Source organism: Prionailurus bengalensis, chromosome C1 (genome assembly GCF_016509475.1).
Source record: "Prionailurus bengalensis isolate Pbe53 chromosome C1, Fcat_Pben_1.1_paternal_pri, whole genome shotgun sequence".
NCBI classification, from domain to species: Eukaryota; Metazoa; Chordata; class Mammalia; order Carnivora; family Felidae; genus Prionailurus; species Prionailurus bengalensis.
Window position 1 is genome coordinate 73,373,569 of NC_057345.1, and position 72,089 is coordinate 73,445,657.

General features: G+C 35.5%; 1 protein-coding gene and 1 pseudogene across 1 annotated transcript; both read left to right on the forward strand.

Moving 5' to 3' along the window:
- The first annotated feature begins 18,064 nt into the window (after positions 1-18,064).
- Positions 18,065-18,686, forward strand: LOC122480731 (annotated as a pseudogene).
- Positions 18,687-28,043: 9,357 nt separating this feature from the next.
- Positions 28,044-48,221, forward strand: LOC122480733 (calcium-activated chloride channel regulator 1-like). Its single transcript, XM_043575490.1, has 14 exons — positions 28,044-28,202; positions 29,220-29,360; positions 29,559-29,706; positions 30,064-30,172; positions 32,402-32,582; positions 36,356-36,583; positions 37,409-37,633; positions 40,048-40,225; positions 41,076-41,176; positions 41,533-41,757; positions 42,047-42,317; positions 43,080-43,250; positions 43,785-44,024; positions 47,639-48,221. The coding sequence occupies exons 1-14, from the start codon at positions 28,044-28,046 to the stop codon at positions 47,977-47,979; spliced, it is 2,718 nt and encodes a 905-aa protein (XP_043431425.1). The 3' UTR covers positions 47,980-48,221.
- The last annotated feature ends 23,868 nt before the right edge of the window (positions 48,222-72,089 follow it).

Below are 72,089 nucleotides of genomic sequence, written 5' to 3' on the forward strand. Positions count from 1 at the left end.
CTGCTTCCACCCTTGTCTGGCCAAGATCTAATTATCATGTTGTAGCCAGAATGATCTTTTAAAAAATGAACTCTATTGAATTTACATTTAAAAATATTCCATTTTAAGCATGCATTTCTATAAATCTTGAAACACATACCCATGTAACTATAACCATAGCCAAGATATAGACAAGATATAGAAAATTTTCATTATGCTATATTAAGTTGGCCCTTGAACAACACAGGTTTGATTTCTGTTGGTTCATTTTTTAATAAATAAATTGTAAAATTTATTGGAGATTTGTGGCAATTTTTTTGGAGATTTGTGACAATTTAAAAAAACAAATAAGCTGCATAACCTGAAAATAGTGAAAAAATTAATAAAAGTTATCCATGTAATGAATGCATAAAATATGCATGATATATGTACATAATAGTCCATTTTACCATTTACTACCATAAAATATAGCCAAGATATAGACAAGATATAGACAAGATATAGAAAATTTTCATTATGCTATATTAAGTTGGCCCTTGAACAACACAGGTTTGATTTCTGTTGGTTCATTTTTTAATAAATAAATTGTAAAATTTATTGGAGATTTGTGGCAATTTTTTTGGAGATTTGTGACAATTTAAAAAAACAAATAAGCTGCATAACCTGAAAATGGTGAAAAAATTAATAAAAGTTATCCATGTAATGAATGCATAAAATATGCATGATATATGTACATAATAGTCCATTTTACCATTTACTACCATAAAATATACACAAATCTATTATAAAAAGTTAAAATTTATCAACTCTTATGCACATAAACACCAGACCACATATGGTACCCCTCACAGTTGAGAGAAATCTAAACAGATACAAAGGTGCAATATGAAATAATAACTGCATAAAAGTAACTGTAGCACATCCCATACTGCTGTAATAAGTTTATATTCATTTGTGAGCTCCAGTGTTGTATCTATGTAAAATGTTGTGTGACGCTAATCATCTCTGCATGAGCCATTCATCTCTCCAGTAAATTGCACATCATAGTAAAAAGGGATCTCTCACAGTTCTCATGTATTTTTCATCATGTTTGGTGCAATGCCATAAACCTTGAATAACACATGGCACCCATATGATGTGCTATATAATGTTGCTGGAAGTGTTTCCAAGAAGCAGAGAAAAGTCATAACCTTACAAAAAAAAGTTGAATTGCTTAATATGTACCATAAATTGAGATATATCAGTTAATCCATAACAAATGAGGCAAGAATACAGAATGGAGAAAAGACAGTCTGTTCAATAAATGGCATTGGGAAAATTGGACAGTTACATGCAAAAGAACGAAACTGGACCACTTTTTTTTAATGTTAACTTATTTTTGAGAGGGCAGGGGAGGGTCAGAGAGAGATGGAGACACAGAATCCAAAGTAGGCTCCAGAAAAGACCAAATTGAGACCTGAAACCATAAAACTCCTAAAAGAAAACATAGGCAGTAATCTCTTGGACATCCCTTAGCAACATATTCATGGATACGTCTCCTCACCTAAGGAAAACAAAAGCAAAAATAAACTACTGGGGCTACACCAAAATAAAAAGGTTTTGCACAGCAAAGGAAACGATCAACAAAACAAAAGTCAACCTGGTGCATAGAAGATATTTGCAAATGATAGATATATCTGAAACAGGCTTAATATCCAAAATATATAAAGAACATAAGTTCAACCCCCAAAAACAAATAATCCAATAAAAAATGGGCAGAGGACCTGTTGTCCAAAAAGGACATATAGATGACCAACAGACTCATGAAAAGTTGCTCAGCATCACTAATCATCAGGGAAATGCAAATCAAAACCACAGTATCATTTCACACTGGTTGAATGACTAATATGAAAAAGAAAGAAAAAACAAGTGTTGGCGAGGATGTGGAGGAAGAAGAACTCTCACATACTGTTGGTGGGAATGTAAATTAGTGCAGCCACTCTGGAAAACAATATGGAGTTCCTCAAAAAATTAAAAATAGAAATACCATAGATCCAGTAATTCTACTACTAGGTTTTTACTTAAAGAAAATAAAAATACTAATTCAAAAAAGGTATATGCACCCCTATGTTTATTGCAGCATTATATACCAAAATATGGAAGCAACCCATTAATAGAAGAAGGGATAAAGAAGAAATGGTACTATGTATATACAATATATGTACATACACACATGCACGTATACATACAATGGAATATTACACAGCCATAAAAATAGAATGAGATATTGTCATTTGTGACAGCATGAATGGATCTAAAGGGTATTATGTTAAGTGAAATAAGTCAGATAGAGAAAGGCAAATACCATACAATTTCACTTATATGTAGAATCTAAAAAACAAAACAAATGAACAAACAAAAAGACTCTTAAATACAGAGAAAAAACTGTTAGTTGTTGGAAGGGAGATTGGTGGGGGGATAGGTGAAATAGATAAAGGGAATTAAGAGGTATAAACTTGCAGTTATAAAATACATAAGTCATGGAGATGAAAAGTACAGAATAGAGAAAATAATAATACAGCAATAATGTATGGTGACAAATGGTAACTGTCTTATTATGGTCAATACTGAATAATGTATAGAATTGTTGAATCAAATTAATACAACATTACATGTTAATTATACTTAAATAAAAAATGAAATGACCCAATGAGGAGAAAAAAGATATAACACTGTTTCTAATACTGTATTAGGAATATGACTGCAATAATACTGTGTGCCATAAACATTTTGTAACCATTCATTAGTGTATGGGCAAGGCTGCCATGACGCAATCAGATGACACTAGACTACCATAAAGCAATCATATAACTACTTTGTTATCAATGCATGGATCATTTTACCCATAAATAAATATGACTTTTTCACATTTTCATTTTTGATGTCTAGTGTTCGTAATATGTATAACATCTACACTGTTTTGTATAAGACAACACTGACATATGTACTGGCAGATAGATGATTAATCTTATAAACAGACAACGTAAACTTACACTATGGATAAATACAGTATAGTACTGTAAATGTGTTTTCTCTTACATATGATTTTCTTAATAACATTTTCTTTTTTCCAACTTACTTTATTGAAAGAATACAGTATATAATACCTATAACATACCAAGTATGTGTTAGTCAACCGTTTATGTTATTAGTAAAGCTTCCAGTAAACAGTAGGCTCTTAGTAGTTAAGTTTTAGGGGAGTCAAAGGTTATATGTGGATTTTTGATTGCCTAGGAGGTCAGTATCCTTAACCCCCACATTGTTCAAGGGTCAGCTGTAGTTTTATTATTTCTTTTTAATCAGTCCTCTTCTCCAATCTTCATCCCCAGGCCACCACTAATTTAATTTCTGTCACTATAAATTAATTTATACTTACTAGAATTTCACATAAATAGAATAGCACATTATGTGTTCTTCAGTGACTGGCTCCTTTTATTTGGCATAATGTTCTGAGATTCATCCATAATGTTGCATGTATCAGTTATTCATTACTCTTTATTGATGAATAATATTCTACTATATAAACACACTTCAATTTGCTTATACATTTACCAGTTGATGAACATTTTTTTCCCTTACTTTATTGGCTATTTTTGTTATTCCCTATTTATTTGGAGTTTGGGGTGGGAGGGGTTATTTATAAATAAATCTCTAATGGACATTTGTGTAGAACTCTTTGAGTGAACATATGTTTTCATTTTACTCAGGTCATTCCAGGAGTGGTATAATAGTAAGTGCATATATTACTTTATGAGAAACTACCAAACTGTTTTCCAACATAGTTTTACTATTTTATATTTCTACCAGGAATGTCTGAGAGTTCCAGTTGCTTCATATTCTTGTATACTTTTGTTATTGCTGGTTTTTAAAATTGTAGCCATTGTAATGGTTATATAGTAGTATCACCTTGTGGTTTTAATTTGCATCTCTCTGACGATAAATTATTTTGAGCATCTTTTCATTTTCTTATTAGCTATTTGTATATCTTCTTTTATGAAGTGTCTTTTCAAATATTTCCCCATTTAATTGCTTGCCATCTTATCATTGAATTGAGTTACATATTGAGTTACTTATATGTTCTAGGAATAAGTCTTTAGTCACATATGTGTAATAATATATGTATGTGTCTTTATATATAATTATTAACTATTATATACAGTATTAATATATAATATATAACACATATAAAGTATTTTATACATAATATGTATAATTTTAACTTTCTAAAAAATGTATTTTAAGTATATTTATTTATTTTGAGAAAGAGAGAAGGGGGTAGCAGGGGAGGAGGGACAGAGAGAGAGGGAGAGAAGACCAAGCAAGCTCTGCATTAATAGTGCAGAGCCTAATATGAGACTCTAACTCATGAACTGAGGGATCACGACCTGAGCCAAAATCAAGAGTTGGATGCTTAACAGAACAAGCCACCAGTGCCCCTATAATTTTCAATTTTTACTGATGAGCAGAAGGTTTTAATTTTGGTGAAGTCCAATCAATCTAATTTTTATGGTTTGTAATTTTTATGTCCATCTAAAACATTTATCTACCTGAAGGTCATGAACAATTTCTCCAGTTTTCTTCCAGAAGTTTCATAATTTCAGATTCTATATTTAGTTATGTGATCATTTGGAGATAATTTGTTTTTGTATGGCATGAGGTAAGGCACAAGGTTCACTGTGCTTCCATATGGATATTCAGTTATTCAGTATCATTTGTTGAAAAGATAATATTTTTTTCCTTCTATACATGTCTTTATTTTTTTAAGTTTAGTTTTAAATTTTTTACATTTCTTCTTTTTTTATTAAGCTTCTTTCTTTATTAAGCTTCTTTCTTTATTAAGCTTCTTTCTTTATTAAGCTTCTTTCTTTATTAAGCTTCTTCTTTTTTTTTGTTTAAATTCCAGTTAGTTAACATACAGTGTAATATTAGTTTCAGATATAGAAGAACACTATTTTCAATTGATTTATCTTGGCATTTTTGTCAAAAGTCAGTATATGTGTGGGTTTACATCTGAACTCTTAATTTGTTTCATCAATATATATATTTTTCCTTATACCATGTACCAAGTTATATGCATCCCTATATGGTTTTGATTACTTTGACTTTTTAATAAATCCTGAAATCTGGTAGTCTAAGTGTTCTAACTTTGATTTCCTTCAAAACTGTTTCAGCTATCATAGGTCATTTCTTTTCATGTAAATTTTAGAATCAACTTGTCATACCTACAAAAGACTGCTACAAATGTTAAAATTGCATTGAATCTATAGATCAGTTTGGGAGAATTGACTGAGTCTTCTAATCCACGAACATGGTATAATCCTTCACTTATTTTGTACTCTTATTTCTCTTAGCAATGTTTTATAATTTTTAGTGTACAGATCTGGAATATACTTAATTTATTCCTAAGTATTTCATGTTTTTTGAAGATATTATAAGTGATATAACTACGCCAGAATTTGTTTATCCATTCTACTGTGGATTATATTAAAATTGTTGAAAGCTTTTGGTTTTCATTAAGAACACAACCATGTACATTTTTGGCAAGTCTTTTAGTGCATATGTACACACATTTTTGGGGGTTATAAAATTAGGAATAAAATTTCTGATTTTATTCACTGATATGCACATGTTAAACTAGAATAGGTAATGCTCAGCATTTTTCCAAAGTTTGGTTCCCAAATTTGAGGAAAGACATGAATCTACATACTCTAGAAGCTCAATGAGCCTTGAATAGGATAAATTCAAAGACATCCACATTGAAACACATTACAATCAAACAGCTGAAATCCAGAGACAAAGAGAGAATCCTGAAAGCAGCAAGAGAAAAGCAACTCAACATATAAAAGGGATCGTCCTAACAAGGTCAACAGCTCATTTCTCATCAGAAACCATAGAAGCTAAGAAAGAAAGAAAGAAAGAAAGAAAGAAAGAAAGAAAGAAAGAAAGAAAGAAAGAAAGAAAGGAAACATAAAGGCTAAAAGAACGTGGATGACATATTTAAAGTGCTGAAAGAGGGGCACCTGGGTGGCTCGGTTGGCTAAGCATCCAACTCGACTAGGTCATGATCTTGTGGTTGATGGGTTCGAGCCCCATATTGAGCTCTGTGCTAGCAGCTCAGAGCCTGCAGCCTATTTTGGATTCTGTGTCTCCCTCTCTCTCTTTCCCTCCCCCACTCATGCTCTCTCTCTCTCTCTCTCTCTCAAAAGTGAATAAACAAAAAATTTATTAAAGTGCTGAAAGAAAAAACTGTCAATCAAGAATTCCATATAGAGCAAAACTATCCAGAAGAATTGGAAACAAACTAAATGTTCATTAATTGATGAATGGATAAACAAAATGTGGTATATCCATACAATGGAATATTATTTAGCCATAAAAAATTATAAAGTACTGGTACATGCTACAATATGGATGAACCTTGAAAACATTAGGCCAAGTGAAAGACGCTGGACATCAAAGGCTACATATTGAAAGATGCCATTTATACGAAATGTCCAGAATAGGCAAATCTGTACTGATAGAAAGCAGATTAGTCATTACCAGGGCGGGGGGAGGGGAGAAGAAATGGGAAGTTACTGCTTAATAAATATAGAGTTTCCTTCTGGGATGATGAAAATGTTCTAGAATTAAATAGTGATTATTGTTGCACAAGGTTGTGAATGTACCAAAAAGGCATGGACTCAATTATCTACATTCTAGATAATTATTTTAAAAAATGTAATAAAAATATTTTGTTTTAATGGTAGCTTTGAAGGACACTGTAGCACCTGCAATTAACTCTGGCTACAATGTTTACCTAAATTTTTTTTTAGTGTTTATTTATTTTTGACAGAGAGAGACAGAGCATGACCAGGAGGGGCAGAGAGAGAGGGCGACACAGAATCCGAAGCAGGCTCCAGGCTCTGAGCTGTCAGCACAGAGCCTGATGCGAGCCTCAAACTCACAGACTGCAAGATCATGACCTGAGCTGAAGTCAGACGCTCAATCGACTGAGCCACCCAGGCACCCCTACAATGTTTTTCTAATTGCAAGTCTTAGCTCATGGATGCCTATCTAATGTATAGTTAAGGCTTTACACTTTAAAATGGTTACAATGGTAAATTTTAAGCTACATGAATTTTACTTCATTAATAAATATGATAGTATTGTATTATAAATAAAAGAATAAAATAAATATTTCTGAGTTCATATGATATGGATAAAAATGAGGAGAAAGGACAAGTCTTACCTAAAGCATTGCTATTAAGAAATATAGAAGGAATGAGGAAATAAATCACCGTTAGAACATCATGGTAATATTATTAAAGGAAAAGCCCATATTTTCATATGCTTATTTGCCACCTGTATGGTTTTTTTTTAGTGAAGACATGTTCAGAATATGTTGCTCACTTTTTAAATAGTTATTTATATATTTACTGTTGAGTTATAAGTTATTTTTTGGATATATGATTTGAAAATATTGTTTTCTGGCACAAAAACAGACACATAGACCAATGGAATAGAATAGAAACCCCAGAACTAGACCCACAAATGTATGGCCAACTCATCTTTGACAAAGCAGGAAAGAACATCCAATGGAAAAAAGACAGTCTCTTTAACAAATGGTGCTGGGAGAACTGGACAGCAACATGCAGAAGGTTGAAACTAGACCACTTTCTCACACCATTCACAAAAATAAACTCAAAATGGATAAAGGACCTGAATGTGAGACAGGAAACCATTAAAACCTTAGAGGAGAAAGCAGGAAAAGACCTCTCTGACCTCAGCTGTAGCAATCTCTTACTCGACACATCCCCAAAGGCAAGGGAATTAAAAGCAAAAGTGAATTCCTGGGACCTTATGAAGATAAAAAGCTTCTGCACAGCAAAGGAAACAACCAACAAAACTAAAAGGCAACCAACGGAATGGGAAAAGATATTCGCAAATGACATATCGGACAAAGGGCTAGTATCCAAAATCTATAAAGAGCTCACCAAACTCCACACCCAAAAACAAATAACCCAGTGAAGAAATGGGCAGAAAACATGAATAGACACTTCTCTAAAGAAGACATCCGGATGGCCAACAGGCACATGAAAAGATGTTCAGCGTCGCTCCTTATCAGGGAAATACAAATCAAAACCACACTCAGGTATCACCTCACGCCAGTCAGAGTGGCCAAAATGAACAAATCAGGAGACTATAGATGCTGGAGAGGATGTGGAGAAACAGGAACCCTCTTGCACTGTTGGTGGGAATGCAAATTGGTGCAGCCACTGTGGAAAGCAGTGTGGAGGTTCCTCAGAAAATTAAAAACAGACCTACCCTATGACTGCTAGGAATTTATCCAAGGGATACAGGAGTGCTGATGCATAGGGGCACTTGTACCCCAATGTTCATAGCAGCACTCTCAACAATAGCCAAAATATGGAAAGAGCCTAAATGTCCATCAACTGATGAATGGATAAAGAAATTGTGGTTTATATACACAATGGAGTACTACGTGGCAATGAGAAAAAATGAAATATGGCCTTTTGTAGCAACGTGGATGGAACTGGAGAGTGTGATGCTAAGTGAAATAAGCCATACAGAGAAAGACAGATACCATATGGTTTCACTCTTATGTGGATCCTGAGAAACTGAACAGGAACCCATGGGGGAGGGGAAGGAAAAAAAAAAAGAGGTTAGAATGGGAGAGAGCCAAAGCATAAGAGACTGTTAAAAACTGAGAACAAACTGAGGGTTGATGGGGGGTGGGAGGGAGGAGAGGGTGGGTGATGGGTATTGAGGAGGGCACCTTTTGGGATGAGCACTGGGTGTTGTATGGAAACCAATTTGACAATAAATTTCATATATAAAAAAAAAGAAGAAAATATTGTTTTCATTTTTTCTTAATGTCTTTTGCAGAGAAAAAATCTTTAACTTTTATAAAGTCAGTTACAATTTTTTCCTTTATAGGATAAGCTTTGGTGTCATAGCTGAAAAATCGTCTCTAAACCCAGGGCATACAGATTTTATCATCTGTTTTCTTCTAGAAATTATATATTTAAATCTATGGTGGATTATTGAGTTAATTTTATATAAGGTTAACAACTTATCTAATGATATGCATCAAGAATAATATTACCTTTTTGCATATTGCTGTGCAATTTTCCCAATACTATTTGTACTTTCCCTTTCAAATTGTCCTTGCACATTTGTCAAAAATTAGTTGACTATATTTGGTGGGTCTATTTCTGGGCTCTCTGTTCTATTATTCTTTGTGTCTATTATTTTACTAACAATACATTCTCTTCATTATTGATGTTTTCTTCACTTAACTATTTTTAATTAATTAGGGATCAATTTATTTCCCCTCAACTTTGTTGAGATATAATTGACAAATAAAACTGAGGATATTTAAAGTAGGCTTCATGATGGTTTAATATACAGGTACATTGTGAAAGGATTTCCTCCATCTAGTTAATTAACACATTCATCTTATCACATGTTTATTGTTTTTGTTTGTGAGAGCATTTAAGTTCTATTTACTGACCAAACTTCAATTATACAATACAGAGTTACCAACTATCATTGCCAATGTATACATCAGATCCTCAGACCTTATGCATTTTAAAGCTGAAAGTTTGTAACCTTTTATCAATCTATCTATGTTTTCCCCATCCCTCAGGCCCTGGCAACAACTTTTCTGCCATCTCTTTATATGACTTTGACTTAAAAACAAATAAGATTCCACATTACAATTGATACCATGCAGTATTTGTCTGGCTTATTTCATTTAGTGTAATGTCTTCAAGGTCCATCTGTGTTGTTTCAAATAGCAGGATTTCCTTCTCTCTCATAGCTGAATATTTTATTGTATATTTATCAATGGATAAAGAAGATGTGGGATATATATATATATATATATATCCCACATCTTCTTTATCCATTGATCTTTGATGGACACATAGATTATTTCCATATCTTGGCTCTTGGGAATGCTGCAATGCTGCAGTGAACATGATGGTGCAGATATCTCTTCAAGATCCTGTTTTTTTGTTTGTTTGTTTCTTTCTTTCTTTCCTTTGGATATATATCTAGAATTAGATCATATAGTAGTTATATTATAAATTTTTCAGGGACCTCTATCATGCTTTCCATAGTTGCTGTACCAATTTATATTTCCACCAATAGTGCACAAGGGTTCCTTTTTCTTCACATCCTTGCCAACCTATGTTATCTTTTGACTTTTTAATGATAATCATTCTAAAAGGTTTGAGATGATATCTCATTGTGGTTTTTATTTGAATTCCCCTGATGATTAGCAGTGTTGAGCACCTTGCTATGTACCACTTGGCCATTTGTATATCTTCTTTGGAAAAATGTCTGTTCAGTTCCTCTCCCAATTTTTTTTTGAGTAGGCTTCATGCCAAGCATGGAGCACATTACAGGGCCAAACTCACAACCCTGTGATCAAGACCTAAGTTGAGACGAAGAGTCAGATGCTTAACTGCATAAGCCACCCTGGTGTGCCTCTGCCAATTTTTTAATTGGCAATTTTTGCTACTGAGCTGTGTAAGTTTATAAATTTTTTATTTTAACCCTTTATCAGATATATGAATTGAAAATATTTCCCATATTCTGTAGGTTTCCTTTTTATTTTGTTGACGGCTTCTTTTGTTGTGTAGAGGCTTTTTAGTTTGGTATAGTCCCACTTATTTATTTTTGCCTTTGTTGCCTTTGCTTTTATATCAAATCCAAAATCATTGTGAAACTGAATGTCATAGAGCTTACTATGTTTTCTTCTAGCTTTATGGTTTCATGTCTTTAATCCATTTTAGTTGATTTTTGTGTATGGTGTAAAACAGGGGTCCAGTTATATTCTTTTGCATGTGGGTGCCCAGTTTTCCCACCACTGTATATTTTGGTTTCTTTGTCATACACTAATTGAGCATGCATGCATGAGTTCATTTATGGGTTCCCTATTCTGTTTCTTTGATCTATGTGTCTGTTTTTGTCCAATATCATACCACTTTGATAATCATAACTCTATGCTATAGTTTTAAGTCAGGATGTGCACTATCTGCTGATTTGATCTTTTTCAAGATTGCTTTGGCTATTCAAGGTCTTTTGTGGTTCCACACAAATTTTAAGATTGTTTTTCTATTTCTTTGGAAAATGACATTAGAATTTTGATAGGGATTGCATTTAATTGCTTTGGGTAGTACAGATATTTTAACTTCCAATTCATGTACATGAAATATCTTTTATTTGTGTCTTCTTCAATGTCTTTTATCAATGTCATAGTTTGCAGTATACTGTGGTTTTATAATAAGTCTTGAAATCAGATGATGTAAGTCCTCTAAGTTTGTTCTTTTTCAGAAAAAAATTTCTTATTATTCTAGTACCTTGGAATTTCCATACAAGTACATATAAATTTTAGAACGGTCTTCTCACTTTCTACCAAAAAAATTGCTGGAGTTTTGATTGGGATTTTCTAAAATACTTAAAGATCAATTTGTGGGGAAATGGCCATCTTAACAATATCGTGTCTACTGGCTCATAAATGTGATATATCTCTTAATTTATTTAGATCTTAATTTCTCAAAGGAGAGGTTAAGATGGTGGAGGAATAGGGAGACACTAAGTTTGCCTCCTCCCCCAACACAGCTGGATAAATATCAAATTATTCTGAACACCCAAGAAATCAAACAGAAGTTTAGAGATCAAAGCTACAGGTCTACAAACAGAAAAAATGAAGGTAGGAAGTGTAGGGAGTTGATTTGTGAGAGAAAAGAGCTGTAGGTGCTTCAGGAGAGAGGGATCATGATTGTGGAGAGGTGAGCTAAGAGTGAAGAAAATAAAAGAATGAAAACACATGCAGGGGACTGCATAAGAAAGCTGCTACCCAAAAGCATTGATGGGAAAAAGGAGAGGGTTTCAATACTGCCAAGTTTTTTGTTTTTGTTTCTTTTTGTTTTTGTTTTTGCTTTTTTGAGAAAGAGAGAGATCAAGAGCATGCATCAGTTTATAAGAAGGGAAAGAGAATTTTTTTTTGAGAAAGGGAGAAAGAAAATCTTAAGCAGGGTCCATGCTCAGGGCAGATCCCAACATTGGGCTTGATCTCACAGCCATAAGATCATGATCTGAGCCAAAATCAAGAGTCAGACACTTAATTGACTGAGCCACCCAGGCACACCTACCACTTTTTTTTTTAATAAACAATGGAGTGCAGAGTCTGAAGTTGTGGAGTTAGCACCTACTGCAGCATGGTTGTGACTTCCTGGGATAAGCTGGCACCAGCAACAGTGCAGTGAGACCCCTCACCAGAGATTGGCATAATCTAAGCCATGGAGTTCTCTGAAGTGTGAGGTTTTGAAACACAGCTGCACCTGAGGTAAAACCCAGGAAGGAGGTGCCACAGCTCCCAGGCAGACAGCTCAGACACAGGGTGAAGGCAGGGATCTGATGAAGCTGAGGACACAGGTGGGTCACTACATGTCTGTGAAGGCATGAACTTCCTACTCCAGAGACAGAGAGCAAGGTGAAGCCATTTTCACCCCTAGCCTACTAGCACTGATGGATCTCAGTGAGCTAAACAATGCCACCAACTGGAGAATGGAGCCTTTACACCAAGCCCCGCCCCCCTGCACCCTCCAGGCACATCTCCATTGGGGCAAGTCTAAGAATCAGAGCAGCCAACTTCTCCCTCAGAAGACCAGCACAAGGCCCTTCCACACACTAAGTCTACTGATTATAGAGTGATGCAAAGCTTCATCTAGGGGAAACAGGATCCAGCTTCCTTTGGGTGTCATTGATTTGCTTGTTTCTGTTTTTTCTTGGATACAAAAAGAGTACTTTTATTTTATTTTATTTTTTTGATTTTTATTCTTTTTTTTTTGTCTATCACACTTTTCTTAACAAGCAGACCACAACTTACCTAAGATCCAACTTCCTTTATTATTTTTAAGTTACTATTTTTTAATCTTTTATATTATTTTTGAGAGAGAAAGAGACACAGATTGTGAGTTGCAGAGGGGCAGAGAGAGAGGGAGACACAGAATCCAAAGCAGGCTCCAGGCTCTGAGCTGTCAGCACAGAACCCGACTTGGAGATTGAACTCACAACCTGTGAGATCATGACCTGATCCAAAATCAGACACTTAACCTACTGAGTCATCCAGGTGCCACTTTTTAAATTATTAAATTTTTATTTTATTAATGTTATTTTTTCCCTGCAAAGTGACAAGATGGAGGAATTCACTCCAAAAGAAAGAACAGGAAGAAATGACAGACAGGGATTTAATCAATACAGATATAAGTAAGATGTCTGAACTAAATTTAAAACAACAATTATAAGGATTCTAGCTGGGCTTGAAAAAAGCATAGAAGACTCTAGAGAATTAGTTACTGCAGAGATAAGAGTTAAATCTACTCAGGTCAAAATTAATAATGCTATAGCCAAGATGCAAAATCAAATGAATGCCATAACAGTGAGGATGGATGAAGCAGAGAAAACAATTAGTGATATAGAAGAAAAATTTATGGAAAATAGTAAGCTGAAGAGGGAAACAATGGTAAGAGATCATGAAGGCAGACATAGATAACTCAATGACTTATTAAAATGGACTAACATTCATATCATAGGAGTTCCAGAAGATGAAGAGACAGAAAAATGGACAGAAGGTTTATTTGAGCAAACTATAGCTGAAAACTTCCATAATCTGGGGAAGGACACAGACATCAAAATCCAAGAAACACAGAGAACTCCCACTAAATTAAAAAAAAAAAAGCCTACCATTGCCAAGGCATATCATGGTCAAATTCACAAAATACACAGACGAGGAAAGAATTCTGAAGGCAAAAAGGGATTAAAAAGGTCCTTAAACTACAAGGGAAGACAGATCAGGTTTGCAACTGACCTGTCCACAGAATTGTGGCAGGCCAGAAGGGAATGGCAGGATACATTCAATGTGCTGAATAAGAATAATATGCAGCCAAGAATACTTCATCCAGCAAGGCTGGTATTCAGAATAGAAAGAGAAATAGTTTCCTGGAGAAACAAAAACTAAAGGAGTTTGTGACCACTAAACCAGCCCTGCAAGAAATATTAAGGAGGACTCTGAGAAGAGGGGGAACAAAAGGCCAAAAGCAACAAAGACTAGAAAGGACTAGAAAGTATCACCAGAAACACCAACTCCACAGTTTAGGTTATGAATACTAAATTCATATCTTTCAATAGTCACTCTGAATGTAAATGGACTAAATGTTCTAATCAAAAAAGAGAGGGTATCACAACGGATAAAAAAAAACAAAAACAAACCAATACATATACATACAATACAATACATACATACATACAATACAATAGGTACATACATACAATACATATACATACATACTGCCTACACAGACTCATTTTAGACCTAAAGATATTGGCAGATTGAAAGTGAAGAGAAGGAGAACCATCTATCATGCTAACGGACACAAAAAGAAAGCCAGAGTATCCATACTTATACCAGATAAACTAGATTTTAAACCGAAGACTGTAACAAAAGATAAAGAAGGGCATTTATCATAATTAAGGGATCAAGCCATCAAGAAGATCTAATCATTGTAAATATTTATGCCGTCAACTTGGAGACCCAAATAGAAGTCGATTAATCACAAACATAAAGAAACTCACTGCTAATAATACAATAATAGTAGGGGAATTTAATAACCCACTTAACAGCACCTACTTGACAGATAATCTAAGCAGAAAATCAACAAGGAAACAATGGCTTTGAATGACACACTAGACCAGATGGACTTAACATATATTTTCAACACATTCCACCCTAAAGTAACAGAATACACACTCTTTTCAAGTGCACATGAAACATTCTCCAGAATAGATCACATACTGGGTCACAAATCAGGCCACAACAAGTACAAAAAGACTGAGATCATACGATGCATATTTTGAGACCACAATGTTATGAAACTTGAAGTCAACCATAAGAAAATTTGGAAAGACCACAAATACATGGAGGGTAAAGAACTTCCTACTGAAGAATGAATGGGTTAACCAGGAAATTAAAGAAGAATTTCTTTTTACAAAAATACATGGAAGCCAATGAAAATGAAAACACAACAGTTCAAAACCTTTGGGATTCAGCAAAGGCAGTCCTAAGAGGGAAGTATATTGCAATACAGGCCTAACCTCAAGAAGCAAGAAAGGTCTTAAAAACACAACTTAACCTTACACCTAAAGGAGCTAGAAAAGGAACAGCAAACAAAGCCCAAAACCAGCAGAAGAAGGGAAAGCATAAAGGCAGAAGTGAAATAAATGATATGGAAAACAAAAACAAAAACAGAAGAGATCAATAAAACTAAGAGCTGGTTCCTTGAAAGAATTAATAGAATTGATAACCCACTAGCCAGACTTATCCAAAAGAAAAGAGAAAGGACCCAAATAAATAAAAGTCACAAATGAAAGGGGAGAGATCACAAACAACACCTCGGAAATACAAACAATTATAAAGAATAATATGAAAAATTATATGCCAACAAAGTAGGCAACCTAGAAGAAAAGGATAAATTCCTCGAAACATGAAAACTACCAAAACTGAAACAGGAAGAAATAGAAAATTTTAACATACCCATAATGAGCAAGAAAATTGAAACAGAATCAAAAATCTCTCTACAAACAAAAGTCCAGGGCCAGATGGAAATTACACCAGACATTTAAAGGACATTTATTTTTTTTTAATTTTTTTTTAGCGTTTATTTATTTTTGAGACAGAGAGAGACAGAGCATGAACGGGGGAGGGTCAGAGAGAGAGGGAGACACAGAATCTGAAATAGGCTCCAGGCTCCGAGCTGTCAGCACAGAGCCCACATGGGGCTCAAACTCACGGACCACGATATCATGACCCGAGCCGAAGTGGGAAGCTTAGCTGACTGAGCCACCCAGGCACCCCACTGAGCCACCCAAGTACCCCTTAAAGAAAATTTAATACCTATTCTTCTCAGACTGCTTCAAAAAAAATAGCAATGGAAGGAAAACTTCCAAATTCATTCTACAAGGCCAGCATCACCTTGATTCCAACACCAAAGACCCCACTAAAAAAGAGAATTACAGGCCAATATCCCCGATGAACATGGATGTGAAACTTCCCAACAAGATACTAGCAAATTGAATTAAAAGAGTACATTAAAGGAATTATTCACCAAGATCAAGTGGGATTTATTCCTAGGCTACAAGGCTAGTTCAATACTTGCAAAACAATCAACATGACACACCACATTAATAAAAGAAAGGATAGAGGAGGAGTCAACATGGCAGAGAAGTAGGGGGACCCTAAGTCCCTGCATCCTTCAAAGACAGCAGTACTGAGGCCAGAAGACTTGGAATTCCAGGAATCTGGGCTACAGAGTGACAGAAACATCTGTTGCCCATGGGGACAACTTGGCAGGCCATAGACATTTTTAATCTATTCTACACCTCTTCTGTATCTCTTTCTTTATTTTTTTTTCTCTCTCTCTCTGGATTAAGCCATGTTGTTTCTCTCATTATCTACCTAGTCATTTTTGTTTCTTTTCTTTTTCCCCACCCCTGTCATTTCTCTCTTTGTATGGGATAAGACATGTTCCACCACCTCCCCCTTTTTTAAAAATTTTCCAGTGTTATTTCAATGAACAAATCAAAGCACACCGGGTGAAGGTCCAAACCACCACTACAAGTAGGAAGATAGAGGAACCAGAGTCACAACAACAGCACACAACACATTCCAAAAAAACACCTCCTAAAGGGCCAGGCCTGGACAGAGTATGACCCCTTATTAATTTAGTAGTGCTTGCAGATGCAGGATACATAACAAGCTATTAAAACACATAAATGACAGAAAACTAGCCAAAATGATGAAATGGAAGAATTCTCCTCAAAAGAAATTCCAGGAAGAAATGACAGCTAGAGAATTGCTCAAAACAGATATAAATAACATATCTGATCAAGAATTTAGAATAATAGTCATAAGATTACTAGCTGGGCTTGAGAAAAGTATAGAAGACAGCAGAGAATCTACTGCTCAGAGATGAAGGAACTAAGACTCATGATGAATTAAGAAACATAAATGAGGTGCAAAATAAACTAGATGCATTGACAGCAAGGATGTAGGAAGAGAGGGGAGGATAAGTGAAATAGAAGATAAAATTATGGAAAATGATAAAGCTGAGAAAAAGAGAGAAAAGAAAATACTTCACCATGAATGGGGAATTAGAGAATTAAGTGATTCAATGAAATGTAATAATATCCATATCATAGGAGTTCCAGAAGAAGAAGAAGAAGAAGAAGAAGAAGAAGAAGAAGAAAGAGAGAGAGAGAGAGAGAGAGAGAGAGAGAGAGAGAGAGAGAGAGAAAGGGGCAGAAAGTTTACTTGAACAAATTATAGCTGAAAACTTCCCTAATCTGAGAAAGGAAGCATACATCCAAATCCAGGAGGCACAGAAAACTCCCTTCAGATTCAACAAGAATAGGTCCTCTCCATAGCATATCATGGTGAAACTGGCAAAATACGAAGACAAAGAGAGAATTCCAAAAGCAGCTAAGGACAAATGGTCCTTAACCTACAAGGGTAGACACATAAGAGTAGTAGCAGACCTGTCCACTGAAACTTGGCAGGCCAGAAGGGAGTGGCAGGAAATATTCAATATGCTGAATAGGAAAAATATGCAGCCAAGAATCCTTTATCCAGCAAGGCAGTCATTCAGAATAGAAAGAGAGATAAAGGCTCTCCCATACAAAAACTGAAGGAGTTCATGACCACTAAACCAGTCCTGCAAGAGATCTTAAGGGGAACTCTGTGAGTGGAATGCTACAAAGACTACAAAAGCCCAGAGACATCACCACAAGCATAAAACCTATAGATAACACAGTGATACCAAATCCATATCTTTCATTAATAACTCTGAATGTAAATGGACTAAATGCCCCAATCAAAAGATATAGGGTATCAGAATGGATAAAAAAAACAAAAACAAAAACAAGATCCATCTATATGCTGTCTACAAGAGACTCATTTTAGACCTGAGGATACCTTCAGATTAAAAGTGAGGGGATGGAGGCTCTTTTCCTTCGGCGCACCACTCAAGATCTTGGTGTCGCCATGGGCCACCGCCCCACCTGGTGTTACTGGTATTGTAAGAACAAGCCATATCCAAAGTCTCATTTCTGCAGAGGTGTCCCTGATGCCAAGTTCCGCATTTTTGACCTGGGGCGTAAGAAGGCAAAAGTGGATGAGTTCCCACTGTGTGGCCACATGGTGTCAGATGAATACAAGCAGCTCTCCTCTGAAGCCCTGGAGGCTGCCCGAATTTGTGCCAACAAGTACATGGTGAAAAGCTGTGGCAAAGATGGTTTTCACATCCGGGTGCGGCTCCACCCTTTCCATGTCATCCGTATCAACAAGATGTTGTCCTGTGCTGGAGCTGACAGGCTCCAGACAGGTATGCGGGGTGCCTTTGGAAAGCCCCAGGGCACAGTGGCCAGGGTCCACATTGGCCAAGTCATCATGTCCATCCGTACCAAGTTGCAGAACAAGGAGCATGTGATTGAGGCCCTATGTAGGGCCAAGTTCAAGTTCCCTGGCCGCCAGAAGATCCACATTTCCAAGAAGTGGGGCTTTACTAAGTTTAACGCGGACGAATTTGAAGACATGGTGGCTGTGGGGTCAAATACATCCCTAATCGTGGCTCCTTGGACAAATGGCGGGCTCTGCAGTCATGCGAACCTCAGCACTGCCCTTCCCCATTCATGCCCACCAATAAATCCTGCTTCCTGTCTAACAAAAAAAAAAAAAAAAAAGTGAGGGGATGGAGAACCATCATGCTACTGAAAGTCAAAAGAAAGCTGGAGTAGCCATACTTATATCAGACAAACTAGACTTTAAACTAAAGGCCATAACGAGATGAAGAAGGGCATTATATCATAATTGCATCAAGAATGCTAACAATTATAAACATTTATGTCCCCAACTTGGAATGACCCAAATATTTAAATTAATTAATCACAAACATAAGCAATTGTATCAATAAGAATATGGTAATTGCAGGGGACTTTAATACTCCACTTACAACAATGGGCAGATCATCTAGGCAAAAACCAATAAACAATGGTGTTGAATGATCATTGGACCAGATGGACTTGACAGATGTATTTAAAACTTTTCATCCAAAAGCAGCAGAAAATACATTCTTCTCAAATGCACATGGAACATCTCCAAGATAGATCACATACTGGGTCACAAAACAGCCCTCAATAAATACAAAAGAATTGAGATCATACCACGCATATTTTCAGATCACAATGCTATGAAACTTGAAATCAACCACAAGAAAAATTTGGAAAGCCTCCAAATGCATGGAAGTTAAAGAATATCTTACTAAAGAATGAATGGGCCAACCAGGCAATTAAAGAAAAAATTTAAAAATGCACAGGAGCAAATGAAAATGAAAATGTGACACTCCAAGCCCTTTGGAATGCGGCAAAGGCAATCCAGGCCTACTTCAAGAAACAAGAAAAATCCCAAATACAAACCTAACTGCACACCGAAAGGAACTAGAAGCAGAACAGCAAAGAAACCCCAAAGCCAGCAGAAGAAAAGAAACAATAAAGACTAGAGCAGAAATAAATAATATAGAATCCAAAAAAAAACCAAATCAATGAATCTAAGACCTGGGTTTTTGAAAAAATAGACAAAATTGATAAACCCCTAGCCAGATTTCTCAAAAAGAAAAGAGAGAGAGCCCAACAGATAAAATCACAAATGAAAGAGGAGAGATCACAACCAACACCACAGAAATACAAAAAATTATTAGAGAATACTATGAAAAAGCACATGCCAATAAATTGGACAACCTGAAAGAAATGAACAAGTTCCTAGACACCACACACTACCAAAACTCAAACGGGAAGAAATAGAAAATTTGAACAGACCCATAACTAGTGAAGAAATTGAATCAGTTATCAAAAATCTCCCAACAAATAAGAGTCCTGGACCAGATGGCTTCCCTGAGGAGTTCCGCCAGACATTTAAAGCAGAGTTAATATCTACCCTTCCTCAAGCTGTTCCAAAAAATAAAAAGGAAAGGAAAGCTTCCGTATTCTATGAAGCCAGCATTACCTTGATTCCCAAACCAGACAGAGACCCTGCTAAAAAGGAGAATTACAGGCCAATATCCGTGATGAACATGGATGCGAAAATTCTCAACAAGATACTAGCAAATCAAATTCAACAGTATATCAAAAGAATTATTCACCATGATCAAGTGGAATTCATTCCTGGCCTGCAGGACTGGTTCATCATTCGCAAATCAACCAATGTGATACGTCACATTAATAGAAGAAAGGAAAAGAACCATATGATCCTGCCAATGGCTGCAGAAAAAGCATTTGACAAAATACAGCATCCTTTCTTAATAAAAACCCTCAAGACAGGGGGCGCCTGGGTGGCTCAGTCGGTTAAGCGTCCGACTTCAGTTCAGGTCATGATCTCGCGGTGTGTGAGTTCGAGCCCCTCCTCAGGCTGTGGGCTGATGGCTCAGAGCCTGGAGCCTGCTTCCAATTCTTTGTCTCCCCCTCTCTCTGTCCCTCCCCGGTTCATGCTCTGTCTCTCTCTGTCCCAAAAATAAATAAACGTTAAAAAAAAAATTAAAAAAAAACCCTCAAGACAGTTGGGATAAAAGGAACATATCTTAACATCATAAAAGTCATATATGAAAATCCCACAGCTAATATCATCCTCAATGGGGAAAAACAGAGTTTTCCCGAGATCAGGAACATGACAGGGATATCCACTCTCACCACTGTTGTTTAACATAATGTTGGAAGTCCTAGCCTCAGCAATCAGACAAGACAAAATAAAATGCATCCAAATTGGCAAAGAAGAAGTCAAACTTTCACTTTTCACAGATGACATGATATGCTACCTGGAAAACCAGAAAGACTCCACCAAAAAGGTGCTAGAACTGATACATGAATTCAGCAAAGTCGCAGGATACAGAATCAATGTACATAAATTGGTTGTATTTCTATATACCAGTAATGAAGCAACAGAAAGAGAAATCAAGGAATCGATCCCATTTACAATTACACCAAGAACCATAAAATACCTAGGAATAAACCTAACCAAAAATGTAAAAGATCTATACACTGAAAACTATAGAAAGCTTATGAAAGAAATTAAAGAAGACACAAAGAAATGGAAAAGCATTCCATGCTCATGGATTGGAAGAACAAATACTATTAAAATGTCAATACTATCCAAAGCAATCTACACATTCAAGCAATCCCAATCAAAATTGCATTGGCATTCTTCTTAGAGCTAGAACAAATAATCCTAAAACTTGTATGGAACCAGAAGAGACCCCGAATAGCCTAAGCAATGCTGAAAAAGAGAACCAAACCAGGATATATCACATTCCTGGACTTTAGCCTCTACTACAAAGCTGTAATCATTAAGACAGTATGGTATTGGCACAAAAACAGTCACATAGACCAAAGGAACAGAATAGAGAACCCAGAATTGCACCCACAAAATGTATGGCCAACTAATATTTGACAGGGCAGGAAAGAGTATCTAATGGAAAAAAAGACAGTCTCTTTAGCAAGTGGTGCTGGGAGAAATGGACAGCAACATGTAGAAGAATGAAACTGGACCACTTTATTACACCATACACAAAAATAAATTCAAAATGTATGAAAGACCTAAATGTGAGACAAGAAACCATCAAAACCCTAGAGGAAAAAACAGGCAACAACCTCTTTGACCTCAGCTGCAACAACATACTCAACACATCTCCAAAGGCAAGGGAAATAAAGCAAAAATGAACTATTGGGACCTCATCAACATAAAAAGCTTCTGCACAGGGAAGGAAACAATCAAAACTAAAAGGCAACTGACGTAATGAGAGAAGATATTTGCAAATGACATATCGGATAAAGGGTTACTATCCAAAATCTATAAAGAAACTTACCAAACTCAACACCTGAAAAATAATCTAGTGAAGAAATGGGCAGAAGACATGAATAGACACTCTTCCAAAAAAGACAGATGCTCAATATCACTCATCATCAGGGAAATACAAATCAAAACCACACTGCAATACCACCTCATACCTAGGTCAGCGTGGCTAAAATTAACAACTCAGGAAACAGATGTTGGCAAGGATGTGGAAGAGCAAAACCCTTTTGCACTGTTGGTGGAATGCAAACAGGTGTAGCCACTATGGAAAACAGTGTGGAGGTTCATCAAAAAATTAAAAATAGAATCAGCCTATAACCCAGCAATAGCACTACTAGGAATTTATCCAAAGGATATAGGAGTGCTGATTCATGGGGACACATGTGCCCCAATGTTTATAGCAGCACTTTCAACAATAGCCAAATTATGGGAAAAGCCCAAATGTCCAGCAACTGATGAATGGATAAAGAAGATATGGTTTATATATAAAATGGAATACTACTTGGGAATGAAAAAGAATGAAATCTTGCCATTTACAACAATGTGGATGGAACTGGAGGGTATTATGCTATGTGAAATAAGTCAGAGAAAAACATATCATATGTTTTCACTCATATGTGGAATTTGAGATACTTAACAGAAGACCATGGGGGAAGGGAAGGGGAAAAATGGTTTCAAACAGAGAGAGAGGCAAACCATAAGAGACTCTTAAATACAGAGGGGTTGATGGTGGGGGGGAGGGAGGGGAGAATGGGTGATGGGCATTGAGGAGGGCACTTGCTGGGATGAGCAATGGGTGTTGTATGTAAGTGATGAATCATGGGAACCTACTCTCGAAGCCAAGAGCACACTGTATACATTGTATGTTAGGTAACCTGACAACAAATTTCATTTAAAAAAACAATAGAACTACCCTATGATCCAGCCATCACACTACTGGGTAAACACGAATTTGAAAGGACACACGCACCTCTATGTTTATAGTAACATTATTTACAATAGCCAAGATATGGAAGCAGCCCAAGTGTCCATCCATAGATGAATAAATAAAGGAGATGTGTGTGTGGGTGTGTTTGTGTGTACATAAAATGTAATATTATTCAGCTATAAAAAAGAATGAAGTCTTAGCATTTGTAACCACACAGATGGAGCTAGAGAGTACAATGCTAAGTGAAATTAGTCAAAGAAAGACAAATGCCATATGATTTCACTCAAATGTGGGATTTGAGAAACCAAACAAAAAGAGAGAGAGAGAGAAGCAGACTTTTAATTATAGAGAACAAAATGATGGTTACTAGAGGGGATAGGATTGGGGAGATGGCTGAAATAGGTGATGGGGATTAAGAAGTACACCTGTTGTGATGAGCACCAGGTGATGTAACAAATTGTTGAATCATTATATTGTGTACCTGAAACTAATATAACACCGTATGTCACTAACTGGAATTAAAATTAAAACTTTTTTTAAAAATTTAAAAAAATAAAAAATAAGAACCATATGATCCTCTCAATAGATGCAGAAAAACCATTTGACAAAATACAGCATCTATTCTTGATAAAACCCTCAACAAAATAGGCATTGATGAAATATACCTCAACATCACAAAGGCCATATAACAAAAGATCCATAGCAAATATCATCTTCAATGGAGAAAAATGGAGGGCCTTTCCCCTACAGTCAGAAACAAAACAAGGATGCCCACTATCACCATTACTATTTAACATAGTACTGGAAGTCTTAGCCTCAGCAATCGGACAGCAAAAGAAAAAAAACCATCCAAATCAGCAAGAAAGAAGCCAAAATTTCACTATTTGCAGATGACATGATACTCTATGTAGAAAACCCAAAACACTCCACCAAAAAATTGCTAGAACTAATACATGAATTCAGCAAAGTCATAGGTATAAATTCAACATACAGAAATCAGTTGCATTTATTTTTTTATTTTTTTAAATGTTTATTTATTTTTGAGAGAGAGAGAAAGAGAGCACAAGCAGGGGAGGGGCAGAGAGAAAGGAGGAAACAGAATCCAAGGCAGGCTCCAGGCTCTGAGCTGTCAGCATAGAGCCTGATGCGGGGCTGGAACTCACAAGCGGTGAGATTGTGACCTGAGCCCAAGTCAGATGCTCAACCAACTTAGCCACCTAGGAGCCCCAGAAATCGGTTGCATTTCTATACACCAATAACAAAGCAACAAAAAAGAAATCAGTCCCATTTGCAATTTCACCAAAAACAGTTAGATACCTATGAATAAACCTAACCAAAGGGATAAACGGTCTGTACTCTGTAAACTATAGAACACTTATGAAAGAAACTGAAAAGTACACAAAAAAAGTGGAAAAGCATTCAGTGCTCATGGATTGGAAGAACAGACATTGTTAAAATGTTGGGGCACCTGGGTGGCTCAGCCAGTTAAGCATCTGACTTCAGTTTGGGTCATGATCTCACAGTTTGTGAATTCAAGCCCTGCATCAGGTTCTTTGCTGTAAGCACAGAGCCTGCTTCAGATCCTCTATCCCCCTCTCTCTCTCTACCCCTATGCTCTCTCTCTCTCTCTCTCTCTCTCTCTCTCTCCCTCCCTCCCTCCCTCAAAAATAAACAAACATTAAAAAAAAGTATTTAAGATGTCTATACTACCCAAAGCAATCTACATACTTAATGCGATCCCCATCAAAATACCACCAGCATTTTTCACAGAGCTAGAACAAACAATTCTAAAATGTGTATAGAACCACAAAAGACCCCAAATAGCCAAAGCAATCCTGAAACAGAAAAGCAAATCTGGAAGCATCATGACTCCAGACTTCAAGCTATATTACAAAGCTGTAGTCATCAAGATAGTATGGTACTGGAACAAAAACAGACACATAGATCAATGGAACAGAATAGAAAACCCAGAAATGGACCCACAACTATATGGTCAACTAATCTTTGACAAAGCAGGAAAGAATACCCAATGGAAAAAAAGACATTCTCTTCAACAATTGGTGTTGGTAAAACTGGATGATGACATGCAAAAGAATGAAACTGACCACTTTCTCACACCATACACAAAAATAAATTCAAAATGATGAAATACCTAAACATGAGACACAAAACCACTAAAATCCTAAAGAACATAGGCAGCACCCTCTTTGACCTGAGCCAGAGCAACTTCTTACTAGACATGTCACAAAGGCAAGGGAAACAAAAGCAAAAATGAACAACTGGGAACAACTGGCACTGCAAAGGAAACAATCAACAAAATTAAAAGACGGCCTACAGAATGGGAGAAGATATTTGCAAATGACATATCAGATAAAGGGTTACTTTATAGATCCAAAATCTATAAAGAACTTATCAAGCTCAACATCCATAAAACAAATAATCCACTGAAGAAATGGGCAGAAGACATGAGTAGACACCTTTTCAAAGAAGAGATCCATATGGCTAACAGACACGTGAAAAGATGCTCAACATCACTCATCATCAGGGAAATACAAATCAAAACCATGATGAGATACCACCTCATATCTGTCAGAACAGCTAAAATTAACAACACAAGAAACAAAAGGTGTTGGTGAGGATACGAACAGGAAACGCTCTTTCACTGTTGGTGGGAATGCAAACTGATGCAGCCACTTTGGAGAACAGTATGGAGCTTCCTTGAAAAGTTAAAAATAGAGCTACCCTATGATTCAGCAATTGCACTATTATGTATTTAGCCAAAGGATACAAAAATACAGATTTGAAGTACACGTACCCCAATGTTATAGCAGCATTATCAACAATAGTCAAACAATGGAGAGAGCTCAAATGTCCATCAACTGACAAATGGATAAAGGAGATGTGGTATACACACACACACACACACACACACACACACACACACACACACACAATGGGATATTACTCATCAATCAAAAAGAATGAAATCTTGCCATTTGCAACAATGTGGATGGAGCTAGAATGTATTATGCTAAGCAAGGTATGTCAGAGGAACACAAATACCATATGATTCACTCATATGTGGAATTTAAGAAACAAACAGATGAACATGTAAGTGGGGGGAAGAGAGAGAGTGGGAAACAAACTATGAGACTCAAAGATAGAGAAAAAAACTGAAGGTTGATGGAGGAAGGTGGGTAGTGGGGAATGAGCTAGATGGGTAATGGGTATTAGTGAGGGCACTTGTTATGAGCACTGGGTATTGTATGAAAGTGATGAATCACTGAATTCTACTCCTGAAACCAATACTGCACTATATGTTAACTAACTAGAATTTAAATAAAAAATTGAAAACAAAAAAGGTATAATGAAAAACAAGGTATAAGCATTAATTGAAGGCCTACTATGTACCAGGCACTTGTACACATAAGTACTTTCATATATGTTATTTCATTTAACCTCCACAACATTCCTTCCAGATGGGTATTACTGTCTGCATTTTACAGTATAGAGAATTCAGATTGAGAGAGGTTGAACCAAAAAAAAAAAAAAAAAAAACCTCTTCCCTCCAAGGAGTTTACATACATATTGGGAGGCAGGGGAGGTATACTATGTGTCTTAATAATAACAAATGCAATACAAGTAGTATTGCAATACAAGTGGTATGTAATAAGTGACTGAAATGAGTACAAAAGAAAGATTACTTCTATTTTATGTTTATGTATTTATTTTGAGAGAGAGCGTGCACACACGAGTAGGAGGGGGCAGAGAGAAAAGGCAAGAAAGGATCCCAAGCAGGCTGTGTGCTGTCAGCACAGGGGCTCAATCTCACAAACCATGAGATCATGACCTGAGCCAAAATCAAGATTCAAGCACTTAATCGACTGAGGCACCCAAGTGTCCTGAAAGAAAGATTACTCCTACTGCAGATAGTTTGAGAAGATTTATGGGTGAGACAACATCTAAGCTTGACTGGCAGGGAAAGGACATTGTCAAGAGATGGAGATTGTTCAAGAACATTCCAATGAACTTACAGTTTCACTTCTGACATTCCTTACTCAAGTCGTTTTTGGGTAGGCTCAGAGACTCTTTATTCCCCAGTTAAACACTGGAAGACTATATATAAAGTTTTACAAAAGAATCCAATGAAAACACAGAATTGGTAAAAATTTACAAGAAGCTTTGTATTCATAATATAATATATAATGTTTAATAATAATGGCTAATATTTAGTGAGTGCTCATTAGGTGCCAGGACTCTTGTATGAAGTGATTTCCAAAGAACCACACCCTGTTATTAAGGATCGAGTGCCTGTCAGTGACCAAGGCAACAGTCAGGCTTAGATTCATCTGACTCCAAAGCCAGCTCACAATGTTATGTGTACAACTATTTTAAGCTAAGGGACATGGGCAGATTTGTGTTCAGTCCAAAAGAGAAATCTCAATTAAAGCACAGTAAATTGTCAAGTTATATAAGACTTAAAGCATCCACTGCTTCTTGAAAACTGAGATACACAAGTAGCCATCACAGAAGGTAACCAAAAACCCATTTTCCTCTTGACCCATAGTTGTCCCTGACTACTGTGATTATGTCACTCTCATCTACAGGAAGAAGGTAAACCCTAATTCATTGCCACTCCCATTCCAGTTCCTTCATTCGTTTTGTTTTGTTTTGTTTTGTTTTGTTTTGTTTTGTTTTGTTTTTTAAACAAACGTTTTTCACCTGCTTTTTCCTGGAGCTTCTTATTTCACTTCCTCATCCTTCCATAGAGTGCTTTTCTATAAAAAGATCCCAGGATTTGACAATTTCTTGATGATGAGGATGATGACGATGACTAACCACCATAATGAGAATGACAACTACACAATATAAGGAATTACTCAATTCGGTGAGTACTTAAGACTTAAGCTGTTTTAGAAAGTATGATAAATGTGTTCAGCATAATCTCCATTGCTACTTAACAACTTAAATCTTTAGGATGAGGAAGTAAGATAAGGAAGTTCATCAATATGTTTTAGTAATTCATCATGTTATATTTATGCAAATATTTTGGGCTAGATTCAAATTCCTGAGTTAAGGACATACATAAATACTCTCCTTGCATTTCCACAAGGTTTATTGTAACATGCAAAAATGGTGCTCAGTCTGTATGCTATTCTATTCCTAGCTTTACATCTCTTGCCTGGAATGAAAAGCTCAATGGTACATTTAAATAAGAATGGATATGATGGCGTTGTCATTGCCATTAACCCTAGTGTACCAGAAGATGAAAAACTCATTCAAAACATAAAGGTAAGAGAGAAATTTTTATTATCCACTTATTTTAATTTCAGTAAGTATTTTCCATCCATGTTGCCAAGACACATACACATGCTCGCACAGAGTTGTAACTTTCCAAAATTGCTTTGACAGGAGTCATCATTTATGTAGTATGTATCTAAACTGTCAAGATTAATATTTGCTTAGTTTAAGTATGATTTAGCACATATTAATAGTATTAGTCATTCCCCTAATAAATTATTAAAAGGCCAAGCCACAATATTTTTTCAACTTGTTTAACAGAAAGACTTTAGAGTTAGTGGAGAATTCTTTCCAAGTTTTACCTTTATAAAGTTACTTTTTTGTTTAAATAGTTAACCTACACTGAAGCGCTAGATTGTCATTATACATTTTTTCAGTTTTCATACTTGTTCAACTCTAAAACATTTTAAAACTTTCATGTATTTGATTTTGAAGAAAATATTGCATATTCTTTGAAGTTGATTTACTTCTTAATTTTATTGGGATTAGTCAGTATAATAAAACACTTTATATATATAGCATTTTAATATATACTATCCCTTTTGATCTCCTCAATATCCCTATGAGGTAAATTATTACCCTTGTTGCATAAGGGTAACACAAAATAAATCTAACAAAGTGGTTTTTTTCAATTAACAAGTATAAAATCTACTAAGATTTAAACTTTCAACCCGATTGTAAGCACTTCTCTTTGATTAAATAAGCAACTTACCAACAGGCTCCAAGTCTTTTATCACCTTTATATCTCACCCAGAACTCTTATGCCCCTCTCCAATCCATAACAGTGAATGTAGGTCTGGATAGGTAGAAAATAGCATTGATTTTTGAGCATATGGAAATGAGGAGTTTACAGAAAAAGAGACGGAGTAAAATTCAACGTATTTTTCAATTAATCTTTGACAAAATATTTGGAGAAAGGGAGCTTAGATTTGCTTCTTCTTGTTTGTATATATACTTTCATGCTTATTTCACTGTGAAATTGTTACAATTTATTTTTAATTTCTTCAGGAAATGGTAACCGAAGCTTCTACTTACCTATTTCATGCCACCAAACGAAGAGTTTATTTCAGGAATGTAAGCATTTTAATTCCAATGACCTGGAAGTCAAAATCTGAGTACTTAATGCCAAAACAAGAATCATATGACCAGGTAGAGTATTTTATCTAGCTCTTACATTGTTTTTTTTCTTCCTGTGCTTCATAAAAATTAATACTCAAATTTTTTTTAGTAATTCCTAATCACTACTTTAGTAATTAAATTAGAAATATTACTTGTCTTAATTGAGATAGAATAAATCTTTGTTTCTATCACTCTTGTGATGTTTTGGTTTGTTCCTCTGCTTTTTAGGCAGATGTCATAGTTGCTAATCCTTACCTAAAATATGGAGATGATCCCTATACACTTCAATATGGACAATGTGGGGAAAAAGGAAAATATATACATTTTACTCCAAACTTCTTGTTGACTAATAATTTGCCTATCTATGGGTCCCGAGGTAGGGATAGCTATTTTATTCTTCTACTTGTATTTCCGATGGAAACAAATATAACACTATGATTAATATTTTTAAAGAATTAAAAAGAGAGAAATAAGTACTGATTAATACCTTTGTCTGGAAATATAGTAGTTATGTTTAACATAATTACACTTCTTTGTGTGTCTGTCAATAATAAATTTAGTCATTCATTGATACTAACCCATTTCAACATTTTTGACCTAATGAAAGGTGTCAATCTCTGAAGTTCTTTGACTCAATGATGCTATGGATATGGGGTAGGGAGATGTAAATTACATGGACACTGTATTAAAATATTGTAAATATAAATTTATGAATGGCAATATTCTTTTATAGGCAGAGTGTTTGTCCACGAGTGGGCCCATCTCCGATGGGGAATATTTGATGAGTATAACGTGGATCAGCCATTCTATATTTCTAGAAGGAACACTATTGAAGCAACAAGGTATCATTGTATTGAACAAATTTGTTTTCAAAACTTTTCACTTATGAATTCTAAATTTTCTATACTTGGCAAACAAAGGCTATCTTGGTGATTGAATGTTTAGTTAATTGCAATATCCAACCTCGCCCAATATGTATATGTCCAAATATTTCTGGGGATTCTACCTAGAAATCAAGATCAATCAGGAATTGGGACTCATTTGAGTATTCATGGGAATTGTACTAAAATATGTTATTGCCAGAGGAGAAAGGAAAAAGTTGTAGCCTAAACCTTGAGATATCTGAGAACTGGAGTTCAAGTTCCTACCCAATCTTTTATTTTTCCCAATCTTTTATTCCATTTGATTCATAACTCTTTAAGGTGAATCTGTTTCATGGAACTCAGTTAACCTACTAGAGCTTCATGTTATATATATTTTATTTTTCATTTAATCTTAAGCTGAAAAAAGTACTGTTCATAAGGATAAGTGAGTAAATGACTTTTGAAACATAAATATATTATTATTATTATTATTATTATTATTATTATATTCTTTAAATATAAATATAATTCTGGGTACATTTAGACAGGTCCTATTAAAAAATAGATGAGATATTTAAATACGGAGTATTTAAAGAGTATTAAAGAACAATAGAGGGGTGCATGGGTAGCTCTGTCGGTTAAGCATCCAACTTTGGCTCAGGTCATGATTTCACAGTTTGTGAGTTCAAGCCCTGCATCAGGCTCTGTGCTGACAGCTCAGAGCCTGCAGCCTGCTTCAGATTCTGTGTCTTCTCCTCTCTCTGCCCCTCCCATACTCATGCTCTGTCTCTTAATAATAATAAATAAACAATAAAAATTTTTTTAAATAAAGAACAATAGAAATCAGTGTAACTGGAAATAAGTCCTTGGGGTAAAAAAAAAAAAAAAAAAACAAATTAGAGAACAGAGGTGTGAGAGAAACATGCCTCTCCCCATATCTTTCATGTTGTTTGCTTTATCCCCACTAAGCTGCCTGGATTCTCATGCAGACAGGGTTCTCATGCCATGCAACTCCTCCCTGAACCACCTCCCTTATCTAAACAATGTTTGTTCATTCTTCCAGACTCAGTTTAAACGTTCTTTTCCCCAAGGGCCTTTTGCCTCTCCCAACATTTGGGGTCATATGTGAGAGTATCCTCAAGCAGTACACATGGGTTTCTCTCACACTGAGTAGCAGTGGTCTGTGTAATTTTATTTTCCACACTAGACTGTAATATCCTTGAGGATTTTTTAATCCCCTAGCCTTGGGCCTGGCACAAAGTAAAAGGTAAACAAATGTATCAAACAACAAATTTTTGATAAGTCAATGAAAAATGAGTAAGTTCTCTTATCAGTCATAAAAAAAGATATGAACTCCAACTGTGTGCCAGGTACTTTTGAGGCAGTGTAAGTTTAATTTTCAGGCTTACTCTAGAGCTAACCGTCTTGGAATATAAAACTCACCATCTTCTTTAATTCTTATAATACCAAAAAATATATCAAAGTAGATTAATATCATGACACATAATATTAATGTAGAATAAAAGTAAATACTACAGATAAACAGGCATTCTTTAGAATCTTTTACCCATACCCCATCTCCCACTCCTTGCCAAGGACTTCACAATTATCTTACTTATCATAAAGACTAAATGGTTTGTTTGAATGCACAAGCATTTCCATGTAGGGTTTATTTTTATTTCTTCCTTCAATCTAGCTCAATGGTTTTCAAAATGTAAATTTCAAGATGCTATAAACACAAAATCACATGTGGTTTTGTATGTATGGTACACACGCATATATGTATATATGTATACATCTATACAGCAATAGTTGTGTGTGTGTTTCATACATAGAAATTTAAGAGGGTTTTCAGCATAATGTTGACTCCCTCATTCCCACTATGAAGCAACTCCTCTATATCTCTTAACTCATTTAATCTTTACAACATCCCTATAGCTTAGGAATTATCTTTAGCTCAAGGTCACACAGATAATAGACTTATTGGTCACATTAGTGAGCAATAAATGTTAATAAATATGAAATGGAATCATTGTTCTTGTTGACAACAATTGTAAATAGGGGTAGAACACTGTGCCTACTCTGTCAAAATGAAATGTTTGTCTGTGATCTATAGCAATTATCATTAAGGAAAGATTTTAGGATGTTAGTCTTTTTTTGTGATTTCTGGTCTTTATATGTAAATGTAATTTAATTCTTTCATCATAGATGTTCAACTCATATTACTGGCATTAATGTGGTTTTCAAGGAATGTCAGGGAGGCAGCTGTATAACAAGGCCATGCAGGCGTGACTCATTGACAGGGCTGTATGAAGCAAAGTGTACATTCATCCCAGAAAAATCCCAGACTGCAAAGGACTCCATAATGTTTATGCAAAGTCTCAGTTCTGTAAGTACCTTCTTTTTCTAGTGTCACAAAGGAACACTTCAGGAAAAAGCATTTATGGAAGCTGGATTTAGAACTATGAAATTATGTATACTAACAGAAATGAGGGAGATCATGCAGACAATTAATTAATGGCCATTTTCTCCAGCCTGTGTCAAGGTGTGTCTGGAAATGAGTCCACCTTTTTTTATTAACCGGTTTCTCTTCTTCACAAGTAGAACTGTACCCTTTTCATTGATGTCACACAATTTCTTACAACATCCCTTCTGTCATTTGACTTCCATGGATTTGTGTAGTTCTAGAACTATAACCTTACTCTTAATTCTCTCCTCTAAGTGCTGGTCATACTACTTTCCTAAAGTAATTCATTCTATAGCTTTGGAAATGTACTGACATTCTAAATTTTCTATTACCTTCACACTAAAGTACATCAAGCTATTGCAAAGTGATATTGTGCAAATGTACATGGCTCTACATAAAAAATTAAGGGAAAATTTCACAATTACCAGTCCGACCAATTATAAAATATTAACAAAATAATTCAAGTTTTAAAGCTAATGTTTGACCTGAAATATCTGGTTTCAATGTATAAAACGTGGCAGATAAGAACAGGTGCCTTGGAGTCAGAAAGACTTGATATCATAATGCAGCCGACCATTTTCAAACTGGGTCATTGTAAGCAAATTGCTGAATCTTAGATTTAGTTTTCTCTTCTCATAAATGGGAATTATAACACTTCATGATGCCATTGTTGTTAGGTTTATAAGAGGCAGTATAAATAAAGCATGATCATGGTGCTCAGCACAAGGTGAGTACAAAATAAATTTTTTAAGTTTTATTGTTTTAATGTATAAAATATTTGGATAATAGTCAATTGTCTCTTACCCTAGATATGTCCAGTCTCAATTAATGTAAACATATACATATTATAGTTACCTAATGAAGGTTTCCAAACATGTAAAAAAGATTTTTAAATATGAAAGTTATCAAAAACAAATCAAAATAAAGCATCTAGAAAGTAAGACTAACTTATTTAAAAGAAGTAAATTTCAATATACTAAATCACTAGCAACAAATACTTCCATGGGTAGAGGTTGGAAAGACCTATTATTTCCAATAAAATTTAAAATTGTTTTAGAGCCTATGGCATTAATGATGAAGAACTTGAGTAAAAATAAAGATCTGATCTTTTCTTCTAAAACTCTTAAATGAACTCAATTAGATATTGAAGTAGAAGTTGTTTTCCAGTCTAATAAAGCTCCCTCCTGGAAATAGTTGGAACACAAGCCAAGAAAGTTCATTTTAACCTGCTGAATCTGGATCTGCAAAGGCTAACCAAAGAATTCAACATCCAAATAGACATCAGATCAGGTGACACAAGAGGATAATTGGAATATGTACTGTCTGTACCAAGCTATAAATCTCAAAAGCATCTGTCAAGGAGATAACTCATGCTGCCTACCTGAGACATAAATAATAATGAAAAATATCATGTAGCTGAAATATGGAAGGCATTTAATTATATAAGCCATGTCTCAGAGATAAATGCTGAACATCTTGTCCAGAATAACACTAATTTCTAATTATCATAACACAGATTAAATGAATTGCATAGCATCTGTATTCAAGGCATAAACTCAGACCCAAAAGAGATATGATTTGAAATACCGAATGCTCAATTCCATGATTTCCTTCCCTGAAACGTCGAATCCCACATCATGCCCAACACTGTGTTAGGAGCTGGAAATACAGAAATAATTAAAGATAACTGTTCCTAAGTGACTCAATTTAATGAGAAAGGTAGAGATATAAGAATACATACAGAGAGAAAGATTTATGAGCCAAGTTCTGTGAGAGCACAGCAAACATCAAATGGAGGTCAGAAAATGGTTCCTAAAGAGATGAAAAAAATTTGTATTTGAAAAAGAATGAGTATGAATTTACCAAAGCAGGAACAGGAAGGGCTATTTTAGGGGGAACAAAAGTTTATAAAAGCAAAGAGTGGGAAAAAGTTCAGGGATATTATGCATGATTACACAGTTGAGCACTGCCCAAATTATCTGCATCATGGTCACTAAAAAGTTTAACATTTATTGGACTAATTTTCAAGTAAATAGCTGTTGAAACAAAATAAAACAAAACCAAAAACTTGAAAACAGGTCCTTTTCTAATTTGCACAAAATCTCCTGTCCCTTTTCCCACTTGGGTTAGCAGAGACCCTTGTGAAAATTTCTAGCATACTCTAAGAACAGGAAAAAATTCAGTGTGGTATAAGCAGAGCATGGTGAGCAAGGACCAGGAAGCCAGATTGAAAGAAGGAACTGGGACCTACAAAGCTAAGGTGTTTGGATTTTATCTAACTAGTTTCAGACTGGTGATATGATCAGCTTAATTCTTTCAGGAAGATAACCATACTAATAGTGCAGGGGAAAACAGAGTGAGATGATTGAGGAGGTAGAGAGACCGGTCAGAAGGCCATGGCCGTAGGCAGATAAAAGAACATGAACTCTGCAAATAAAGCCAGTGGCAGTGGCAGTGGCAGGGGAAAGAGGGCCCAGATTTGACAGGCATTTCATTTCAGCAAGACTTGATTCTCAGTCACCACTTTGACTGACACTGTGTTTTTCTCCCATCCAATAAACCCCTTCTGGGAAATGTAAATCATTCTATAGTAAATGTAAGTCCTCCATATGAGAAGGAAAACAAAATCTTAAAACTTAAATAAAAAGTATTCAAATTTAATAATTTAGTTCTAAACTTGAGCTTACATCTGGAGACTATATCGGGAGGGCATTTTTAAATTTATAAAAATATTTAGGGGTGCCTGGGTGGCTCAGTCGGTTGAGCGACCTACTTCGGCTCAGGCCATGATCTCACGATTTGTGAGTTTGAGCCTCGCGTGGGCTCTGTGCTGACAGCTCACAGCCTGAAGCCTGCTTCGGATTCTTTGTCTCCCTCTCTCTCTGCCCCTCCCCCACTTATGCTCTGTCTCTCTCTGTCTCAGAAAAATAAAAATAAATTTATAAAAATATTTCTAATAAGCTGAGGCTTATTGCAAGATGAATTCCTTCCTGAATGCTGCACTAGCTTATGGGAGAATTTTTCCAAATTACAAAGTTTTCAAAACTTGGAGGATTTTCACAGATTCAATAGTAAGGAAACATCATTTGGCAGAATTACTGGATACAAGTCACCACTTGCAACTGCAAGAAAAGCAATCACATTTCCTCATTTTCTCCCTATATTTTCATTACTTTGTCAGGAGTATTATTTTATGTCAGAGTTCACTGGAGCCAGTAACAATCCAGTTTGTTAAAATATCTGTTCTCAAGTTTTTTGGTCAACTATAAAGATATAGAAAACACTTGGCCAATAAAAGAAGGTCATTTTCTTTATCCCACTTTTAAAGGGCAGCTAGAAATCACTGCAAATCCAGTCCCTTTTCCATTAAACTAATTCAAGCGTGAGTCACCCAGGAGTTCAGAAGGGAAAATAAGAAGTTAGCTTAACCAGTGGGAGTCACCACACTCCCCCCACTTCTACGATCTCCCTACACCTAAAAGGATCACCAAAAAACTTTCCAGTGATGGTTTCACCTTGCTTCCTCTCTACTGAGGTATGCAAAATGGATGTCAGATTGTTAGATTACGGCATAATTTTTCATTGTCAGGAGGTGAAATCTGTGGAGGATGTATATGGAAACCAGCTGCATATTTGGAATGGAAAGTAGTGATTACCAATTATTGTAATAGTGTCCTCTCATCGATTTTTTCCAGGTAACTGAATTTTGTACAGCAGAAACACACAATATGGAAGCTCCAAACCTACAAAACAAAATGTGCAATCGCAGAAGCACATGGGATGTAATTAAGGATTCTGATGATTTTCAGAATGCACCTCCCATGACAGGAACAGATTCACCACCTCGTCCTACATTTTCATTGCTGAAGTCTAAACAGCGAGTAGTCTGTTTGGTACTTGATAAATCTGGAAGTATGGACTCAGTAAGACATTTATTTGTTAGCTCTCTTAAATTAAGTATTTGAGCTACTAGAAACATAATTTAATCTTAGGTTTAGTTCTACTAAACTAACTAAAATATATATTTACTACTCTAAGTTTAGTACAGTGATTCTATATGAACAAGTACTAGAAGATAATACACTAAAATGAAACTAATTGTTATGTGAAGATAACTGGAGTATGGATTATGTTTATTCTTTAACTTTTAGGCCTAACAAACTAGAAACAATGTAAATGAACAAAAAAATTTATACATACTGCCACCACTGAACATATGTCATTCCAGTCATTTTTCTGTTAGTGTATTTGTTTTTCCTCAAAAATGTTATTATATTTTTTATAGTATAATATGATTTTTTTACTTACTATGCCTTGAACACTCTCTATGGAAAAAATGATTTAATGATATAATTTTTAATGGTTGTATCATATGCATATACCGCAACTTAGTCAAATAACCTCCTGTTATTGGACATTTTAGAGTTTTCGACTTATTAGTGTTAAAAATTATGTTGCAGTGAACATCTTTGTATGCATTTTTAAATTATTTTCTTAGCAGGAATTCTTGCATATAAATAAAACTGTTAAATAAAAAGGCATAGATTTTAAAGGCTTTTCTAAGTATAACATAACTGATTTTTAAATTTTTTCTTCAACATTATTTCTTCTTAATAAAATAAAGGAGTTTAACTCTAAAATACAGTAATCAATTACTATCATGATCTCTGGCCCATGAACAACTTTGTCTTTCACCAATCTGTTAAGACTTGAGACTCAGAAGTTATGCAGACATCTTTTTCTTACAGGAAGACCGTCTCTTTCGAATGAATCAAGCAGTAGAACTATACTTGATTCAAATTATAGAAAAGGGATCCTTGGTTGGGATGGTCACATTTGAAAGTTATGCTACAATCCAAAATTATCTAACAAATATAACCGATGAGAATGCTTATGAAAATATCACGGCAAACCTGCCTCAAGCAGCTGATGGTGGAACTTCAATTTGCAGTGGTCTCTCAGCAGGATTCCAGGTAAAATAAAAATGCTTTTCCAAATACCATTTGCCATTTACCATTGCTTTTCTTTTTGTCCCACTATCTTTTAAAAAGGGTCATGAGCTCACAGGGCCCTTATCTAAATAATTTATAATATCTAAATAACATACCACCTGTGGTTTACAGCTGGAGCCTCTCTGAAGGTGATCATTCCACCAGCACACTCTTGAGGTACTGAGTTGCAATGGGAGTGGTTAAATAAGGGGGAAAATCCAGTGCACACATAATCACCGTGATTTCCTTAAGGAGCTCCCCATTTCTTTAACACTGCCACAGCCTGAACTTCTATGAGTGGACAATAATGCTGTGGCGGAGACTGTGCAGGGAAGAGGGAATTTAGCAATATTTCTATGTTATGGATAAAGAAAACCTTAGTTCATCGAGTTAAGTTGACAATTAAAAATCACAAAGGTAGAGGTAGTTCCTCAAGCAGTATAGGACCAAACCCAAGATACACAGGTGGAAGTTTAAAGAAATGAAAATTGTGGAATAAAATATTGGGAGAAATTTTTGAGCACTTTATTAAACTGCCTTTATGGTATGCATTTGAATTTCTTCCAACCTAAGATAGCCTCTATCTAAGCCTATTTATTGTCATTTTTTTAAGTTTATTTTTATTTATTTTGAGAAAGAGAGAGAGAAAGCAAGCAGGGGAGGGGCAGACAGAGAGGGAGACAGAATCCCAGTCAGGCTCCGCACCATCAGCACAGAGTTCTATGCGGGACTCAAACTCACAAACGCGATATCATGACTGACAGAAGTCAAGAGTCGGTCGCTAACTGACTGAACCACCCAGGTACCCCTAATATCATTTTTTAAGTCACAAAAACTTTGCTTCACTGATCCTCCCATTGTTTCACCTGAAAGTGGAGATTATTACTCTTTTCCAGGCCACTAACTAATACCACCTCTTAGCTTTCTCATAGAGTCTATTTTTTATAAAGCATATCAGTTTAAGGATAAACACAAGCTCTGAATTTAGACAAACCTAGGATTCTGGCTCTATTATTTATTACCTAAATGACCTTGGGTAAGTTATCCACTCAGAAAATCTCAGTTTACTCAAATAAGGAAATGTGGAAAACAATAATACCTAATTCATTTAATTGTGAGAATTATGTAAAATAAGTAAGTGCTCAAGAAAGGATTCCTATTACTATAATAGACATAATTCTTATCTATGTCTATTCAGTTCAAAAATATGACAGTAATATATCTTGGGACTGTGTCATAATGTTTGCACATATTGGTTGGTATGTTTTTCTTAATGTATTTTGATATAAATCTTATGATCTTTTGACCACAGTCTATTGCTAAATAGATTATGTCAAATCACATTCAGTTATGAATACCTCTTAATTACTTTTATAATTAAACATAGCAATATATAAGCATTTTCTTAGATAATCATGATCATAATCATAATCACAATAGCTAAAATTTATTCAGCATATACTAACTACCTTATTGCCTATGTTAAATACTTTACATGTATGATCTTATTTATCCTTACCATTATGTTTCCAGTCAGGTATTATTACTACACCTATTTTGTACGTAAGGAAACTGAGGTTCAGAGTAATTAAACATTATTCTTAAGATCACATAGTCAGTAACTGGCAAATCTCGGATTCAAAACCTGTTCTTACCCCCAAATCCAAAAAGCTAATCACTACACTGAGTTATGAGGGGAGGGGGGTGGAGAACTAAACTCTAGCTATTCTATTTAGCAAATGGCAGAACGAGAATTTACTCCCAATTTGTCTGACTAAAGAGTTGAACTCTTACTAGAAGTCAGGAAAAGACAAAAACAAACAAACAAACAAACAAACAAAACTTGTAATACTTGATAAATTTACAAACTTCCTACTTTATGTTGTTGGTTTTTTTTTTTCCCCAGGAAATCCTGAGATCCTTCAATAATCAACTAAAATACATAAAAAGGCGTATCATTTAACTTTGCATACCTGCCTTTAGTCATGACTTTGCAAGTGCTGTCTAGTGTGCTTCCAAAATCGCTGGGTCATTTGCCTCCACCCCAAGCATCTCCTGGAAAACAATAATAACAACTAACATTCACTTAGTACTTACTATTTGCTAGGCGTTGTTCTAAGTGTTTTATTCTCCTTTCTTGGGTAGCTTGAATGTATATTGAAAGGATTAGAAGAACGGTTAACACTCTGTCTTTGAAAACCTAAAAGACCATTTACACATTACACTTATTTCCATGCCAACTCAGCCTGGAACGACAATGCAAAAAAAGTTTCCTTTTGCCTACTCTCATGCATGGGCCTAAAGACTTCTCCAAGACTAAATAACAGGCTTATTCTTATTTTAAATTGATTTAGATATGACATTCTATAACTCACAATCTGATTTTTCACTACCAGGCAATTATCCAGAGTAACCAGAGTACTTCTGGTTCTGAGATCGTATTACTAACAGATGGGGAAGATAATCAAATAAGCTTATGCTTTGAGGAGGTAAAGCAAAGTGGTTCGATCATCCACACTATTGCTCTGGGACCTGCTGCTGCCAAAGAACTGGAGACTCTGTCAAATATGACAGGTAAACCTTTGGAATGTGGCTTGAATAGAAAGTACATTTTCAGTCTCTCTCATTCCTAGAGTTCTTTCCTCTTTAAACCACAAAACAGCTGAAAATTTTCCTATCCTAAAAATTAATCTTTGTCCCTTCCTTGTCCTTCTCTTTCAAATTAATCTTTCCTCTCTCCCCTCCCCCGCCACCTCTCTGCATTCCTACCTATACCAGTTTCTTCTAATATTAAGTCAACATTTACTGTCTTCATTCACTTCTCACCACTTTCTACCAAAACCACCAAATCGAAATTTCTTTCTCCATGGTTATTAATGACTTCTTCGGCTGTGATTCCAAAATTCTTGCTCATATTTGTCATGTTCAACCCTACGGTCCAGGTTCAGATAGCCCTAATTCATAGAAGAAGAAATGGAATCCTACAGAGTACAAGCAATTTGCCCAAGGCTGTAGATAAAGTACTGATTACCAATTTTTACCCTCAGCAATCCATCCTTTTCCATTCCTTATACCTAAGTAATTTCTCTTTTTGTTACTTCCTGTATTATTTATTTTCTCACTTAATTTTTACTTAATTCTAAATTGTCATTCTCTAAATTACTTTAGTATACTTTAGTCACAACTAAAAAATAAGCAGCCAGTTCAAAAAATTGTCTTAAGTTTCATCTTTATAACATTATTGAGTGATTAGATCAGCTTTGTTACTGTGGCAGGCCCTTATATCTAATGAGTGATATAAAAACAATAATATTTGGCCAGTTCTTTAAGTTTTCTTCAAATTTTATTGATAACAGCACAAGAACAAGTATGATTTTTCCCAACTAAAATTAATATTATAAAAGTAAATACAATTCCATTTTAGGAGGACATCGCTTTTATGCCAATAAAGACATAAATGGCCTCACTGATGCTTTCAGTAGAATTTCATCTAGAAGTGGCAGCATCACTCAGCAGGCTATTCAGGTTGGTATCTGAGAAAAATTACTTGCCTTTTCACATTTGTAATAAATCTCCATTATCCTAAATAGTCATCTCCTTCTGTAATAAATAATTTTTGCCTGAAAATATTTCAGGGGTAGAGAAAAACATTCTTACTGTTTTTCCTTTTTTTGTGACACTTATAGTCATCTTTTCTTTTGATTCTTCTATTATTTATAACTACAAATGCTTTTATTTGCAACATTCTTCAAAGTAATTATTTTACTGAAATCTTATACATAAATTTAGAATTACTCTGAACTGACAAAACTTTGAAATTTTATTAACTAATTTTATTAACAAATTTGTTCTCTGTGTTCTTTGTTTTATTTACATAACAGTTGGAAAGTAAAAGCTTGACTATTACAGGAAAGAAATGGATAAATGGTACAGTGCCTGTGGATAGTACAATTGGAAATGACACTTTCTTTGTTGTCACGTGGACAATACAAAAGCCAGAAATTATTCTCCAAGATCCAAAAGGAACAAGATATGAAACCTCAGATTTCAAAGAAGATAAACTAAATATTCGGTCTGCCCGTCTTCGAATACCAGGAATTGCAGAGGTAAGAATATTCTTTTTTCTCCATGATTTATCAATCAATTTTGAGGGGAAAAAATGAAGATAACATGTACTACATTGTCAATATTAAAGCAGTGACAGATCATCTGTCATAAAAAAAAGAAGCCAAGTAGAATGGTAAGAGATTCATATCTATACTATTTACTAGCATATAAAATTGAATATCAAAAACCATTACTATTGCCCTGCTTAAATTTCTAAATAATTTTGTATTCCAAACAAGAATAGGAAAATACCACAGAAGCTCTCAAATAGATATGTTGGATTTTCAGACAGGTACTTGGACTTACCACCTTCTAAATAAACAAGCCAAATCTCAAGTGCTAACAGTGACAATGACTACTCGAGCAAGAAGTCCTACTACACTCCCAGTAATTGCAACTGCTCACATGAGCCAAAGTACAACACGTTACCCTAGCCCAATGATTGTTTACGCACAAGTCAGTCAAGGGTTTTTGCCTGTTCTGGGAATCAACGTAACAGCCATTATAGAAAGTGAAGATGGACATCAAGTAATACTGGAGCTCTGGGACAATGGTGCAGGTAATAAAATCTGCATCAACTTCCACTGAACCTAAAATCCTACTACAGTCAGGTAACTTAGAAATAACGTGAATGGGGGCGCCTGGGTGGCTCAGTCCGTTAAGCGTCCGACTTCAGCTCAGGTCACGATCTCACGGTCCGTGAGTTCGAGCCCCACATCGGGCTCTGGGCTGATGGCTCAGAGCCTGGAGCCTGCTTCGGATTCTGTGTCTCCCTCTCTCTCTGCCCCTCCCCCGTTCATGCTCTGTCTCTCTCTGTCCCAAAAATAAATAAACGTTAAAAAAAAAAAGAAATAATGCAAATGAGTCAATTTTAAGTAAATCAAATTTGATTTTAATGTTTTTAGTACTTTCTACCCATTTATCTTGACCAGGCATAGATATGAGCACATTTATTTTCTTTACATCTTATGGACAGTTTTACTTGCCCCATGGAACTTGAGTACAATTTTTCTCCATTTTCATTAGTGTCAATGTTTTGCATATGTTTCTTCCAGTTTACATTTTCCTTATTTTAAGATTCCTATATGATATAATAATAGCTAATGTTAATTGAATACTTACTATGAATTACTTTTCCAAGGTTAAAGGTTAGCAAGTAGCCAAGCCAGTCTTTGAACCCAAGCAGACTGATTCCAGGGTTCATGTACTTCTACTCATTTCCAAAATTATTGCTAACATTAGTGCTCATGAACAGTTAGGACTGTCATTGTTACTCTGTTGAATGGCTAATTATTACATTTTATTACATTGTATTATCTAGGTGCTGATACTGTGAAGAATGATGGCATCTACTCAAGATATTTCACAGATTTCCATGGAAATGGTAGATACAGTTTAAAAGTACATGCCCAGGCGAAAAAAAACACAGCTAGACTAAGTTTAAGACAAAAACAGAACAGAGCTTTATATATGCCAGGCTACCTTGAAAATGGTAAGTGTCATTAAGATTGAAATGTGTCATTTGTTTAGATAAGTTACATATGGCAAGCACTGAAATTATCATGTACTATGGAAAACAGAAGCATACAGTTATATATATAATCATCTGTGTATTTCAAAACCATATTCATGTTAATAGACCTAACACAAGACTATGCTTCCAATATGTTTTGTTTACATCCCCCTCAGTTCATTTCATTCACATTGAAAAAAAATGACTGAGCACCTCCCTAGGTGACAACCACTGTGCTAGAGGCTTGAGCTACAAAGCTTTATAAGACACGATCCTTGTCCTCAAAGGGTTTACAGTTAAGTAATAAATACAGATATGTTAAGAGATAGTTCTAATATTGTCTAATGTCTCCTCAACTTTTAAATGACACCAATAAAACAAGCTTTTTTCACTAAAAGCTGTTACTTCTCAATGTCTGCTATCAGTCAATATTAACCCTCTACAGCTGCAAGATGAGATTACAAGATAAGGAAACAGCATTATGAAAAGTCACAAAATTACTTTTTTTGGCAGGTAAAATTGTACTGAACCCACCCAGGCCTGATGTCAATGATGACATGGCAGAAGCTGAAGTAGAAGACTTCAGCAGACTAAGCTCTGGAGGGTCATTTATTGTATCAGGAGCTCCTCCTGCTGGTAGTCATACTCATGTGTTCCCACCCGGTAAAATCACAGATCTTGAGGCTAAGTTTAAAGGAGATCAAATTCAACTTTCATGGACTGCCCCTGGCAATGTCCTTGATAAAGGAAAAGGTAAGTTTCAAATTATGTTTTAAAATATGAAAAAGAAACCCCTTTGGCTTTCATCTGCTAAGAATTTTCTAATGTCCTATTTATAAATAACATGTATAGAGTGTTTATTATGAGCCATTACTCACCTACTTTCAGATGGAAAAATTGAAGCTCCAAGAGACAATGAACTGGCCCAAACTATTTCTATGTTTAATAACTTGGAAATCTAACCCACTCTTTTCAATTCTGTTGGGTCAAACAGCCTCTCACAATATGAATTGTCTTAGAAATGACTTTGAGAAGACTGCTCACACCTTTCTGTTGCATTTTCTTCTCCCTAACAAAGAAAAGATTTTCTAAGTGTTTATGTACTTGTATAATTTTATTCATTGATCTTTTGTTGAATTTTCAAACACAGTACTAAGTTCCTAAGACATAATCCCTACTCTCAACAGTCAGTTGAGTGCAGAAGACACTTTCTGCAAGTAATGGCAGTCCATTGGAAGGCCAGAAACTCCTGGTTGGGGGTTCAGATCACAAGGTATATCATAACTTCCTAGGGAAGACTATCCCTGACCTAACTTTTAAAGAATGAGAAAAGTTAGCCAAGTTAAGTGAAGGTGTCCCATGGAGAGAGAGGATCACATGCAGGGAAACTCACCAGTTAGAAGAGACTTGGCCATGGACTTTGAATAAAGTTGAAAGCTGAAATAGCTCATTCATTCAAAGTTCGTTCTAATAAATTGCCCTCATTTCTGAAAGGTAAGGAACTTTTATCTATACTTTAAACTGAATTTAATTAGTATTTATTGAATGCCTATCATATTCCAGTATTGTGCTAGACTAGTAGATTCTTATGAGATAAAGCCAATCTTGCTATTTTCCCTTTAAGGTTGGAAAATTATCAATATCAATATGAGATAAAGCCTCTCAAAAGAAAAGATGCTTTTAAGTCTTTCATTTCCTATACAGCATTTTTCAAAGCTGTATTTCTTTTTATCATATTACATAAGGAAAAAATCATTCTAAAAAAACAAAGGAAACATAGAATATGCAAAAAGAGCTCTTTTGTACTTCAGTGTTGAAAATTCTTATCATGACAACTTCTGAAATATATTATTTTTTCATGCTATGATCCTTAAAATTATGGCAGAATAAAATTTTTAAAAATACCTGCACTGAAAAAGCCACAAATAAAATTACCTGACCAAATGTTTAGTTCCGAATTGAATTCAGTCAAGACCAAGTCTTCAGTTCAAGATTGGGTTCATAATGCTGATTATAGGAACTAAAAGAAGGAAGAATGCATTACATATGGACACTGGGAGAGAAAGAACTTCACTATATTTAACCACAAATGCCTAAAATTAGGTGGACCTAATCTCTATCTTTCCTCGTGACAAATAAGAAGAGGTTGTAGTTGCTATCAAATGTTAACCATCAAGCATTGCAAAAGAAGGTAGTAGCAGTATCTCATTCTTAAAGAATAAATGAATATCTACATAATCTCCAATGAAGTATTTAAATTCTCAGGGACCCAATTTCCATATCTGTCAAATATAAAAATTACTAGGTGACCTAGAAATATTAAAACAAGTTGATGTAATTCTAATATTTTATAATTCTCTAATTCAATTATTTTGGGCATCAACTTAATAACTATATTGTTGGTCAACAAGAGGTCAAATACAAACCCAACACTGTGCCACATACTCTAGTTGATAAAAAAAAGGAATGTAAAACCTCCTCTTTGTCCTCAAGAATATAATCAAATTAAAAAGATATATTGAACCTCCATAAAATAATATGGAAAACTCCATTCTGTGCAATAGGAGTCATCTGAGTGGATAAGATATGTGAACAAGTCTTCATGAAGACATTGGGCTTCCTGTTGGGCCTTGAAGAATGAGTACAATTTGCATAAGTAGGGAGAGGGAGGCACATTCAGGGAGTCAGACCAAATAATATGATCAAGTTCAAAAAAGCAAGAATTCATAATAAAATATCTGAATTAAAAATAAAGGTTAGATAGATAGATAAACAGACCCACCTAATTGGAATGCAAGGTATATGTGAAGAGTAGTAAAATGGATTGATCAGGCCTATTACCAAAAAACTAGAATGCTAAGACAGAGGGTCTGAATTTTTATTAAAACCACTAAATCGAAGTTATTCACCACACACTTAAAACACCTTCAACATTTCATGATAAAATAGTTTTCACTTCAAAGACATGTGATGTTCTTACTGCTCATGGCATTTTGGAATTTGAGAATATATTTTTATATTGATAGCTCTGGTAGATCTCTAAAAGCATTTTGGAATAAAAAAATATGTCAGGATCTTCCTTTCTTTTCTTGACAAAGTAGCAGTTATAATAACTAATATTTCAAACATTTAGGTCCCAGACACTTTGCTAAACACTTTTCATGCATTATCTTATATAATTCTTACCAGTCAAGTACTAGGCATTCAATAAATATTTAAATGAATTGAATGATTGAATTTCCATTTTATACATAAGAAAACTGAAGGTAAAAAGGTTAAATATATTTTTCTTTGTTACACAACTAGAAAGTAGTAGAATTGGGGTACTAATCAAAGTCTGCCTAGCTCTTAAGCACATTTTAACTAGTACACATTCTAGCCTCTCTTCTTCCTTTTGCCCTTTATCCTTATCCCTGTCCCCCATACTACTGATGTCTACTCTCCCTTCTAGTCCTTCCTTTCAGCTTAATGAGAAATAACACAGATGTGGAATACTGGATGTCTCTCCTAGACTTGAGCGTTATTGTGTTCCTTGTTCTAAAAATAGATTTAGCTCCTTATATTTCTATTTCTTAAAAAAAACCCTAGATTTCATTTTTTAGTACTATATGATTTTGAATTAATTTTTTGTGATTAGATAACTAGATAAAAACTGCTCGCATATTTGCTTTTTTTTTTTTTAATTCTCAAGTTAGTTAACATACAGTATAGTCTTGGCTTTAGGAGTAGAACCCAGTGATTCATCACTTACATATAACACTCAATGCTCATCCCAACAAGTGCCCTCCTTAATGCCCATCAACCATTTATCCCACCCACCCCCAGCCCCCATCAACCCTTAGTTATTCTCTGTATTCAAGAGTCTCTTATGGTTTGCCTTCCTCTGTGTTTTTATCTTACTTTTCCTTCCCTTCCCCTATGATCATCTATTAAGTTTCTCAAATTCCACATATGAGTGAAATCATATGATATTTGTCTTTCTCTTGACTGACTTATTTCGCTTAGCATAATGCACTCTAGTTCCATCCACATTATTGCAAATGGCAAGATTTCATTCTTTTTTATCACCAAGTAATATTTCATTGTGTATATATACCTCACCTTCTTTATCCATTCATCAGTTGATGGACATTTGGGCTCTTTCCATAATTTGGCTATTGTTGATAGCACTACTCTAAACATTGGGGTGCCCCTTCAAATGGGCATTTTTGTATTAAGATGGAATGACCAGATAAAATCTACATCTGCAATTTCTATACCCAAATCCTAGTGTGTGTTTCTGATAGGCCCCTAAATGTAAGACAGTGTGGTGGTAATACGGCATCCTAGTGATTTTAATATACATGAAATTTCTATTTGTTTTCCAGCCAACAGCTATATTATAAGAATAAGTGAGCATTTCCAGGATCTCCAAGAAGATTTTGACAATGCTGCTTTAGTGAATACTTCTAGTCTGACACCTAAGGAGGCTGGCTCAATAGAAGTTTTTGAATTTAAACCAGAACCTTTTAAAATAGAAAATGGCACCAAAATCTATTTTGCAATTCAAGCCATCCATGAAGCTAATCTCACTTCAGAGGTTTCTAACATTGCACAAGCAATCAAGTTTATTCCTGCACAGGAATCCAGTGTCCCTGCCCTGGGTACCAAGACTTCTGCAACCAGTTTGGCAATTTTAGGATTAGCTGTGGTTTTATCTATATTTTAAACTACAAAATGTATTAGAAATAAAATTCAATGTTATACATACTCGGTTAACATTTATTTAGAACTTAATTTGCAATACTTGTTTATTACAAAACTCTGTGTAATAGAAATGTACAAAAGTTGTATATTTCCTGTTTGAGTTCATTAATAGTGATTAGTTGTTAAATGTAAATCAAAATGAATATACCATTTCCTATCTTTGAAAAATCCATTTATTAACTCAATATAAAAAGAAAATGCATATTTTACTTAAGGGTGTTTTAAGAAACATTTTCAAAGTGTGTTACAAATTAACTTGATGTAGTAACAAAATCAGAATTTACCTAAACCCTTTGAAAAAAACGTATTTATCCACAACAGGAATAATTTTATAGCAGAATTATTTAGGCTTTATTCTTGCTTATGAATACTTCATGTTTACATAAACTATAGGAAACATCATAATAAAGTTCTACTTATATCCTGAGACCATTGTTAGGTCCTAAGAATATCATCACCATGATGCCCCATCAGGACAGGGATTTTTTTTTTTTTCAATGCTATATCCTCAGCTTTTAGAATGTCTTCTACCTGACACATAGTAGATATTTTGTTAAACAAAATTAACAAATATAGGGAAGTACGGGAATAGGCAAAATGGGTAAAGGGGAGTGGGAAATACAGGCTTCCAGGTACGGAGTAAGTCATGGGGGTAAAAGGTAGAGCATAGAGGGGACAAAAGGAAAAAATTAATGAATATTTTCATAGCATCAGAGATAACCAGATTTGACCTGTTACAACAAAAAATAACCACAAAATATAATGTGCATGTGGTATCGTGAGGACCTGATATAATGAAAATAACCACTTAAATGGTGATCTGAATCAACACATAGCCTTTCAGGAAATTAACTGAATTATGTCAATCCAATTTATAACCCTCTAATAAAATGTAAATTCAGCTATCAATATAGCAATAGTGTGATTTTTTTTCTGAGAAATACAGAGAGTAACTGTTATATTAGAAGAAAATCCTTTGGGGGCGCCTGGGTGGCTCAGTCGGTTAAGCGGCCGACTTCGGCTCAGGTCACGATCTCACGGACCGTGAGTTCAAGCCCCGCGTCGGGCTCTGGGCTGATGGCTCAGAGCCTGGAGCCTGTTTCAGATTCTGTGTCTCCCTCTTTCTCTGACCCTCCCCTGTTCATGCTCTGTCTCTCTCTGTCTCAAAAATAAATAAACGTTAAAAAAAATTAAAAAAAAAAAAGAAGAAGAAGAAAATCCTTTGTTTCTAGGCAGAAAGATTTCAAAAACTCTTTGAATGTGTGAAAGGAAGAAGCTATATATGATAGATCTGGAAAAGTCAGGAAAAAAATCATAAAACATTAGTAAACCAAATCCAGAAGAATATATAAAAAATTATTATATATTATGACCAAGTTGAATTTATACCAAGAATCCAAAGATGGTTCAATATTAGAAAATTAACATAACTCATCTCATTAACAGATTAAAAAGAAAAATTGTCATCTCAATACACAGATAAAAGTATATTATAATTTAACTATCATTCTTCACTAAAAATAGAACCTTTGAGGGCGTTCTGGGTGGCTCAGTCAGTTAAGTGTCCGAGATCATAACAAATCTCACAGTTTGTGAGTTCAAGCCCTGCATCAGGCTCTGCACTGACAGTGTGGAGACTTCTTGGGATTCTCTCTCTCCCCTCTCTCTCTCTCTCTGTCCCTACCCCACTTGCTCTCTCTCTCTCTCTCTCTCGAAATAAATAAATTTTAAAAAATAACTAAATGATACAAAAATAATTTTAAAAAAATGAAACCTTTGAAAACTTTATTAACCTGATATTGTGAGCCTTAATGTCAAATTCTGATCATTTAAAAATAAAAGGGGGCATTAAATCTTCAAGTAAGGATAAGAAATTAGGTACCAGGGAGGTAAAATTCTAAATTCCTAGGAAAATAAATTATTTAAGAGCCTAAAAATCATTAAAAAAATTATCGTTTACTATGAAAGTCTCAAAGGGTCAGGAGATAATTTGTTTTCAGCTATCTGGCCACTATACTGAGAAATCATTTATAGAACTTTAGTAGCCACTAAGGAAAGATTCTTATGTGGTAAGAAAACAAAGGAATAGAAGAATCAATAATTTGAAATAAATATACAAAACTGTAATTATTTGTAGATGACATAGAAAATCCAATGGAATTAACAAATAATTCAATCTAGTAAGAGAATTCTGTAAAGTTACCAGACACAAGGTCAATTTATAAAAATCAACAGCACTGGTCTCACATGTAAACAGCTTAGAGGTCATCACCCCATTCTCATAACAAGAAAAAAAATAAACAACTGAAAATCAACAGTTCTTTTTAGATTTCACCAGAAAAGTAAGGTCACACCACAACTACTTTCCAGATACTATTAGGAAAATTAGCGCCATGTATCTAGTAGAATAAAGTAGTAGTCCCTAATTCATGCTATACACAAAGCACATGCCATATTCACTGGGGAATCCTATCTGGAATGAAGTCTCAATTAGATAAGACAAATTTTAAAAGCTAATAGAAGAAAATGAAGAAAAATACCTGAGTGACCTTAGGGCTTAAAGGATTTCAAGAACTAAAGGCTTGAAACATTAAGAAGGAAAAAAAAAAACACGATGGGTTTACATACATCAAAATTGAGAAATTGTGCTCACAAAGAACATCATAGGCAAAATTAACAGCTGACAGTCCAGAGAAGATATTTGCAATGTTTAAAACCTGCTAAGGAATTAATACATGGCATGTGTAGGAAAGAGCTGCAAATGAATAACAAAAGCAAAGGAAGCCTCAATAGAAAAATAGACAAAGGTTAAAAGTAGGCAAATCATTGAAAGGTAGTTCAAAGGCAAATAAGTGTATAAATCAGACAAATGCTCTAGAATCAGAGAAATACCAATTGCAACAGTATCAAAATATGCCTTAACATCCATTGGATTAATACAAATTAAAAATCAGATAGATAATACCAATTATAGGTAAGAAAGTAAAGAAATAAGACTTCTCATCCTCTACTGGAGGAGTATAACTGAAGCAGTATTATAGAAAATAGTCTGATGGTACTTAATGAATTCAATATACACCTTGTCCAATGTTCTAACAATCACACACCTGGGTATAAACATCAAAGAAACCAGCACACCAATCAAAAGGCAATTCACCACAGTATTATTTTGTAGTTACAGAAAGTTGAAAGTTACTTTAGGTGTCCATCCCTAGAGGAATAGAGAAGTAAATGCAACGGATACAGAATCTGAAATACTATACTACACTTAGCAATAATATAATAGACGCATATACAGCAACAAAATTTATCTTAAACATACACTGTTGAGTGAAAAGGGTTGAAACAAAGTGCGGTCTCTAAGACAATACCATTTCTATACATTAACACATAGACATATGCAAAAAAAATAACACTTTAGTTTACCAGCATATATTACAAACATCATAAAACCTAAGCCTTTGAAGGAAGGAGAAATGGAAAAGGGTAGTGGATAGTGAAATAAAAATAAGTAAAATTATACAATGGAGACAGAGGAGTTAAGATGGCAGAATAGTAAGAAGACCCTGGACTTGTCTCGTCCCTCAAACACAGATCAACATCAAGCCATTTTGAACACCTAGGAATTGATCTGAGGATTAACAGTACAATCTGCATAACTTGAGGGAAAGAATGTGGCAGGTACATGGTATAGAGAGGTGAATAGGGAGAGAGAAGAGCCGTGGTGCCACAGAGGAGAGGGAACCCTTCTTGTGGAGATGAGAAAGACAAAGGGGAAGAGAGAGCAGCACATTGTGTTTGCATAAGAAAGCACTCCCCCTGGGGCACCTGGGTGGCTCAATCAGTTAAACATCTGACTTCAACTATGGCTCAGGTCATGATCTCATAGTCCATGAGTTTGAGCCCTGTGTTGGGCTCTGTGCTGACAGCTCAGAGCCTGGAGCATGTTTCAGATTCTGTGTCTCCCTCTCTCTGACCCTCCCCCATTCATGCTCTGTCTCTCAAAAATAAATAAACGTTAAAAAAAAATTTTTTTAATAAAGAAACACTCTGCCTGAAAGCAGCTAGAGAGAAAGAGTGAAAACACACACAAGAGCCTACAGTCTTTTATAAACAGTGGAGCACAGAGTCTGAAGTTTCAGAGGTCAGGCCCTGGTGGTGCTCTGGTAAGGAAGCAGGGCAGAGCCCTGGGAACAGGCAGCAAGGTCTGAGGATCCCATGGGTCACATGGGGAGACAAAAATGGAAAGTCCTCAAATACATGTAGGTTGAAGAACATCTGACTAAAACATGAATGGGTTAACCAGGAAATTAAAGAAAAAATTAAAAAATAGATGGAAGCAAATGAAAATGAAAACACAACAGTCCAAAACCTTTGGGATGCAGCAAGGCAGTCCTAAGTGGGAAGTATATTACAATTCAGGCCAATCTCAAGAAGCAAGAAAGGTCCTGAATACACAGCCCAGCCTTACACCTAAAGGTACTAGAATATGAATAGTAAATAAAGCCTAAAGCTAGCAGAAGAAGGGAAATAATAAGGATTAGAGCAGAAATAAATAATATAGAAACAAAAAATACAGGAGAACAGATCAATGAAACTAAGATCTTACTCTTTGAAAGACAACAGAAATGATGAACCCCTAGCCAGACTTACCAGAGAGAGAGACAGAGAGAGAGAGAGAGAGAGAGAGAGGACCCAAATAGATAAAACCACAAATGAAAGAGGAGAGATCACAACCAACACCACAGAAATATAATTAATTACAAGTGATTACCATGAAAAATTATATGCCAACAAACTGGACCATCTGTAAGGAATGGACAAATTCTCAGAAACTCACAAACTACCAAAACTGAAACAGGAAGAAATAGAAAATTTGAACAGACCCATAACCACCAAAGAAATTGAATCAGTAATCAAAAATCTCCCAATAAACAAGAGTCCTAGGCCAGATGGCTTCCCAGGGGAATTCTACCAAACATTTAAAGAAGAGTAAAGGGGTATCTGGGTGACTCTATCAGTTAAGCATCCAACCCTTAGTTTCGGCTCAGGTCACGATCTCAGTTTGTGAGTTCAAGCCCCACATTGGACTCTACTCTGACAGTGTTGAGCCTATTTGGGATTCTCTCTGTCCCTCGCTCTCTGCCCCTCTCCCACTATCTATTTCTCTCTCTCTCTCTCAAAATAAATAAATGAACACTTAAAGAAGAGTTAATACCTATTCTTTTCAAACGGTTCCAAAAAATAGAAATAGAAGGAAAACATCCAAACTCATTCTATGAGGCCAGCATTACTTGATTCCAAAACCAGACAAAGACTCCACTAAAAAGGAGAATTACAGGCCAATATCCTTGATGAACAGGGATACCACCTTCACTCCTGTCAGAATGGCTAAAATTAATAACACAAGAAACAATGAGTGTTGACAAGGATGCAGAGAAAAGGGAACCCTCTTGCACTGTTGGTGGGAATGCAAACTGGTGTAGCCACTCTGGAGAACATTTTGGAGGTCCCTCAAGAAACTCAAAATAGAACTACCATATGACCCAGCAATTACACTATTAGGTATTACCCAAAGGATAACAGAAATACAAATTCAAAGGGGTACATGCATCCCAATGTTTATAGTAGCATTATCAACAATAGCCAAACTATGGAGAGAGCCCAAATGTCCATGGACTGATGAATAGATAGAAGAGATGTGGTGTGTGTGTGTGTGTGTGTGTGTGTGTGTATACATATACATACAATAGAATATTACTCAGACATGAAAAAGAATGAAATCTTGCTATTTGCAACAATGTGGATGGAGCTACAGTGTATTATGCTAAGTGATATAAGTCAGTGAGAGAAAGCAATACCAGATGATTTCACTCATGTGGAATTTAAGAAAACAGATAAACATAAGGGAAGGAGGGAAGAGGTGAGAGGGAAACAAAGCACAAGAGACTCTTAATGATAGAGAAGAAACTATGGGTTGACAGAAGAAGGTGTGTGAGAGATGGGCCATATGGGTGATGGTATTGAGGGTACTTGTTGTGATGGGCACCGGGTGTTGTATGTAAGTGATGAATCACTAAATTCTACTCCTGAAAACAGTATTTCACTGTATATTAACTACAATTTAAATTGAAAATAAAAGGTAGGCCAGAAGGCATCAAAGACAACTTTGTCATCCTTATAATTTTGGCTGGTCCCCAGAACACAAACATCTATATAGGGCCAGCCTGTTCACAATATTAATTTTGTTTTAATTGTGTTGCTAACATATTATGCTCCGAGGCAATAAATAAGGGTACCACTTCAAAGAAATGATAGAGGAGCCATGCTCCAGTGATGATAGGTTATCCTCAACTAAGGAAAATTATTAATTGAATTTTATACCTGAGCTCTAAATGAAATGAAGAAACTAATAATAATTAAAAAAACTAAAACTCATAATAATAACAAAGGAGAAACCCTATCAAAGCAATTCATCATATTAATAAATTCAAGGAGAAAAAATGCTGAATATCTCCAGAGATGCAGAAAAGGCATTGGATATATTCCACCACCTAGCTGTGATTTTTAAAAAAGAATAACTTGGCACATGGGTGGTTCACTCGGTCGAATGTCCCACTCTTGATTTCAGCTCAGGTCATGATCTCACCATTTGTGGGATCCAGCCCCACATCAGGCTCTGAGTTGACAGACAATAAATAAGTAAACATTTTTTAAAAAGAAAAACTTGCAGAACTGGTTTTTGAAAGGAACAAGTATCTAGACAGTTATTTTTAATTAATTTATTTATTGCTTAATTCACATCCAAGTTAATTAGCATATAATGCAACAATGATTTCAGGAGTAGATTCCTTAATGCCCCTTACCCATTTAGCCCATACTCCCTCCCACAGCCCCTCCAGCAACCCTTTCTTTGTTCTCTGTATTTAAGAGTCTCATGTTTTGTCCCCCTCCCTGTTTTTATATTATTTTTGCTTTCCTTCCCTTATGTTCATCTGTTTAGTATATTAAAATCTTCATATGAAGTCATATTATATTTGTCTTTCTCTAATTTCACTTAGCATAATACCCTCCAGTTCCATCCACATAGTTGCAAATGGCAAGATTTCATTCTTTTTGATTGCCGAGTAATACTCCTTTGAATATATATACCACATCTTCTTTATCCATTCATCTGTTGATGGACATTTGGGCTCCTTCCATACTTTGGCTATTGTTGATAGTGCTGCTATCAACATTGGGTTGCATGTTCCCCTTTGAAACAGCACACCTGTATCCCTTGGGTAAATACCTAGTAGTGCAATTGTTGGGTCATAGGGAAGTTCTATTTTTAATTTTTTGAGGAACCTCCATAATGTTTTCCAGAGTGGCCACACCAGTTTGTATTCCCACCAGCAGTGCAAAAGAGATCCTCTTTCTCCACATCCTCATCAACATCTGTTGTTGCCTAAGTTGTTAGCTAACTTGTCAAATGTTAGCCATTTTGACAAGTGTGAGGTGGTTTCTCATTGTGGTTTTTCCCTGATGGTGGTATTTCCCTGATGACAAGTGATGTTGAGCAGTTTTTCATGTGTCTGTTGGCCATCTGGATGTCTTCTTTGGAGAAGTGTCTATTCATGTATTTTGCCTATTTCTTCACTGGATTATTTGTTTTTTGGATGTTGAGTTTGATAAGTTCTTTATAGATTTTGAATACTAACCCCGTATCTGATATGTCATTTGCAAATATCTTCTCCCATTCCATCAGTTGCCATTTAGTTTTGCTGATTGTTTCCTTTTCTGTGCAGAAGCATTTTATTTTGATGAGGTTCCAATAGTTCATTTTTTCTTTTGTTTCCCTTGCCTCTGGAGGAATGTTGAGTAAGAAGTTGCTGTGACTGAGGCCAAAGAGGTTTTGACTGCTTTATCCTCTAGGATTTTGATGGTTTCCTGTCTTACATTTCAGTCTTTCATCCATTTTAACTTTATTTTTGTTCATGGTGTAAGAAAGTGGTCCAGGTTCATTCTTCTGCATGTTGTTTTCCAGTTTTCCCAGCACTTGCTGAAGAGACTGTCTTTATTCCATTGGATACTCTTTCCTGCTTTGTCAAAGATTAGTTGGCCATACGCTTGTGGGTCCATTTCTGGGTTCTCTATTCTGTTCCATTGATCTGAGTGTCTGTTTTTGTGCCAGTACCATACTGTCTTGATGATTACAGCTTTGTAATACAGCTTGAAGTCCGGAATTGTGATGCCTCCAACTTTGGTTTTCTTTTTCAAGTTTTCTTTGGCTATTCAGCTCTTTACTGGTCCTAAACACATTTTAAGATCATTTGTTCTAGCTCTGTGAAGAATGCTGTTGTTATTTTGATAGGGATTGCATTGAATATGTAGATTGCTTTGGGTAGTATGGACATTTTAACAATGTTTGTTCTTCAAATCCAGAAGCATGGAATCTTTTTCCATTTTTTTGTGTCTTCTTCAATTTCTTTCACAAGCTTTCTATAGCTTTCAGTGTATAGATTTTCTGCTTCTTTGGTTATGTTTATTTCTAGGTACTTATGGTTTTTGGTGCAATTGCAAATGGGATTGATTCCTTGATTTCTCTTTCTGTTGTTTCATTATTGGTGTATAGGAATGCAACCAATTTCTATGCATTGACTTTATATCCTGAAACGTTGCTGAATTCATGGATCAGTTCTAGCAGTTTTTTGGCAGAATTTTTTGGGTTTTCCATATAGAGTATCATGTCATCTGCAAAGAGTGAAGTTTGACTTCCTCCTGGCTGATTTGGATGCCTTTTATTCCTTTGTGTTGTCTGATTGCTGAGGCTAAGACTTCCAATACTATGTTGAGTAACAGTGGCAAGAGTGGACATCCCTTAGACAATTCTTTTTTTTTTCTTTTAGTGTATTTTTTAAAAAATTTTTTCCATCTCTGCTACAGAGTTATTGTTGTTTTGGGTTTGATTGTGTTTGTTTGTTTGTTTTTTAGTTTATTTACTTTGAGAGAAAGAGAGCACATGGGAGCTTAGGATGGGCAGAGAGAGTAAGACAGAGAATCCTAAGCAGGCTCCGCACTGTCAGTGTGGAGCCCAACACAGGGTTCAATCCCATGAACCAGGAGATCATGACCTAAACCAAAGCCAAGATTTGGACACCTAACTAACTGAGTCATGCAGGTGCCCCAGACATTTCTATATCAAGCATCATGATTTTTAGGAACCATGAGAAGCATTCTTATGAACGTCAAAAATGCACCAAAATACCTGCTAGCACTGCTCCTATTCAATATTATGTTGGAGGCACTAACCAATGTAGAAAAACAAGATAATGAGTAAGTATGAGTATTAAGTGACAAAATTTTCGTTATTTTAAAACCATAATCATCCTCATAGAAAATCCTGAGAGAATACCAAAACTATATGCATATGAGAATTCAATATACAAAATTCATTAATATTCCTATTTATAAGCCAATATTTGGAAACAATAAGTTTTAAATTCTCATTCACAATATAAACAAAACCATAAAATACCTAAGGAAAAAAATCTAACTAAAAATGAAGAAGACTGTTATGCAGAAAACCATAAAATTTTATTTACTTGAAGAAAAATTTTAAAGATCTGAATAAATGAAGAAACACATCACATCCATGTATTAAAATACTCAATATTAAGAAAAGTTTAGTTTTTGAATTATGATTATATATAAATTTCGATAGCTTAATAAAAAAACAATTTAAAGACACTAAAGTTTATGATAATAGGAAGCAGATATTTTCAGGCTCAAAAAAGGAAGGGGGGCTGGGAAAGACATCAACAATTCAACAACAAAAAATGGGCAAAGGACATTCATAGAGAAGGAAAATGAAAAGGCCAACCACCTTAGGAACAGAGTCTCAATCTGGAAGGTAATCAGAGAAGTGCAGATTAAAACAAAACAAAACAAAAACACTAATTCCACCCAATAATAATTTTGATGAAAATGGGAGGAAATAGACTTTCTGCTAACAGAAATTTAGTTGCATTTAGTAAAATAAAAAATATGTGCACATTTATAGGAGATCCCCCTAAAGAAACTCTTATATTTGTGTTCCAGGATACATGAAGACATTCAGTCCACCATGGCTTTTAACAGTGAAAACAGGAAACAATCTAAGTGCCCATCAGTAGGGGACTGGAAAATTAAATGTGCTGTATTCGTGAAATGGGCCAATATAACAGCTAAAAAAAATAAATCATATCTATTCCCAATCTATACTGAAGAGATTTCAAATATATGATAAGTAAGGAAAATTGCACAAAGATAGGTACAGTATGGTATCATGTATATAAATTAAAACCATACAACATATACTATATTTGTTTGTAAGCACAGATAAGTAAGAGTATTTTAAAAGTTGTTTAGGCATAATATACATTAAACTCTTCATAGAGGAAGCTTTGTCAGAGTTAGAAAGGTGAATTGGAATGGGGGTGTTGGTTTAGTTCCCTAAGGCTTAAGCATAAACAGTAATATTTTAGCCTTTTTAAGAAAAATGTAAGATATAATAAAAAATTAACAATGTTTAATTCTTAATCAGAGCAATAAAAGTATTGTTATACTATTCTTTGTATTTTCCTGAATTTGAAAAATTTCTGAACGTGTAAAAGAAAAATCTATTTCATTCCAGCCCCATTAAATAAATATGCAAATATTTTTTTAAATGTAAAGTTAAATTAAAGACATTAGTTAGTGTGCCCACATTCCTTGATCCAGTTCTGGATACAAAGGCATACCGTATGGTAAAAATGAGGGAAATAGCCTACAACATGACTCTAACCAAGATTTGCGTATCCTTACTTTGCTAGGCAAGGGAAACTACAGATGTTTGAGCAAGTTATGATATGGTGTGAGCTGTACTTTTAGGAGTATTCATCTTTCAAACTTGTGTAAAGGAGACTGAAATGCAAAGATTATTTGGGAGGCTATTAATGAGAAATCTAAGCAAGAAGTAATATATTAATATTAATAAATGATGAGTAGTAATAAACATGGAAAGAAGATAGTAAATCTCATTTCTCTCTCTACCTCTTTTATTATAATACCCAAGCACCAAAGGTACTTAAAAAATGTGGACTAAGTACAATTTTAATTCTTATCTCCTCAATGGAAATATTCTCAATAATTTTGAAAGTTAAATAATTAATCTTTGCATGTAAATTATCCATAAATTTTAAGTCATTCAAGTATGAATTTGATCTTGTTATTCTACTGACCAGTAATATATTCATCTATCATGACCAAAATATCAGGGTTTTTTTTACCCATAGTATTCACAAAATTAATATCTGTTGTTCTCAGATTGAGACATTTATAGCAAAAGTAATAAAAAGTATAATTTATTGAACCATAACTTATTACATGGCAAAAAGTGGTGGACACCTTCATATATTTACCTATTTAACCTTTACTTTAGCACTGTAAGCAAGAATTATATTATATCCCTACTTAACTGATAAGAGAACTGAGGTTCAAATATATGAAATAACTTGCCCAAGATCAGACTAAAGCTAAATGTTGATACTGAGATGTAAACCAAAGTCTGTCTAATTCCAAATCTACGTTCTCTCCATTCCCTAATCTCTTCTTAATCTTAATCTATTCTACCAAACAACATCATTTATTTATCTGTCACATACACAAATTCCTGAGTTCTAAGTGGCAATGAGTATTGACAAGTCTCCATTATTAAAATATCTTTATAAATAAATACTTATTTTTATAAATAAGTAATTACGATACGTTATGCTATCTCTTTTAGAGTTTTTTTTTTTTTTCAACGTTTTTTATTTAGTTTTGAGACAGAGAGAGACAGAGCATGAATGGGGGAGGGGCACAGAGAAAGGGAGACACAGAATCGGAAACAGGCTCCAGGCTCTGAGCCATCAGCCCAGAGCCTGACGCGGGGCTCGAACTCACGGACCTCGAGATCGTGACCTGGCTGAAGTCGGACGCTTAACCGACTGCGCCACCCAGGCGCCCCTCTTTTAGAGTTTTTAAGAACAGCTACTTAACCCCTTCAAACTCCAGTTCTTGAAATGGGGTTAGTAATATTTTTTATGTCACAGGATTGCTTTATTAATTGAGCTACTTACTTGTAGTCACTGACCTAATTTGTTAATTGAGATTAAATGAGAGAAAATATTTTAGCATTTAACAGTGTTCCACATGTAGTTAGTGCTGACTAATATTATCAGCCACTATTATCTTATTATCATATTTTATATATATTTTATTACTGATAGAGTTCAATCCTTTGATAAAGAATCCAAAGTCTCCATAACCTTTGACAGCACAGGAGAATCACATACTTGGTACTCAATATATAATCATGCAGCATCAACAACTTCAATTTCAAAGGTATCTACAAAAACATTCTCTCTCTTCATTAAATTAAAAATATGAGAATCATCTAACAGCTCAACCGAACACTGGAATCATAATTTTATAGCAATTAATTTTTTAGGTTAGCCTGACATCTAGTGGAATAATTGTAGCCACCCAAAAAGATTTAAAATACATCACTTAAAGAAAAATAACTAATAACTTCTGTTAAAGACCAATATGTGATATAAACGTTTTAAATAAAAAAGGAAAATCAACTTGAGTACTGACTTATTGTCAGGCATTATACCAAATGCTTCCATATACCTTATCTCCCTAATTCATCTATTCAAAGTAAGTATTTAGTGCCTGCTACATACTAGGCACTTATACAGAATCTTTTTTAAGTGGATATGATCCTTGTCCTTTTGGAGTTCATAGACTAGTAAAGAATAAGCTATGAAACAAATAATTATGTAAATTATTAAAATTGTAAGTTGTGTTTAGAACTATGAACGACTTTAGAAGAGAATCCTTAATTTAGTAGGAAGTTCAGGAAGGGCCTCTTTGGGGAAGGGATATGTGGGCCAACTTCTAAAGTAGCAATGGGGATTTAAGACAGAAGGAAAAGCATGTGTCCAGGTCCTGAGGTAGGGAAAGGTTTATTGCCAAAAGATTTGAAAAAAAGGTAGTGTGACTATAGTTGTAAGGGAAGCACACAGTACCCGATCAGCTTAGAGAGGTCTGTGGTGGCCATATCAAGCAGGCACTGTGAAAGAGTAGGCCCAGTTAAGGATTTATAATTTTTTTTATTTTATCATATATAATGGAAGCCATCTGAAGTTTTTAAACAGGAAGAGATATAATGAGTAATAGGATTGTATTTTTTTTAATGTTTATTTATTTGGACACAGAGTGGAGAGGGAGCCAGAGAGAGAGGAGAGAGCAAATCCCAAGCAGGCTCCAAGCTGCCGGCACAGAGCTGACGCAGGGCTCTATCCCACAAACCATGAGATCATGACCTGAGCCAAAATCAAGAGTTAGACACTTAACCGATTAAGCCACCCAGGCGCCCCAAATAATAGGGTTTTAAAGGAACACTATTGCTCCTACAGGGAAATGAAATGGAAGGAGATGAATGTGAATGTAGGAAGAACAAATACGACCCACTGGGAGAGAATTTCAACAGTGCTAACAATAGATGGTTTGGGCTCAGACTACAGTGGTTACTATCAAGATACATTTTGAAAGTAGATTCAGATTCTGGTGATGAATTGGATATTGGAAAGGAGCTAGATAAAAACTGAGAATAAACTGACGGTTGATGCGGGGTGGGAGGGAGGAGAGGGTGGGTGATGGGCATTGAGGAGGGCACCTGTTGGGATGAGCACTGGGTGTTGTATGGAAACCAATTTGACAATAAATTTCATATGTAAAAAAATGGAAAGGAGCTAGAAGGGAGGAACAAGAAATCACTGAAAATACTCCATTATTTCCATCTTGAACAATTGAATAGGTAGAGGTATTGAGGTGAGAAAGAATGAAGAAAGATTTGAGAGTGAAACCAAGCTTTATCAAAGAATAAATAACTCAGAGACATTTATCTACCTGCAAACAAATTTTGTTACATAGAGGGAGACAGTCATTAATTAGATTGTTGTCAAGGAAAAGCAAAGAACTGTACTTCTGAGAGAAAAAAATGCAGACAGTCTAGGAAAACTGAGTCTTGTTTGCACATCTTTAGAAATAAACTAATTAGCTGGTAGCAAAGAAGTCAGTCTAGGCAGTCTGTGCTTGTAAGGTTGTCCAGGGATAACACAGAAAACAGTTTCAATTGTGTTCAATTTCCCCCAAACCCTGGGAGATTGGTGTGGAGCACACGTGGCAAGCTGTCCAAAGGTAATGTCTACTGAGGCCTTTTAATTTGCCTTCGATGAGCTAGACATGTATCACTTCCCTCATCAATATTTCTCAACTCCCTCCTTTGGGTCAAAACAAACTCCAGAAGATGCAAATTTCACCATGAGGGTTTCAGATCCTTTTCTGACTTGGTATTATCAGTTGTATGTCCACTTAAGATACTGGATGTGAAACAACATTTGAGATTTCTAGCTTTGATTCTATTGATCTGGCTGACCAGTTAAGCCAGGAAACAAATCACGCAGAATTTGCAGGACAGGTTACAGATTTTCCTCTTTATTCTGATAATATTAACACTAAAAGTTTGCAATCAGGAGAAAAACTGGATTAGAACCTGAATTTATAAAATTTGGAAAATGTTATGATATTTATGAGACAATTGGAAAGTTGCTCACTGACCAGCTACTTGCTAATATCAAGGAATTATGGTTAATTTTCTTTTAGGTATAAGAATGGTATTATGGTTATGTTTTACCAAAAGAAGGAGTTCTTATTTTCAAAGATTTACATGTTGGAATATTAATGAATTAAAAATAAAATTAGGAGTCATCTCTGTATAGATAGTTATACATGAATGAGGCAATTATCTGTGGTATAAAGTGAGAAGAGTCAAGGAATAAGGATGATGCTTTTGAAGAACTTTATCTATTAAAGACTGGAGAGGGGCTCCTGGGTGGCTCAGTCCGTTTAGTGTCCGACTCTTAGTTTTGGCTCAGGTCATGGTCTCACGGTTCATGACTTTGAGCCCTGCGTTGGGCTCTGCACAGACAGCATGGAGCCTGCTTGGGATCCTCTCTCTCTCTCCAAAAACTAAATGAACTTTAAAAAAAAGAAAAGAAAAGAGGAAAAAAGGCCACAGAGATGAGGATAAGCAAAGAAACTGAAGGGCACCTACTTGAGCAGTAGAAGGAAATCAGAGGAGTATTATACGACAGAAGCCAAAGGAAGAGAGGTTTCAAGAAGCAAATAATGCACACAAAGTACTTAACAAAGTGACTGGAATATGGTGCTCCTTAAATATTGCATGTGTTATGATGGTGAACGAGAAGGAAGTGGTGCAGAATACCAAGCAATGGTGAGAGAACAAGACAGAGACATCACATAGAGTAATTTTTGTTGGGTGAGTGGGGAGGAGTACATTCAGAGTGGGAGGCTAAGTGGGAGGTACAGACATTGAGACACTAATCAGAGATAATGCTTTTAAGATCTTTGGCTGACATGGGAAGAAGATAAATAAGGCAGTGGTTGGAATGAGGTTGTGAGAATGAATAGAGGCAGTGTTTGATTTTGTGGCAATTTGGGAAGAGTTTAAAATGTAAAATGGTAAGGAACTAGTAGAAGGGGTGATATATATGAAAGAAAATATAAGAGAAAAAAGGGATAAATGTATGAGTCCCAAAAAGATGAGAGAGGTAGGATCCAGAACACACAGCGAAAGGACTGATCTTCAATGTGCAGAAGGACAGCTTTTTTATTCTAACAGGTGAGAAGAACAAAGGATGGGAGCAGATGTAGGCAGGCTGGAAAGATGTTCCCATTCACCCTTCTCTAGGAAAACAATTCTCTGGCACATATTCAGTGGTGTTTTAGTATGGAAATCTGTGGAATTTTCTGTTCTCATTTTCTGGTGCGATGTTTGATATTGTAGATTATTCTTTTTCTTAAAACTTTCCTGCCCTTTAAAATATATTTCAAATCGACAAAAAAAAAAAGCCTTAATATAATGAACGCCTATATACACTAGCTTAAGAAATACAAAGGAAGGTCCAGTTCTATTCTCTTACCTTCTCCCATGGATAATCACTATTTTGATTTAGGTGTTTCTCATTCCCATGCTTTAATACTTTTACCACTTTCTGAACTGCACATGTATCATATGTACATAATATGTATGAATACATCTTTAAACAATGTATAGTCTTGATGTGAATATTTTAATCTTTCAGTGACAGTCTGGGAGAGGAAGATTTTCTGTCTTTGTCTGAGAAGTGCCATTGTTTGGCACTCTGAAGTGACGGTTTAGTTGCATATTCTAAGTTTATTAGCTTTTCCTCAACTCTTTGAAGATACATTTAATTAACCTCTGGCTTCTACTATTGTTCTTGGGAAATCTGTTGCTGCTCTGTTGCTGATCTAATAGTTGTTATTTTTTCATGGGTAATCTGTCTTTTATATGACTCTTTTCTAAATTTTATCTTTGCCTTTGCTGCACTACAATTTCACTGCAACACGCCTAGGGTGTGCTTTTTTATTTACTCAGCTTGAGACTCCATGACTTTGAAACATGATTTCATCAATTCTGGGATATTATCAACCATTATCTCATCAAATTTGTCTCTCTCCTTTCTCATCTTGCTTTCTGGAAATTTTGTTGGATAATATATTGAACTTCCTCAGTCTACCCTCAGGTTCTTAATTCATACTTTTCATTTCGTATTTCTCCATGCTGCCTTCTGTATAATTTTGTAAGAACTCTCTTGCATCTACTCATATCTCTTCATCTGTATCTAATAAGCTATTAATCAATCCATAAAATTACTTTAAATGGATATATTGTAAATTTCTGGATGTTCTTTTTTAATCTATCCTTATTTTCACACTCTTACTATTTTCTTTAGGTTTTAATTGTCCTTTCCTTCTCACTCTGTATATCTCCTAATGGAAACATCATCTATCACATCTATGCAAGTGACTCTAAACTCTGTATCTTTAACCCAGTGTTCTTTCTTAAGCCTTAATTATCTATTTCTAATTGCCTTCCAGACATTATTAGATTTCTCATGTCTCGTGCTGTGAGGTTTACCTGACACTTCATGTGTAGTAATGATGTGTCCCTTCTATGATTTGCCAAAGCACTTTTCTGCTCTACTCAATTAATACTTGGCAATACATAGCTTCACAGTGTAGGTTTTCTTTGCATGTGAATAAAACCAGATTGTAAGCCCTCAGAACACAAGGATCATGTTTTGTACTTCTTAGCAAGACTTCTGGATATCCTTAACTTCACTGACCACTTGAATGCCTTCAAAGTAGACTTTCTTAGACTTGACTTTCCATAATATCATATGTGCGCCTGTTCTTTGGCAGAAGGACAATCTTTTATTGGTTGGTGTCCATTAAATTTATCATAGGGATTGCTCATAATAGGTGTTTGCTAGTTGATCTGATTGGTAAGCAACAGAAAAGTGGGTCCTTTTGAAATTTTCCTTGGGAACTTAATAATTTAAACTTATACCACTTCATTTGATGATATTGTCTCCTTCCTCCCATACCTCAAAGCATCAGTAAATAACTGATATGTACCCTTCAGGATAGGAAGTTTATTGCTAGTATGAGTCACATTAACCAAACTGACAACAATGTGAGCCAACCTGTTATTTTACTCTTCCTTTTTATCTTCATCCCAAGTCACAAAGTAATACCACTAACTAAAGTATAAAATAAAATTACAACCAAGTCTTATTTTATAGTGGAATGAATATTAAGTCCTCCCAGTGAAAACACGGGCATAAAGGGCAAACTATTTCTAAGAAACACTTTATTTTTTTATTTTTATTTTAATTTTTTTTGTTAACGTTTTATTTATTTTTGAGACAGAGAGAGACAGAGCATGAACGGGGGAGGGGCAGAGAGAGAGGGAGACACAGAATCGGAAGCAGGCTCCAGGCTCTGAGCCATCAGCCCAGAGCCCGACGCGGGGCTCGAACTCACAGACCGCGAGATCGTGACCTGAGCTGAAGTCGGACGTTTAACCGACTGAGCCACCCAGGCGCCCCACTAAGAAACACTTTAAAAGAGAATAACATTGCCACTAAACTAGCACTTTATTCAGGATTAATGGGTGTGGTGAACCAAATTATTCCAAAATCCTAAGCATAATAGGAAAGAAATTATGTCATTTTGAGGTGAAGAAAAGTTTCAGCTTGTTGGCTAGTATCTATGGCAAGCCATGTGGATTGCATCACAATTTTTCATTTGAAATGTAATGCAGATTTAAAAATTATATTAATTCTTAAACATGAAATACCAAACAAAATTAATTCAATTCCTTATTCTCACATAATAAGTTTTTGAGAAGAGGCTGGAATTCTGGTGGGTTTTTTTTCTTTTTTCCTCTTCCTCTCTGCCTTTTATACAATGTATATATTTCTGTTGTAAAACACTAGAGCAGTTTTTAAGTATATATGATTAAATGTGAAACTTCCCCTTTATCCTGCTAGGCCCTTCCCACTCTTTGTCCCTTTTTCTGTGTGTACCATTCTGTACTAATGTAGGCATATGAATAAATAAACCAAATCACACTGTATGTATACTATATGACTTACTTTTTCCCTTACCAATATAACTTACAGGTTTTTTTCCATTTTAGTATGTTTGTCTCCATAATTCTTTTAACAATTGTACAGTAGTCTACATTATGAAAGCACTACAAGTCATAAAACCATTTCCTTACAGATTAACATTTAAGTTGTTTCTGAGTTTTTACTACTAAAACCAGTATTGCAAAATAATATTTGTATACTTCTCTTTGTATAAATATGTCTTTGGGTAGATTCCTGTTAGTGGAATTACTGAGTCAAAGAGCTTATATATTGTAAATTTTGACAAACATGCAAATTACCATTCCAGATGTCTTTATCGGTGTATACTTCCTCCAACAGTGTATGGGAGTACTTGTTTTCCTACATCTTTCAATAACACTGGACATTAATGCTAACTCTTTGTTTAACTCCTGAGTGAAAAGTAAAAATAATAAATGATATGTACGGCCGTAGGGAGACAAAGGAAAAGTAAAAAAAAAAAGTGAGTTCTCATCATCTCACCTTTAATATAATAAGTTAATAGATAATGTCTAAGGTTGCAACGGATGCTTTTTAAAAAGAAGGAAAAAAACTCACACAAAATGACTCTAATGAGGGGTTTTTTAGGATCTAGTATCTCTCGTGTAGAAGAAATAAATGAGGTTTAGCTATCCATTTTTTTTTAAGTTTATTTATTTTTTGAGAGAGAGAGAGAGAGAGAGAGAGCGAGCATGGTGCGCACAAGTGGTGGAGGGGCAGAGAAAGAGAAAATCCCAAGCTCTGCACTGCCATCACAGAACCTGACTTAGGACTCAACACCACAAACTGGGAGATCATGACCTGAGCCAAAGTCAAACACTTAAACTACTGAGCCACCCAGGCGCTCCTATTCACTTTTTATTCCAGTTTTTTTTTTTCTCTCAAATGCAAGTAAATCCAACTTAATACCTTTTATAATTCTTTCTCTGTTTCCTCTCTTTCTTTCTGTGGTGTCTCTCTCACCCTCATGCTTCATCTATATTTGCAAAGAAAGATCTTCACCAAATATTAACATTGACTATTTGTGGGTGGTGGTACTTGGGTTGCTGGTTTCTTTCTTCTTTGTCCACATCTGTGCTCTTTGAATATTTTTAATGAGTAGAAATCATAATTATTAAATCAATAAAATTGCTATTCTAAAATCCAAAAAATAAAAATATTACAGAACTTTTACATACATACATACACACACACACGCACACACACTGAAAATCCAAACAGTAAAGAAAGATACAAAATGAAAAATGAAAGCCTCCAACCCTTCTCACTCTTTACCCCACTGTACTTTTACCCCAAAGATAACCCCTATAATAGTTTCTTTAAATTGTTTTTATTAAAAAGTCATGCATATACAATGTACTTATATAAAAATAGCACACACATTCCTTTTTTATTTACACAAAAGGACCCACGAATTGCTCTGCACCTTGCTTTTCTTATTAACACACCTTGGAGATCTTTCCATATCAGCACTTTCAGATACACGCGTCCACTGCAGGTCCTTGCTGCCCCACTCACTCAGTGTTCACAATATTCCAAGAATAAAAAATTCCAACAGACCAGCCAGAGTACAAGGCAAGTGTGCATGGAACCTGGCAACAACTTATACGACTAAAAAGGATGACTGAAGGATAGGACAATCCAGAATTCCTCTTCCTTTCAGTCCTTCCTCACTCATCAATAAGCCAAACGTAAAGATAATGGTAGAATGAGCATATATCAAAAAATGAAATTTTAGAATTTGAATTATATTTGTACAGCACTTCCACCATTTTGGTAAGAATGAAATACAAATTGTGTAATTTCGATAATTATGCACACATGTTAAATGCTCTTATATTTGCATCTTAAAACTGGCATTGTATAATATGAAGATGTATGGTAAATACATGCTAACAATTTAAATTTTGTTTTTCTTTGATTAGAATGACATTAAATAGCAAATTAAAAAAATATGAAAGTTGAGACAGAGACCACGGAAGAAAGGAAAAAGTTTATTTTAGTACCTTTGTACCTTTTAATGGCACTTTAGTCCTGCTTCTTGAACAAGAGGCTCCACACTTTCGTTTTGCACTGAAATCTGCAAGTTATGTTGCTGCACCATTTATCATTCTAAAAACTGAAAGGAAGTTGCAGTGTAGTCGAAAGAGCACAGGAGACTTTCAGTTCTTGCCCTTCAGTAGCATGGCAGTTATTGATAGTTGTTTGTCCTGTAACTATTCTCACCCTCTTGTGTGCCAAGAGCACCACTGTTTTGTTCAGAACAATACGCCTTGTTAAACGTTAGAATTTTTAAACTAGGCACACTGCACTTACCAAACTCTATTGTATTAAGAAGGAACCAAATGACCCAGGTCTGGCCAATGACATGTAAACACAAGTTTACTAGATGGGGCTTATGAAAAAGCTGTTTTCTTCATTTAGAAAAAAGAGAAAGCAACTTCAGTTGGCAAGTCCCTTCTCCCTTCACCTTTCTTCCTTTTTTCTGCCTTGAATTTATATGTGATGCCTAGAAATACAGAAGCCGTCTTATGAAGAGAGGATGAAAGCTACATGCTAAGAATAGCAAAACAGAAGTAAAGAAAGCTGCCTACCTCTAAGCTTCTTAGTAGGTGATAAAATAAATCCCTATTTGGGTGAGTCACCCTACCCAGGTTTCTGTTACCTGAGCTGATCAAAATCAATCTCTAATACCAGCAGACTAAGTAACATGAAAACTCTTCTACTACACTTGCTGGGTGAGGTGCAGAAATAATATTTTTAATACATACTTAAGCTTACAAAACTACAAGGAAATACTTAACTGGCAGAAGTAAAGAAGAAACTGAACACCAGAGCCGGGAGCACACAGTATGACCCTGTCTTGAGTTGGGAAGGGGATGGGTGAGGAAAGTGCTGGAATATTCAAACCCATGGTAACTGGAGATAAGACTTTGAGCCCTTGAGAAAAGCGGGAACTAGAAATGATGAGCTCTTCCTCATACTCACCCCTACATACATTAAAACTCTGGGAAGTTCTATACCCTCAATGAAAGGGTAGATTAGACAAAATCTCCCCCCCCCCCCCCCCCCGCAGCACATCAAGAGAACAAGGATGCTTTTCTGTCATGAAATGAACTCTGAAAAGAGGGAAAAAATGGACTTCCAAGAGAATCTGTAATCATGATTTGTATTCCAGTTGCTCAGGGTTTCAAATATACAATATCTGAATAATCTTGGAACTTCTAAGCCAAGAAAGAAGTTCATATAAAAATTGGTCTCTGGACATTGATAACCCTAAGAATCTCTGACAGAAGAAACATTTTTTAAAAATCACTAAAAATAAGTTTATTTTTTTAAAAAGAAGCTACGAGATACAAAAGGTATCGATCTACAGTGAGTCAACAGACACAACAAACAGTATTATATTCCTAATCACCAAAGGATGCATCTGTATGACAACAGTTATGTAGTTTAAAATATAAACTAGTATCATTTACAGATCCATATATAATCAGTGAAAGTATAAAACACAATAGGTATTAATCATGCAACTTAAGAATAGTGGCTAATTCTTCAAAAAGAAAAAGGCAGGAATAGAATGTTAAAAAAAAAAAAAAGATGAAGAACTGATCCAGTTTTAAGGAGGATTGAGCAACGTGACAAATGGGTACAACACCTGATCTTGGCTTAGAGGTTTTTGCTTTAAAGACATTGGTGGAATAATTGGGAAAGCTTGAAGGAACTTTCTGGAAAAGGATATACAGAAGTTTTTGTACTATTCTTGCAACTTTTTTCTTGGTCTGAAATTGGTTCGATATGAAAAAATTGTTTTTTCAAAATAAGAGGATTGGTTCCAGTTCAACACGTAAGACGATCCTTACCTCACCTCTTCCCATAGGCATACCACATCTACAGCCACATATGGAATAATTTCCTCTGAAAAAACCTAAAGCTGGCTGAGCAAAAACTACACATTGGGAAAACAAGAAAAAAGCCACACTGAAGCAGGTAAAAAAGGCTGGGCACAATCTTGCCATATACCTCACCCCAAGTGTGGCAACGTATAATCAAGAGGAAAATTCATAACCTGGAGCTTGTTCTTAAAGAGCAAAGGGTATGAACCCCATATTTGGCAACCCAACTTTAAAGACTTGCACCTGAGAGACAAGCTCCCAAAACACGTGGCTTTGAAAACCAATGGGGCTCCTGCCACAAGACTGCAGCAATCTAAGAAACGGATCTCAAGAGGCTCACATGCTTGGACTCATCCCAGGGCCCAGCTCAGAAGAGCTAATAGCACTCAGATTTTAAGTGAAAGAGACTCACCTGCTTATATGAAAGCACTGGCCTGAGGGGCAGACATCTAATTTGACATACACACGCTGAAACCCTCTCTGGGGACACAGACTGATGGGCACCATCATTACACTCTCCTTCAGCCTTGCTCCAGCCAACAGGGGCCAACGTGTTCTTTTTTCCAACAAGCACCACCTTTCGTTTCCCTCACTTTGCACTTGCTGGTGGACGTCATCTTTGGGCCCTCTCACTGCCTTGCCCTAGCCTACAGTCACAAACTCATTTTCTTTTTCTAGTGCCATCTTTACATTCCCCTTCTCCCTTGCTACAGCTGGTGAGCACCATCTTCATTCTATCCTGTCGTACACTAGCACATCGGTAACCCCTGGAAGCTAGTTTTTACACGTCTGGTGCTCTGATTTGTGCTGCTGCTACCCAGAGGATGCTCCTTGATCACCTGGCTCTGAAGCCCGGGGAGCTTGCATTCCTGGGTCCCATGGGGCTATAACAATCAAAGAGATAGTTCTTGGTAGGATACCACCCCTAGGATGGTGGGTGCACAGACAACACACTGAAGCACATCCCCCAGTCTTTCTACAAAGAGGTTTATTACTTAACCTGCAGTTTTCAGCCTGAAGGACAGCCTTCAGGTGTGGCACACACCTGGGGGCCTGTGGAGGCCCCAGGGAACTAATCCAGTGGATGCCATCTTTGCATTCTCCCTCTGCCTCACTACAGCTTGCCAGAATCACCTGTAAAAGACCTTATATATTTGTCTGGAGCCACAATTTTTGTGACTACTGCCCAGAGGATACCTCCAGATTGTCTATCTCTGGTGGCCAGCAGGGCTTATGCTTGAAATCCCAAAGGATTGTGTATATTTGCTGCCTGAAGGTCTAGCATCCAAATCAGCCTGAATCTAGGTGCTGATTGAGATCCTCACCTTTGGGACACTGACAGGTTTTGGCACACCCTCAACTACTGGGAGCTATTAAAAATATAATAAGCTGTAATTAGACAATTACAAAGGTTTGGGAGACAACTCAAGCTAGGGCAGGGTTGAATGACAATGTTCGTCTCCTACCCAAGGCCATTACTTGGTGTATCTTTCATCTAATACATAGAAACTAAGAGAGTCAAGTGAAATAAAGAAAGGGAGGATGTGTTTCAAACAAAAGAACAAGAT

What these genes read in the sequence shown, in the direction of transcription:
- LOC122480733 (XM_043575490.1), top strand. Translation starts at nt 28,044, where the DNA reads ATGGTGCTCAGTCTGTATGCTATTCTATTCCTAGCTTTACATCTCTTG. An exon ending in GAATACCAGGAATTGCAGAG is followed by an intron (nt 41,758 to 42,046) that starts GTAAGAATATTC and finishes TTGGATTTTCAG; the next exon opens with ACAGGTACTTGGACTTACCA. An exon ending in TGTCCTTGATAAAGGAAAAG is followed by an intron (nt 44,025 to 47,638) that starts GTAAGTTTCAAA and finishes TTTGTTTTCCAG; the next exon opens with CCAACAGCTATATTATAAGA.